Raw genomic sequence first — 50966 nt, forward strand, 5'->3', positions numbered from 1 at the left:
AACCTCAGCCCAAACTACCTCAGGTGGCAAGTCCTCATCCATCGTCCTTTCCACCTCTGTAATACTATCTTTGACAAGCAATGTCATACCTCCCCCTCTTTTACCCCCACCTCTGTCCCTACTAAAACATTTAAATCCTGGAACCCGCAACTGCCAATCCTGTCCCTGTTCTAGCCATGTCTCCGTAATAGCCACAACATCGAAGTCCCAGGTACCTACCCACGCTGCAAGTTCACCTACCTTATTTCGTATACTTCTTGCATTGAAGTATACACACTTCAAGCCACTTTCCTGTTTACAGGCACCCTCCTTGGAATTTGTGCCATGTTCCTAACCTCCCTACACTCCTGGCCCTGCACCCTAAAGCTACAGTCTGGGTTCCCATGCCCCTGCAGAGTTAGTTTAAACCCCGCCCAAGAGCACTAGCAAACCTCCCCCCAAGGATACTGGTGCCCCTCAGGTTCAGGTGGAGGCCATCCTGTTTATAGAGGTCCCACCGTCCCCAGAAAGAACCCCAGTTATCCAAAAACCGGAATCCCTCCCTCCTGCACCATCCCTGTAGCCACGCATTTAAGTGTTCTCTTTCCCTATTCCTCGAATCTCTATCACGTGGCACGGGTAACAAACCAGAGACAACAACTCTGTTCGTTCTAACTCTGAGCTTCCAACCTAGATCCCTGAAAGCCTGTCTAACATCCTCGGCACTCCTCCTACCTATGTCGTTGGTGCCAATATGGACCACGACTTCGGGCTGCTCCCCCTCCAGGACCCGGAAAACACGATCAGAGACATCACGTACCCTTGCACCTGGGAGGCAACATACCAAACGTGGCCAACCTATCCCCAGAAATGGAAACAGATGTCAAGGAAGGGGAGGGTCGAGTCAGAGATGGGCTAGGTGAGAGCAGGGTGGAAATTGGAAGTAAAATAGATAAACCTTTCCATTCCAGATGATACAGGGAGGTAGCACCGATGTTGTAATTGATGTACTGGAGAAAGAATTGTGGATGGGGGCCAGAGGAATGTTCCATCTGCACCACAAAGAAACAGACATAACCAGACATTCCCATGGCCACCTCTTTGACCCAAGAAAGTGGGAGGAGTGGAAGGAGCAGTCATTCAATGTGAGGATGGGTTTGGCCAGATGAAGGAGGGTGGTCGTGGATGCGTTCGTTTCAGGTGTTTTCTCCAGGATAATGCAGAGATCCCTGATGCTATCCTGATAAGGGATAGATTTGTAAATGGATTGCACGTCCATAGTAAAGAGGAGGAGGCTGGAGCCTGCAAACAGGAAATTCTGAAACTGATGTAAGGCGTCAGAAGAATCGTAGCAGAAGTTTTAATCAATATAGGGGAGGGTACAACAGCTACACGGGTGAAATAAAATTGGTAGAACTGGAAGAATAGAGATGCAAATGAACTCTCAGTTAAGGAATATCCTGAGGATATCCATGTACGTATGTTATAGCCTGAGAAGTTGAAGAAGTCAGGACTGGTGGTTGTGTTTTAGAGGGCTTTAGAGGATGGCTTTGGTTTTGGTCAGATTTCATAGCAGGTAGTTTTGTTTCACCCAGTTTTTAATGTCAAGCATCTCTGGCTTCAATCAGAATTCAAAATTGAACACAACTGCTGAATTACACTAGAATATTACACAGCAATGCTTCATATGGGACAGAGAAAATGCTAGCAGATGTTACAAAGACACTGTGTCCAAAATGAATACTCTGCTTTTTGATCCTAAAGAACAAAATGTTGAAGTATATTTTGGCTTCCATGATTGCAAAAAAAAGTTTCCTGATGAACGGCTTATGCCTGAAACGTTGATTTTTCTAATCCTTGGATGTTGCCTGACCCAATGCGCTTTTCAAGCACCGCACTCTCAACTCTGATCTCCAGCATCTGCAGTCCCCACTTTCTCTTGCCAAAGTACAGTTCTTGTTTGAAATTGTTCTAGGATTCATGCTTCAAGGGGGCTGATTGGTATTTTAAATAACATTATGAAGCTACGTTAATCATTGATATTCCTCTTTCAGGTAAGTGCAGTCGACTGGATTTCCCAAACCAATTCTCATTTAATGTGAAACCTAGTGGACAAATAAGGTTCTGAGATGCAGAATATTACCAACAGAAAATAAAATAGGTAATACTCCAGGAGTTCCTCAGAGTGTTGTCCTCGGCTCAACCATCTTCAGCTGCTTCATCAATGACCTCCCCTCCATCATATGGTCAGGAGTGGGAATGGACACTGATGCACAGTGTTCAGTTCTGACTGCTCAGAAACTGAAACAGTCACTGGCCATATGCAGCAGAATCAGAACAATATTCAGGCTGGGGCTTTTAAGTGGTAGGTAACATTTATGGCACAAAGTGCCAGGCAATGACCATCCCCAAAATGTGAGAATCTAACTGTTTCCTTTCAAGGTTTAATGACATTAATATTGCTGTAGCCCCACAATCAATATCCTGGGGGTTACCATTGAACAGAAAGTGAACTGGATTAGCCATGTAAATATATTGGCTTCAAGAACAAGCCAGAAGATAGAAATTCTGCAGTGAGTAACTAACCTCCTTGCAAATCCACCATCTGCAAGGCACACATCAGGAGTGTGATGGAATATTTTGCACTTTCCTGGATGGGTGCAGCTCCAACAGCATTCAGGAAGCATGACTCCATCCAGGACAAAGCAACCTGCTTGTTTGATTTCCTATCCACCACCTTTGATAGTCAGTTCCTCCTTCTCCAACACAAAGTGGCAAACTTACAAGATGCACTGTAACAAATTACCAAGCCTCCTTCAATAGCTCCTTCCAAACCAATGACTTCTATCAACTAGAAGAACGAGGGCAGCATATACGTGGAAACGCAACCAGTTGCAAGTTTCTCTCTAAACCATTCACCATCCTGACTTGGAAATGTATCATCGTTCTTTCAGAGTCACTGGCTGAAAATCTCGAACTCCTTTCCTAACCACTGTGGTGTCGCTACATTCCAAGGATTGCAACAGTTCAAGAGTGTGTCTCACCTCCAGGGCAACTAGAAATGGGAAATTAAATGCTGGCTGCGCCAGCAACATCCAAACCCCATGAACTAATAAAAAGAAAAGGGGCTAAATGTCTGATCAGTCCAAACTTGGGTTTTAAAAGCCTGAAAATTGCAAAACGAAGGAACTAAGAAGGGAAATGAGGAGTTAAAATAATTTATAAAATATTTGTCAATTACCAGAGCTTGATTTTCAAGAATGCATGTTCTTGGAAGTACAGCACTATTAATCTAAATTATTTCAATTAATGGCTAACAAACGAGAGAATTTTCAGAAGGGAGTTTCTGAGTTGCACAGAAGTGCACTTTAATCTGTGAAACAGTGAGCAATATATATACATAGGAACTCAAATTTCACTATTACTTACATTTAATCATATCTAGAGTACAGATTATTTCTTACAGAAATATGACATGAGTACAGTGTACTGAGGCAGCTTAAAATTCTACTGTTGATGGTACAGATCCAATTAAGGGAGCTGTCCCCACAACAAGGCTTTTCTGGTCAGCCACCAAATGGCTACTTCCAAATCCCAGTTTACGCTGAGTCTGTGTCACTATAAATACTTTATCTATTGCACTGAAACGTTCACAATCTGTTATAGAAAATTAAAGGTTCAAGGACTTAACAGTTTTTTTTTAGCATCCTAACATGGAGGAATGATCCAGTGCATGATCCATGCTGGAAAAAGGAACCAGCATCTCTATTTTTCACTATCATTATAGACAAAATCATTTTATGTTAAATTCCTTTATCTTATTTATCTATCAGTTGTGAATAGCAATAATTTGCATTTATACATTACCACCTTTAGTAAAGTTAGGTCAAAAACAGAAATTGCTGGAGAAACTCAGTAGGTCTGGCATCATATGTAAGGGCAAAAGCAAAATTAATATCTTGGCTCAGTCACCCTTTTTTAGGGTTCCTACTGTCCACAGATGCTGCTCTGCCTGCTAAGTTTCTCTAACAATTTCTTTTTTTCTTTCAGATTTCCAGAATCTGTCATTCTTTTAATTTAGTGGAATTAGGTCTGTTTTATTATCAATTTGAAAATTTTCTCATTTTCCTACAATCAAACAGGACATCAAAATGTTGGTGAGTAGAACTTTTTCAACCATGCCTCAAACTGACTTTGAAGTTTGACTCTGATATCATAACCATGTAATTGTCAATGCCCCTGTACTAAAGCAATCAAAACTGTTACTATTCCTTTCCTGCTCAACTCCCCGCTGAGAATACAACTACGTGGATAACCAAATAACAATGAGATCTGGCTGGTTTGTGATGTTACTGCAGTCAAATAGCCTGCAAACATTGATTGTCAAGGTTTGACAAATTAGCAATCTGGGCAAGGCAGCTCAAGGGCAGGTGGGAACCATAGCTCAAGAACCTGCTAAGGTAGTCAACTCAGCCACATTAGGCAGATTTAAACAATCCTTAGATATGCACATGGATGACTTTGGGATAGTGTAGGGTGACGAGCTGAGAATAGTTCACAGGTCGGCGCAACATCGAGGACTGAAGAGCCTGTTCTGCACTGTATTGTTCTATGTTCTATGAAGAAATCAACGCTTCGAGGAGTAGGGGGCAAGGATAAAAATTGATGCCAAAGTAAGATCTGCGTTATTTTGTAATATGTTCTACAGTCTCAAACTGGAGTGTGTGCTGTCACTCTGAGTCAGTAGTAGGGAAAACAAGGCCAGCTGGAGATTTCTGACTGCCCATGAGAGGCTTCCCTGGTCTAGAATTAGTGCTGACAGATTTGTTTTATTAATTCATGGGATGTGGGCATCATTAGCCAGGCCAGGATTACTGCCCAAACTAACTTGCCCAGGGGGGCAATTGAGAGTCAACCAACCACATTTTGAAACCACTGACTGTGTAACAGCTCAACACTGTATTCACTTCATTCCCATTAAAATGATGTTGCCCGTCATTTTTGTTCTCCCCAGGAATTAAACGTTAGTTTCCAGGAGACTGCAGCAGGCAACATGAGATGAAGATCATGGGATTGCTAAAAATAATAATGTTTGCTGCTTGTTTTCTTTGAAAACTTTTATGCTTTCTAAAACATTGGAGGCTTGAGGCATTATAGCTGTATGCATTAGATTCTTAATCAGGTAACACATTGTATAATTGCCAGTTGGTGTGGAATAGGCAAACAATGAGCTGAAGCGGGTGGCGCAGTGGTTAGAACTGTTGCCCCACGACACCAGGGACCTGGTTTTGATTTCAGCCTCTGGCAACTATCCATATGGAGTTTGCATAGGTGCTCCAGTTTCCTCCCACAGTCCAAACATGTGCAGGATAGGTGGATTGGCCACGCTAAATTGCCCATAGAGTCCAGGATGCTCAGGTTAGGTGGATTACCCTTGGAAAATACAGGCTAATAGGGTAAGGGTTTGGTCTAGATGGGATGCTTTTCAGAGGGGCAGAATGGACTTGATGGGCCAAATGGCCTGTTTCCACACTGTGGGGATTCTATGATTTTATGATATATATCCAAGCAGAATTGGCAACTCCAGGATAAACACCAAGCTCTGTGTTCTTGAGCAAGAGGGGTGAATTGTGTCACTGGGCATGAGCTACACATCATCTCAGGCCTGAAGGAAGATAGCGTCAATTCAGTATTCATTGGGGTGACTTGCAAAGAGTGAGTGATATTCTTTCCTCCTTGCACATGATCCTGAATGTGCTGGGATCATGGCCTCCTTCGCCATTACCGCCAGTTTACCTCTGATCTTGAGATCACTCAGTACAAACATCCATTCCTGAGTATAGTAATTAACCTGGCTTTTAAAGACAAACTATAGATTGTCAAAATCAGTGAACAAACCCTTGGAAAATTCATGAAGATATGTTACAGTTTCTTCATCATTTGACCATCCTTCTCCAGTTAATCTTCACTTTAAAGTTTGTTGATCTGTGTGAAGATTAACAGTAATATGATCACAAAAATAGTTCCAGAAAGGTTTCATTTTGGAAATAAGTGCTTTTCAAATCTACGGTGCAACAGCTGAAGAAACATGTCATTGATAGGAGTGTTGATATGACTTCTAAGGATTTTTATGTTCTCAGCCAAGCTGTATTGGGAAAGTTAAAGACACCACTTTTATCTTGTCTTTCTATAATAAATCCAGGTCTTGTAAGATTCCAAACAAGACAGTGTCCCTAACATCCAAGTACACTTTGCGGATGTTATCGGTGTCTGTGGCACAGGTGAAGTGTGAGAAGATTCTTCTCCCCTCTTCAACTTGGCGTAGATACATTGTCTCGATAAAGTCCATGGCGGCTTCAGCATTCCGTTTAGGTCCTAAAGACAAAGAAAGAGAGATTTGCACTTGTCGGGCCTTTGCATTGGTCACCAGACATCTCAATATGTCTTAAAGCCAAGGAAGTGTAGTCAGTGTTGTAATGTAGGAAACATGGCATCTAATCCTCCCAAATCCCCGCAAACAGCAACCAAATAATTTTTTTGTGTGGAATTTTCATAGAGATGAAACTTGGTCAGAACACCAGGAATAAATCCCCAGCTTCACTTTGAGATAATGACTTCAGGACATCCACCCAAACAAGCAGACAGGGCCTCAGTTTAATAACTCATGGAAAAACCCCAGGAAGACTGATCTTCCATCTTACATAGTGCATGGTCGTGAAGAACTGATATTGTAAAGAGGCATCATTTTATCACCGTGAGCGCAAGTGTCATTCATGTACATAATGCCCATTAAGCCTGGAACAGCACATTTACAAATCACATAGGGAAAGTCCTGTGAATATGTAGCACTTCAAGAAAACAGGTGACTCCCACTTTCTCAAGGACTATTAGGAATGGACAATAAATACTAGCATTTCCTGTGAGGCCTTATCCTGTGATGCAATCAAGAGGAAATAAGTGCAAATGGGACCAGAATAATTGTGAAAACTGGGTGGCATTGACAAGTTGGACCAAAGAGCCTGTCTCCATGCTGTAAACCTCTGACTCTAAGCACTCTGGATTCCTGACTTGTTGATGTTTTGTTCTCCAGAAACTTGTGCAGAAAGAACCATATTCAATTCACTTAGATTGCTCATGTCTGCTTGCACATTAAGGCAATATTGTAAAATAAAACCAGCATTTGCAATCCTGAATCAAGGAAATTAAACTGCCCCAAACTTTCATTGGCTTTACTTATAGCATTCAGAAAATGAGGCAAGTAATTTAAAATTTTACAATTTAAGGTATTGTGACACAGAGGTGCGTTCGAGGCATTTTTAAAAATCTGTATTCAGCTGTGGTTTACCTGACCCAGGAGTGTTTGATGCTGACATTGTGTTCCTGAAACAAAGATGTTCCATTCCCAGAATTAATATCATTTACCTTCACATCAATGAGCACATATTTAGTCTTATTTTAGTAAAAGAGAAGTAATTGAACAGTGGGGACTCTTACAATGAAAGTGAGAAGGAGAAAAGCCAAACAACAATGTTTTCTGCTTACCATCAAATTCATGAAAGTAGTCCACTAAATGCGACTTTCTAATTTTCTCTTCCAAAATATCCTTTTTATTCAAGAACAGGATGATGGATGAATTGACAAAATAGTTGGATTTCAGAATAAAGTGAAAAAGACCCAGGCTCTCCCGCATTCGATTCTGGGACAACAACAAAAATATCACAGCACTTAATTTTTAAGAATCCTTTCAAATTTAAGTTTTCTAAATCTTGTGCTTTGCTTTATCCTATCAAGATATAAATGTGTTGCATTGAATTAGGATTTAATATAAGGATGCCAGTGTCCATATTATATTGTAATTTGCTTCTATAATCACCTGTAACATTTTTTAAATGCTACAAGCAGAATGTATTATAAATTCCTCAGAATGGAGATCACCCTTGTGACCCTGTCCTGTTAAAGTTATATCCTCCAGCCATTTGAGGAGTTGCTCATTTCATTCACTTTTCACATTGTCTCTTTATACCTCCCCCATTTTGCTCATTCCCAACTAATATTCAGCAGTATCTGTCATTATTTGTGGATCACTGAACCCTGTTTTCCTATGGAGAATGATGAGGAATCAATATCCAAGTTGGGACTGAACCATGCACTACAAATCCAGCCAAATTGTGTTAGCTCAGCTAACCTATTCTCTATTTTGCCTTCTGTAGTTGAAACACATTTCAGCTCTGTCTATGCGTGTGTGGAATGAGCTGACAGATGAAGTGGTGCAGGCTGTTACAATTGCAACATTGAAAAGACATCTGGATGGATATATGAATGGGAAGGATTTGGAGGGATATGGGCTGAATGCTGGGACTAGATTGGGTGGAATATCTGGTTGGTGTGGATGAGTTGGACTGAAGGGTCTGTTTCCATGCTGTACATGTCTATGACTCAATAGGAAAAAGTAATAGACACATTTGCTGTCAAGTCAATTCTTTGAAAAGCTTGTTGATGTATGAATAGTACTTCATGAACATATGTATGAACTTGGTGCAGAAGTGGGCCATCTGTCTGTTCACTGCCATTCAATACAATTGTGACTGATCCGATTGGAAAAAAAAGAGAGCTGCTCTGACAGGCTCAATATTGCACTAGAGCATCAGCTTTGATTTCTTTGTGCTCGAGCCCTAGCGGGACTTGAACCCAGAACCTTGTGATCCAGAGATAAATGTGACTGCCAACTGAGGCATAGCTGACACAATCAGTTGCAAACCAAATTTAGAGATAAGGAAACAAAAAACAGAAATTGCTGGAAAAGCCCAGCAGGTCTGGCAGCATTTGTGGAGAGAAGTCAGAGTTAATGTTTCGGGTCGAGTGACCCTTCCTCAGAACTAGGTTTTGACCTCCTTGAGAGAGTGCAATGCTGCGTGATCAACAGTGAAGAGGAGGATAGGGATTAAATCAAAATAGAGTTGTGGGGGGAATAAAACACTCCACTCCCTGTGGTGCCCATCTTTCCCTGAAAATCTCAAGGGTGTTGGTAGACACCTGGGCTCCAATCCCCTGTTAATATTCCACTCTGGGCATTGCCAGGATTTGAACCCAAGTCCCCACTTGGGTCTCTGAGATTATGAGGAGAAAGTGAGGTCTGCAGATGCTGGAGATCAGAGCTGAAAATGTGTTGCTGGAAAAGCGCAGCAAGTCAGGCAGCATCCAGGGAACAGGAGAATTGACGTTTTGGGCATAATCTGAGATTATGAATCAAGTGATGATACCACTAGACCATTTCCTTCCCATCCCTGTTAATTTTGGTCAGCCAGGGATTCCTGATGGGCCCAGGTTAATAACCCCAATTAAGGACCTCATAGTCAACAAGGTCCACCTGGTTCCAATCATACCTTGCTAAACTCGAGCATCAAGAATCTGACTCATTTTCATTTGTATACAATCATTCTTGACAGGCCAGGATCAAGGCTAAAGTCAAAGGTGGGAATATTTGCTTCTAGCTGACTTAGAGACAGGTGTGTAAAGATTTTAGGATAGACTGATCAAAATGGTTGTGTCCCTGAACACATTAGTTTCCTAGTATAGCTTCACTACAATGGAAATGTGTAGTTTATTCAAGTGGGAACATACAAAATCCAGTACAGCCTCAGTTGTGAAGCTACTAGGTTTGAGGTACTGAACCTGCATTTGAATTTGAAACAAGAGATGGTGATGAGTTCAGTTTTTTGTTACACTTTAGCTGCCCATTTGACATTGCCTCAGCTAGCTGGGATTTTATCTGACATGTACATTTTAAAGTATTGACTAACCAATCCAAACCATGTTAATTTCCAATAGTTCAACAGTGTCCGATGTCATCAGTTTCTCATCAGCCTTACCTCATTCTCACTCTCTTCGAGGACTTGATCGTATTCACTGAGAGAGGCCAGGAATATAATCGATATGACATTCTCAAAGCAGTGAATCCATTTCCTCCTCTCAGACTTCTGTCCTCCAACATCCACTAATCTAAGAATTAAGAAGGTCAATATTTCAATCAGTAACAATTGGCCATGGTGTCCCAAAGCATTTGGTAAGGAAACACATGTAAATTACTGCTCTCTTTCAAGCAGAACCACACTTAATGAGTTTAAATGTAAATCCAGAGAATTCTCAGTTGGTTGTCAAACGTTATTCAATAGATAGGTGAACATGAAAACTAAGGTTTGCACCAGTTTTCAATGCTCCTTAAATTCCACTGAGCAGCGCCAGTCAGATTTCCCACACCTTATTTAATACTCTATTCAATAAATCCAATACAGCTGGTTTTATGCCTGTAATCTGAGTCTTTAATGGAACAGTCTAGAGCAGTCAGAAAGCACCGGTCAGGAAATTAGACCTGCAGCAAACAGACACCAAAATTGCTGGAGGAACTCAACAAGTTTAGCAGCAGCTGTGGAAAGAGAATAGTATTATCATATTGAGTCCAGTGACCCACAGCCTTCTTCAGCACTGTTCCTGTTTGTTTCAATCTGCAGTATTTTGTTTTGCTTTACTTAGATCTGCAGCCCTGACTTTCCATCCTACCATCTTGGTCTTATTAACCCTTGCTGTTCCAGCACTGATTGAAAGCATATGTGTTTCAATTATTGCAATGTATTTCTGCTCTGAGATAACCAGATAACTGACACTTTTGACATGAGCAGAAATGATGAATTCCACATTTTGCCCAAAAACTATTTTCTATTCACATTAACAATAGCCAACAGGATTTGTCAGCCGTCTCAAGCAATGTTTCTCACAATACCCTAGTTGAATTCTTTCAGTCCAGTTCTGTTATGCTTTTTGTTGCCAATGAAACAATTAAAGTATAAATGACACAGAAACTGTGATTGCACAGGTGACGGTGCAGAGGAGGTTTACCAGAATGTTGCCTGAGCTGGAAAGTTTTGGCTATATAAAGATATTGGACAGACTTGGAGCAGTTATCCTTACAGGAGATTGAGAAGGGACATTGGTGCAATGTATACAATTATGATGGGCATAGACAAGATAGATAGGAAGACAAAATAAAAACTGAAAGAACTGTAGATGCTGTAAATTAGAAACAAAAATAGAAATTGCTCGAAAAGCTCAGCCGGTCTGGCAGCATCTGTGGACAGAAATCAGAGTTACTGTTTTGGGTCAAGTGACCCATCCTCAGAACAGTTCTGAGTTATTTTTGTGTTATTCTTATAACTTGTTTAACTCAAGTTATTCAACTTTTACTTTTGATAACTTCTTTATTCCACAAAATGATTTCTGCCTACCTTAAAGATACTGTATGCATGTTAAATGAATACTCATTGATGCCTGTTGTTGGTACTCGAACCCTCAAGACATCTTGATCTGTTGGGATGTAATCACTGGCTGCAATACGATCAATGTCTGTCAGGTAACTGCAATAGAAATGAACAGATCCCTGTGAGTTAGAGCTTGAGTAGAATTTAGAAGATTTATCAGCAGCTCAGTGTCCTCAATCTTATAGCATTGATGCACATTCAGGTGGGCTCATTGTTCAAGGAAAGAAATCCTTGGAAAGTTACATCATTAAGAGCTCTACAGTGTGTCATATGATGACAGTCATGTGACCTTCCTAAATTTCGCAGTGTCAGATTAGCTCCTATTTCAATCAGTTTATAGAGGAGATGAGGATAGCCGTTCTAAGGAGAACTTTCATTAAAAATTAAAGGTGGAACTTATTAAAATGCAGTTCAACTGTAGGAATCTTTCTTTGAAAATGGATCATTCCAAGTCTGTAAAAGTTGGTTAGTTATGTTGCAGATGTATAAAACTATAGTTACACTTGGAGTTTGTGGTCAGTCTGGTTGCCTTATTATAGAAGGAGGTGGAAGCTTTTGGAGTGGGTGCCGAAGAGGTTTACTTGAGTGTATTTGCTATAAGGAGAAAGTGAAGACTGCAGACGCTGGAAATCAGAGTCAAGAGTGTGGCGCTGGAAAAGCATAGCAGGTCAGGCAGCATCCGAGGAGCAGGAGAATTGACATTTCGGGCATAAGCCTTTCCTCAGGATTCCTGAAACGTCGATTTTCCTGCTCCTCGGATGCTGCCTGACCTGCTGTGCTTTTCCAGCACCACACTCTACTCTGTATTTGCTATAAGGAGAGGTTGGAGGACAAACTTGGATTGTTTTCGCTAGAGAGTTGGAGGCTGTGGGGAAAGTTAATAAAAATATATAAAATTATGAGGAGCATGGTTAGGGTAGATAGCTGAAGCCTGTTTTGCAGGGTGGGAATGTTAAATACTGGAGAGACCATAGGATTAAAGTAAAAGGAGAACTTTTAAAGGAAATGTGCAAGACAAGATTTTACGCAGAGGGTGGTAAGTGCCTGCAACTTGCTGCCAGGGGAGGTAGTAGGAGGAGATATAATAGACATGTTTAAGAGACATTTAGACAGCCACATGAACAGGCAGGGAATACCCCCGGGGCTCCCAGCCTCATTCCTGATGGAGGGCTTTTGCCTGAAATGTCGATTTTCCTACTCCTCGGATGCTGCCTGACCAGTTGTGCTTTTCCGGCACTACACTCTCGATTCTAATCTCCAGCATTTGCTGTCCTCACTTTCACATAGAGGAATATAGACCATGTGCAGGCAGATAGGATTAGTTTAGAATGGTGTCGTGGTTGGCACAGACATGATGGGCCAAAGGGTCTATTCATGTGCTGTACTGTTCTATGCTTAAGTCTGTTATGCCTCTAAACCAAATTAAAAATCACATGCCACCAGGTTATAGTCCAATAGGTTTACTTGGAGTACAAGCTTTCAGAGCATCAGGTAGGTACTGTCAAAGGAGCAGCGCTCCGAAAGCTAGTGCTTCCAAATAAACCTATTGGACGATAACCTGGTGTTGTGTGATTTTTAACTTTGTCCACCCCAGTCCAACACTGGCACCTCCACATCATCTCTAATCCAAGGCTGTTGGAAACATAAGAAACAAAAAAAAAGTCACTGGGCCTGAAATGCTAACTCTGATTTCTCTCTACCAATGCTGCCAGACCTGCTGGGATTTTTCAGCAACTTTTGTTTTTGTGTCTTATTCCCAGTATTCACAGTTTCTTGATTTTTTTTCTGAAATCTGACAGTAGGCTGTTCACTTCCAGTTTTACCAGAGGCAGCTTGGATGGATGGGAATACTGGAACTAGTTCTCCAGAGGTGAGGCCATTACTTAAATAGTTCGCTAAGGTAGCATGGCTTTCCAGCAGACATTCTAAACTAATCCCATCTGCCTGCACATGGTCCATATTCCTCTGTTCCCAGCTTGTTCAAGTGTCTGTCTATATGCTACCTAAAAGTTGCTATTGTATCCATTTCTACCACCTCCCCTGGCAACATATTCTAGGTACCTTCTGTGTACAAGGCAAGTTTTTTACATCTCCTTTAAACTTTCCACCTGTCACCTTAAACCTATGCCCCCAGTATTTTACACTTTTACCCTTGGAAAAAGACTATTGAATATCCACACAATCCATGCTTTTCATAAATTTATATACTTCTCTCTGGTCATTCCTCAGCCTCTGACACCTCAAACAAAGATGATGCATATTTGTCCAACCTCTCCTTATAGCTAATAGACTCCATCCAGGCAATATCTTCAAAAGCTTCTTTTGCACCCTCTCCAAATTCTCCACGTCCCTCCTATAGTGTAATGACTGGAGCTGCACACAATACTCCATGTGGCCTAAAGTTTCATACAGCGGCAACATAACTTGCCAACATTTATACTCAATAACTCAATTAACTGGCCACTGGCTGGTAAGCCAATGAAAAACACATCAACTCAATGTATGTGCACCTCCACAAGTCCACGTCCCTGAATTTCTGTTCCACCATGAACTTTTCCCCTGCTCTCTACCTCCAGCCTCAGCCCCTCCAAGCCTCCCCATAAATATCAGGGTCATAGGTCAATTTCTAAATGGGTGTCAGTGAATGCTCCACCTGCCCTGATGACTAATCATGCATCATGCTGTTTGCAGGCAGTTTGCTGAGATGGGCAGCGACAACTTTACTGTGTGGGGACCAGCTTTACATAGCACCAATGGGGAAATACAAAAAGTATGCAAAGCAGCAGCAGGGAATCCACCTTCAGGAAGTGTCGAAAGCTTAAAAATCTGAAAGGAATGAACAAAATAACAATGGCACTACCGCCTCCAGCTTGGCGTGACAGCAGTTTATAATCCCTTTCGGAGAGCACTGCCAATGGCTGCCTCCCAACCTGTCACACCCAGCACTCAGGACACTGAGGTAACAGTGTTGATTGACAGGAAATTTCTACAGGGCTTCTAACCATCTCATATTTTGTATTTGAGTGAGGCCACTACCTTGTTCCTGTGGGAGTGCTGACTGCCTAAATTGTGGCTTGGATTAGCATTGGAAGATGCAAAATGCAAATGCCAAACTGTCCGTGATTCTCCTTTCCTGTAAGAGCGAGGTGAAAATCCAACCTTTTCTTTCGATTACGGAATTCAGGGAAGTCTATTTCACACGGGCTGTTGCTGATGTACAAGGATATGGTGGTTCAGATTTAAAACGCTGGACAAAAGAAATAACAGGGGGAACATGGAAAAGAATTGTGTTTATGCAACAAGGGGTATAATGAGGTGGAACTAGCTAACCGTGACAGCAGTGGAAAAACAAAGGGAACAAAGAACGGTATAGCACAACAACCGGCTCTTAGGCCAACCAATTTGTGCCAACACATGACATCTTACTAAACTAAAAACCTATCACCTCTACAGCAGTCCATATCTGTCTATTCCCTGCCTATTCATCATCTGCCAAGATGCCTTTTAAATGTTGCTACTGTATCTCCCTCCACCAGCACCTCCGGCAGTGCATTCCAGCCACTTATCCCCTTCTGTGTGTAAAAAAAAAAGAGAATGCTTGCCTCCTACATTTCTTTTAAACTTGTGCCTTTTTGCCTTAAACCATAGTCCCCAAGCAATTGACATTTTCTACCCAGAGAAAAAGACACCAACAATCCATTCTATCTATGACTCTAGTAATTTTGTAAACATTTATCAGGTCGGCCCCTCAGCCTCAAACAAACAAACTGAATTTTTTTCAATCTCTACCCTCCAAACCAGGCCACATCCTGGTAAACCTCTTCTGTACCCTCTTCCACAGCCTCTGCTTCCTTTTGGCAATGTGAACACCTGCACTGTGGCCTTACTAAAGTCCTATGCAGCTCAACAATTTCAAAAGAAGGTTGGATGGGTATTTATAAGAAATAAACTTGCAGCACGACATGGACCAAGCAAGGCAGTGATGCTTCTTGGATTGCTCCGTGGGAAGCTGTCTTTCACATGATGGGCTGAATGGCCTTCCATGCCATAAATGACACTATGATTTTATGATACTCAATAGTTATCTTGGAAGGCCATTAAGCCACATTGTATAAATTAGTTCAAAAGGTAACTTGGTGCAGTTCTGGAGAAGCACAGCAGGTCAGGCAGTATCCGAGGAGCAGGAGAATCAACATTTCGGGCATAAGCCCTTCATCAGGAATGAAACTTGTAGGTCGGGGCTGAGAGATAAATGGGAGGGAGTGGGGTTAGGGGGAGTTGGTTGAGAAAGCGATAGGTGTATGAAGGTGAGGGAGAAAGTGATAGGTCAGGGGGGCAGTGATGGACAGGTCCGGAAGGTGGTGCCGAGTTAGAGGCTTGGGACTAGGATAATGTAGAGGGAGGGGAACTGAGGAAGCTGTTGAAATCCACATTTATCCCGTGTGGCTGCAGGGTCCCAAGGCCATCCTTACCTTCTCGTAGCAATTTTGGAGATGCCAGGATAGACAGGTTGGGTACTAGGCGTTAGTTTCAAGCAAAAACACAAATGGAATTGCTAAGACATCACAGACAGAACAAAAAATAATGTAATAACTGCTATGGTGGTTAATTCAAATTGAAATGTGCACAAGGAAACTTCAGAAATGAGATTAAAAAATAATAAAGGATTACTAATTTGTAGAGTCAAGCAACTGATACTCCCGACGTCGTTCATAACACATTCTCACTCCTGTATCATTCCATAAGCTTTTAATTGCATCCACATGCTGTCTTTCAAGAGTTGAGATTTTGTAGGCTTCCAAATCCTTTATTTTATACAAATTTTCCTGTTGAATGAAATAAAAATGTGAAAGGTAGCATTAACATAGATCGGATTTCCTGAATGGTCTGTTCAAAATGGCTACAACAGTTGTAGATTAGATTAGATTAGATTACAGTGTGGAAACAGGCCCTGTTTCACACCGACCCGCCGAAGCGAAACCCACCCATACATTTACCCTTTACCTAACACTATGGGCAATTTAGCATAGCCAATTCACCTGACCCTGCACATCTTTGGACTGTGGGAGGAAACCGGAGCACCCGGAGGAAACCCACGCAGACACGGGGAGAACGTGCAAACTCCACACAGTCAGTCGCCTGAGGCGGGAATTGAACCCGGGTCTCTGGTGCTGTGAGGCAGCAGTGCTAACCACTGTGCCACCGTGCCGCCCTCAAACAGAAAGTTTGAGGGTAGTTAAACAGAAAGACGCTAAAGCACCATAATTGGAGAGTCATAGAGATGTACAGCATGGAAACAGACCCTTCGGTCCAACCCGTCCATGCCGACCAGATATCCCAACCTAATCTAGTCCTACCTGCTAGTACCTGGCCCATATCCCTCCAAACCCTTCGTATTCCTTTACCCATCCAGATGCCTTTTAAATAACGCAATTGTACCAGCCTCCACCACTTCTTCTGGCAGCTCATTCCATACACATACCACCCTCTGTGTGAAAAAGTTGCCACTTAGGTTTCTTTATTAATTTCTCCTCTCACCCTTAAACCATGCCCTCTAGTTTTGGACTCCCTCCACCCCATGGAAAAGACTTTGTCTATTTACCCTATTCATGCCCCTCATGATTTTGTAAACCTCTATAAGCTCACCCCTCAGTCTCCGACGCTCCTGAGAAAACAGCCCCGAGACTGTTCAGCCTCTCTCTATAGCTCAAGTCCTCCAACCCTGGCAAAATCCTTGTAAACCTTTTCTGAATCCTTTCAAGTTTCACAACATCTTTCCGATAGGAAAGAGACCAGAATTGCATGGAATATTTCAACAGTGACCTAACCAACATGACCTCCCAACTCCTGTACTCAATACTCTGACCAATAAAGGTACGTATACCAAACGCTTCTTCACTATCCTATCTACCTGCTACTCCATTTTCAAGGAGCTATGAACCTGCACTCCAAGGTCTCTTTGTTCAGCAACACTCCCTAGGGCCTTACCATTAAGTGTGTAAGTCCTGCTAAGATTTGTTTTCCCAAAATGCAGCACCTCACATTTATCTGAATTAAACTCCATCTGCCACTTCTCAGCCCATTGGCCCACCTGGTCCAGATCCTGTTGTAATCTGAGGTAACCCTCTTCACTGTCCACTACACCTCCAATTTTGGTGTCATCTGCAAACTTACTAACTGTACCTCTCATGCTCACATCCAAATCATTTATGTAAATGACAAAAAGTAAAGACCCAGTACCAATCCTTGTGGCACTCCACTGGTCACAGGCCTCCACCACCACCCTCTGTCTTCTACCTTTGAGCCAGCTCTGTATCCAAATGGCTAGTTCTCCCTGTATTCCATGTGATCTAACCTTGCTCACCAGTCTCCCATGGGGAACCTTGTTGAACGCCTTACTGAAATCCATATAGATCATACCTACCGCTCTGCCCTCATTAATCCTCTTTGTTACTTCTTCAAAAAACTCAATCAAGTTTGTGAGACATGATTTCCCACGCACATAGCCATGTTTACTGTCCCTAACCAGCCCTTGCCTTTCCAAATACATGTACATCCTGTCCCTCAGGATTCCCTCCAACAATCACTGGTCTATAGTTCCCTGGCTTGTCCTTAACACCCTTCTTAAACAATGGCACCACGTTAGCCCCAACCTCCAGTCTTTCAGCACCTCACCTGTGACTATCGATGATGCAAATATCTCAGTAAGAGGCCCAGCAATTACTTCCCTAGCTTCCCACAGAGTTTTAAGGTACACCTGATCAGATCCTGCAGATTTATCCCCTTTTATGAGGATGTAAATTCAGTGTGACAAGTTCACACATGCAGGGCCATTTTAAATGAAGAGATAGGATTAATGGTGATTGTCTTTTCCCAAGGATGAGGGATTTCAAGACCACAGGGTGTATTTTTGAGATGTGAGGAGAGAGATTTAAAAAAACATGAGGCAAATCTTTTACACAGAGGGTGGTTCGTGTGTGGAATGAACTTACCGAGGAAGTGGTGAATGTGGGCACAGTTGCAACACTTAAAAGATATTTAGATAAGTACATGAATAGGAAAGGTTTGGAGGGACACGGGCCAGGAGCAGGCAGGTGGGGTTTATTTAGTTTGGGATTATGGTCGGCATGGACTGGTTGGACCAAAAGGTCTGTTTCCGTGCTGTATGACTCTGACTCTGTAAGCAGGACAATGAAACCAACAACCAGAGCATCATTTGAGCTATGTGTATGTTGGCAGATGTTTGTATTTGACTTTAGCATTGTGTCTGGGTGGAGGCATTTTCCTTGGTATACTCCTGCAATGACCTAGCAAATGGTAGAATTGCCAACAGCCTAGCATTCAGTCTCAGTTCTGCGCATGCAAAATCACCAATTATTTTCTGTCCTCTAAATACAGTTCATTCAAAGATTACAAATGATCTTGATATCGTGTATAAAGTGTTACAGAATATGACTGAAGAATTAATACATAATCTTGCACTTGGAACACCTGCTTGTTAGTTTTTCTTCCTTATATTCCTATTCCCGCACTCATGACAGGACTATCATGTGACAAAAATGACCTGGTTGCAGGTGAGATTGATTTCACAAAAATAACCATTTCACAGTGAAAATTCTAACATCCAGTGGGATGACTCCAAATGCCAATCTCACACAGAACCTGAACGTTGTCCTTAAACTCTAATCCTGAAATCATTCTGATCCTCTTTTCACTTCTGCCAAAATTCTGGTCCATGGACCTTGTCAGGTTGAGATTCAATGGGGTATCTTTTCCACATTCACTTCCTTAGAAAGTAAAATCGAGTTTGGGTGTATAACCAATGACCAATCCATTCCCACCACTCATTGCCCCATTAAACTTCAAGATGACCCTACATTACTCTAAACAGTTACCTGAAGATCTGCCACTGTTCAACTGTCAACTTGTCCAAAAATAAACCCTACTCACCCATCATTCTCATCCCAATCCACCACATTCCTTGTCTGTATTTTCTTTATAAGCTCTTCAGTGTAGTACATAGAGGCTCTGAAATTGGCTGTTGTATTAGCACAGTGCATAGCACTTGTAGCAATAGATTGAATTGTCGTATGGTAGGGATCTATGGGGTACCTCACCTGGAAATGTTTTCTTTCCTTACTAGAAGTTAATCCCTTACTGAAGGCTTGCTACAGAGGCAACAGTTATTCTCCACCCCTTTACCCAAAATTCACACTTCATCACAGCAATTAGGTTTTATCAACACTGAGGAGATCACTGCATTAAAGGTTGCTATAAAATGACCATTTTCCCTCCATAATGTCAACATCACTTCCACAAATTACAGTCCACTTTCTAACTAACATTCTCTTCTCATACGTATAAAATGTTATCTCCCCTCTGTGTTAGTATTTCTTGTGAATGTCATGATGAATGCAAAAAAAAAAGCTTTGGCACAATGTGTTTTTCAGCAACACCCATTTTAGTTAAATCAACATCAGCTAGAGTCATTGAGTCATATGGCATGGAAACAGTCCTACCAGTCCATGGCGAACATAATCCCAAACTAAACTAGTCCCACCTGCCTGTTCCTGGCCCATTTCCCTCCAAACCATTCCTATTCATGAACTTACCTAAGTGTCTTTTAAATGCTGCAACTGTGCCCACATCCGCCATTTGCTCAGGAATTTATTCCATATGCTAACCACCTTCCATGTAAAAGATTTGCCCCTCATGTCTTTTTTTTAAATCTCTCTCCTCTTACCTTAAATACATGCACCCTGGTTATGAAATCCCCCATCCAAAGGTAAAGATACCTACCATTAACCCTATTTATATCCCTCATGATTTTATAACCCTCAAAAAGGTCGCCTCTCAACCACTGATGCTCCAGTGATAAAAGAACCAGTCTATCCAATCTTCCTTTATAACTCAAATCTTTCATACCAGGCAACATGCAGGTAAATTTCCTCTGAACTCGCTCTAGCTTAATATTATCCTTCCTATAACTGGGTGATCAGAACTTCACATAGTACTCCAGAAGAGATCTCACCAATGTACAACCTCAACATGATTTCCCAACTCCTATACTCAAAGGACTAAACTAACATTTTGAAAGCAAAATGGTTTGTGAAACACAATTTGAATGGTCATAATGATTACTTGATAGTAAAAGTACATATCATGAATTTTGTATGAGTTTTTCCTCTAATTAGTTCCAATTCCATATCTATATTTCTGGTGTGCAAAGACTATTCATCTGTATTTCTACAAAATGTTAATGTACTTAGAAGCAGAATCGAATGGTTAATGCTAATTTAAATCAGGATTACCATTAAGTAAACATTTTCAAAATTCTTGTCATCAACTGTTTAACAAGATGACAAATCCTGTGGAGCTGATGGTTTAAATCCTCAGGTGTTCAAAGAGTAGATACAAAGGTAGTGAACACATTGTTCATTCTCCAGAATTCCCGAGATTTTAGAACTGTTCCCATGGATTAGAAGGTAACAAATGCAATTGTTTTATTCGGGGAAGCAGTGAGAGATAAAACAAGGAACAGGTAAGGAGAATTATCGTATGTATTATTAAGCTGAAATGAACTCTATGAACACTGAGAAGCAGAGGTAAAATAAGGTGGGAAGAATTTAGGAAAAAAAAAGTTGAAACTCACATTAAAATACTTTCCTTCCCAAATGCTGCCTGACCAGGGCCACTTGTTTTGTTTTGTTTTGTTGCCATTGGCTTGCAGGTAAAAAAATTATGTATTACAGAGTGGGTTTGAGAAGTCCTCATAAAACATTGCCATTTTAATTAATGGAATCCTTCTGTTTCAACTGAAATTTTGTATTTCATTAATATTTGAATGAAATTAATATTTTACTATCTTCATAAATAGTTTTTTTATTTACTAAACTAACAGAAAATATTCAAAACATATTTGTAGTTAAATAATTACATTCTTCAACAATTAACCAACATGTTCACAAATATGTTGAGAGAAATGTTTCTTAGTACAATGTACCTTCCCTATATAGTCAATAGAATTATCATTACTGGATTATAAGGAATGATTTCCTGTAAAGGTTGGTATGCCCACCAACTGGAAATTCCTGCTTTATCCGCTACAGTTATTAGTGGGAGGAATTTCAAAAGTTATTTTTTGAACAATAACCAACGCTTGGCTATCTGGTTAACCATAGGCTACTTAAACATTTCAACCCATTGGCAATCTCTCATCAAAATCACATTCTTCCAACATCAGAGATACGTCTACAAATGCCCTGAGATTCCAGCACTGCTGCTGAGTTCTAAACCATACCTTAGCATTTGGTTCCTTCTCTAACATCCCTTTGGCAAACTCCCTGCTCTCTCTCCTGTTCCTTATGACATCTAATATTCCTCTCATATTAACCATGACCAAGCTCCACTCCTAGTTCTGAAGCAGGATCACAGGATACAAAACATTAATTCTGTTTGTTTCCACAGATGTTGCCAGACCTCCTGAGATTCTCGAATAGTTTCTGTTTTTGTTTGTATCAAACTCTGCAATTGTCTAAATACATTTCAAGATCCTCAGTTTCAAATACCACAACATATTTTGGCCACTCTGAACTTCTCCAGTTGTGCAAAGCTCACTTTACTCAACAACACTCTCAAGTTTAGTTTGATTCCTGATCCCCTTGCTTCAATACAGTAGGATTAAACATATACTACACTCTTGACCTCAATAGTTCTTTTCCAAAATCCTACCTCTCTTTCTGTTGTCAAAGGTTTCCTAAGACTAACACTATGGATAGGTTGGACTGAAGGGTCTGTTTCCATGCTGTACATCCCTATGACTCTAAATAAGCATGAATAGTGGCCAACCAGGGCTTTCAATGTAAATTATGGATAGTTTAGATCCAAGGAGGAGAAAAATAAAATTGCTAGAAAAATCAGTAAACCTGAGGATTGGGAGCAATTTATAACTCAGCAAAGGAGAAGAACAATTTGATCAAGAGGGGATAAAAGAGTGTGGGAGTAAAATTGCAGAGAACGTATAAACTGTAAGAGCTTCTATAAATATGTGAAAAGAAAAGAAGTTAGCAAAGACAAACATAAGGTCCTTACAATTGGAAGCTGAGTAAATTGTAATGGTGAACAAAGAAATGGTAGAAGAATTGAACACATTTTCTGTGTTCAGAAAAGAAGGCACAAATAACCTTCCAGAAATTAGCAAACCCCAGGTCTAGTGAGATGGCAAATTGAAGGCAATCAGAATTAGTACTAAAATTGTGCTAGGGAAATTAATGGGGTTAATCATGAGGCAACTGATAAATGAAGTGGCCCTGGAAATATTGAACATGTTGGCTGTCACTTTCCAAAACTCGATAGAATCTGGAGCAGTTCCTGTGACTGGAGGGTGGCAAATGTAGCCCAAATAATCAAAACAAGGAGGAAGAGAAAAAGCAGAGGATTATAAATCAGTTAGCCTAACAATAGTGGGCTAAATTCTACAGCATTATGAAAGACAAGAAAACAGAGTATTTGGAAAGCATTAATGGAATTGGTGAAGGAACAGTGACGTATTTCCAAGTCAAGATGGCGAGTAGCTTGGGGGGATTTTGCAAGTGGTGGTGTTCCCCTGTATCTGCTGTTCTTGTCCTTGTTGAAAGAAATGGTTGTGGGTTTGAGAGGTGCAGTTGGCAGAGCCTCAGTGAATTCTGCAGTGCATCTTGTTGTTTGATCACTCCCATCTTCCACACCATCAACAGGTTTTCCCTGAAATGTTAACTGTTTCACTCTCCACATATGCTAACAGATTTATTGAGAATTTAGAACACATTCTGTTTCAAAGGTTTATTGTACAGAGCAAGCCTCAAACTGTACTATACCCGTTTCAGCTGGGGAGTGCTTAATGCTAACTTTGGAAAGTGTTCCACTCCCAGTATTGACATTCACAAGTGTAAAAAAAAATACCAGAAAGGTTCATTGCACCATAACATAAAGTAATGTCTTGCTCTTTGAATGAAGATATTTTACGTTTAGTATCAGTGAGCATGGAAGAAAGGCATTAATACTGTCTGGTTCCAGAGCACTGATAACCTTTCAGGATGTTAAGTATTTTATCTTTCCATAGTCTCCATCACAATCGTTCTTACTGAATGGAATAATTCAGAAGTGAAGCAAGAATGGCTTTCCCTTCTAGAATGTGATTTCTGAAGCCTAACTGTTCCTGTATAGCACTTATAAGAGAAATACTTTATGAATAAGTCTCAAATGAAATATTTCCCTTTCTATCTCCCTTTCCATGCTGCTTGTTGTCACAGCTGATAAATGCTGGCTACCTGAACTAATACACTTTACTGGCAAAAGCAGATAGAGGATATATGGTGTGAGGTTACCTACTTGAGATTGTCTGGCAAGAAAATAATTTAGTCTGAGCAAATGCTTCATTCTGCCAAACAGATAATATTTCTGTCAGGATCCTGTTCCTTGTTGCACATACAATTTAATATTGAAACAAAATTGCCTGTTGTCACTGAGGTTCCCTGACCTCATCTTCCTCCTTTTTCTAACTACCTCTTGTTTATAGATACATTCTGCGGTGAAAAGCCATATCTTTAATGGTACATCATTCATTCCAAATGTTAAAGAAAACATTCTAATATTTTATCAAGGAACCTGTGCCATGAATCAAAATGCTGAACTTTCGAAACAAAATGTTTTTGAGAATGTGGGCCTTACTGTGAAGGCCTCGTTTATTGCTGACTCTAGTTGCCCTGACAGTGTGCTGATGGGCCTTCTCCATGTGAACCGCTGAACCACCCAGTGCTGATGGTCATGACCCTCTAAAGATGATGCCAGACAAAGGATTCCAGGACAGTGACCAACACCAATAAAGGAACAGGAAGAATGCTGGGTGAGTGTAACCTGGGGATGATGGAGTTTCTGAAGTGCTCTTGTCCCTCTTGATGGAGATGTTATTGGGGTGTGAGGGACTGTCGAAGCAAGATTGGCAGGTGCTGTTGTGCATCGTATAGATCATACATTATATAAACATTGGCAATGAACAGCTTGATGGATTCCATTAGCGAGGGCATCTGTAAATCAAACTGCTGAATATTGAGACACTATAATGTTGGAGTTGAGGGGGGCAGGGGAAGGTCTGGTCCTTTAGCCAGCTCAGTGTGCCGAGCTGCTATCTGCCTTTCTCAGGTGAACATTCAAATAGCTCCATGAGATTTTTTAAAATCAGCAACCAGTTCTCCTGGTGTCTGGCCAACATTCCTCTTTCAAATGAAACGGAAAAAAAAAAATTATTAATTCATCATTTGCTGTCTGGTGAATTCTGACAGTGGCTGCCTTATTACCTACACTGAAAATACTCATTATATAGGGCAGTCTGAGATGTTTCAGTGATAGTTCAAACTGCTACTTCTGGTGCTTCTGACAGATAAGGTACTAAAATGAGCTTCTTTGGCCTTTATGCCATTCACTTTCCTTTTGTTTGAAACACTCTTCTAATTCCAAAAGCATACAAAAGGTTCCTGCTGATTTTTCAAAGCTCATAGAACCTTACCAGCTTGCCAGGCAAACACGGAGAGAAAGTACAGACCTTTTCATAGCGTTATTTCAATAAGTTGTGGATTGTGGCATTGTGCCAATATTCTTTTGCTTGTGCTTTCCCGATCGGTGAAGTTGACGAATTTCTCAGGAATAAAACAGAAAGTGCTATAGAAGATTGACATCGCCCTCAACATGTTTTCCTCTCTCTCTCCCTCTCTCTCTTTCTCTCCCCAAAGATCCCGCTAGATCTCTGAGGTTTCCCAGCATTTTCTGTTTTTATTTCAGTTTTCCATAATCTGCAGTATTTTAATTTTAAAGTTTCCAGGCAGTTGCTTTAAAACCTAGAAATTCACCCCCACTATTATTTTTGGGCTAGTATTAGTAATAGTATTGTTTAGGCAAGGACAGAATAATCTTTACACAATACATAAAACAGGCAATCCAATCCCAAAACAGAACAATCAAAAATTAAAAACTTACATTTGCCAATTTTTTAACATCAATCCTTTTACTCTCACCTTATTCTCCTGCAGCTGATATTGTATATTCAATGTGTCCATAGCTCTGACAAGGGACTGTACTGCAGTGATAATGTTCTGAAAGACCAACTTTGCAAATGCTTTCCTGTCTTCCTCTGAGTATCCAGACCCATGGATGATTCTCATCTGTTTGATGAATGTGCTCTTGCCACTTTCTCCAGTGCCTGGTTTAAAAGAGACAGTGAGGTACAAATTAGAATCCTCAACTGTGACAGATCACAGAAACCAGCCAGAAGCGGCTGGGAGGAGCAGTGCATTATTCTGTTGTATCATCCTGCACACAAATCTGCTACACAGTGAGTCCCTGGTTTCAGAGACAATCTGACGTTGGAAAGACATGGCCAGAAAAGGAGGAGTTTGTCGATGGAAAGCAAAGGGAATGGAAGTTCAGGGAAGTCCAGACCTTGGTGCATGTCTCTAGCCTGCTGTGTCCACTTGGAAAGGTACAATATTGTGTGAGGAGGCCAAAGCTATAGAGCTATAAGGGTATAATTATTAAGAAGCTGTCTGTCAGGGTGAGGATTGAGATATATGGCCCTTTATTTCTGCGATCCCGGATGACCAGCCCAGAATCAAAATCTTAGTGAAGGGTTTGTTGTGTTAGATTAGCATTCTTAAGGTCAAGTGTACAACACAAATTATGGCAAACTATGAAATGGAATCATTAATTGTGTGTAGGCACCAAAACAAAACACAATAAAAACTGCAGAATTGTCTAAAATACATGATGCAAAGTGACGAACCAATGTGATTCCATTTTTAAAAAATAGCTCATTGGCAGGTCAACTACAAGTGGATAATAAACCCCAGACTAGCCAACTGTGACCCATTTGGTTACACTTTTTTGCCTCTGAGTCCAGAGCATAAAATCCAAGCTGATGCTCCAAATATCAAAACTAGAAGTGAATTGGAAAAGGAAATGAGTGCAACTTTCAGTGTTTTGTGGGTAATATAGTGCACAATTGTAGAGCAGCAAAATATACTAATGACTGTCTCATGTTGAGGCAGCAGAACATATCACCTTCCTTCACAGCAAATACATGTGAAACATTTTAAAGAGATTTCTGATGCTGCTTTGGTCACTGCGAGGGTTCTTGTGGTGTAGTCATGGTGTCCATATATCTGACCTAGGAGTCCCAAATTCAAGCCCCACCTGCTCCAGAGGTGTCTAATAAGGATAACATTACCATTGTCAAACCAAACCTTTGGGCTGTTTTCTCATCAGAGAGAGATGACTGGTGATGGTTTAATCTGAGGGTCACTACGCTTCAAGCGAGGGGAGAGGTTGAGAAGGTCAGTCCTTCATGGTAACTTCAGTGGTGTGGGAATTGGACCACACTGTTAACATCACTCTTCGTCACAACCAGCTATCCAGCCATCTGAGTAATAACCTCTCTGAACAAGTAGATTGGAAAATATCTGCTTCTTTGGTTCTTTTCCTCCTTCACGTTCTAGGTACACAAAATGCCAAATGATCATTTCTGATCAACGTTCTAAAATTAACAAATGAGGTTAATTTATTTGAAATTGAACTTACCTACTGCATCCAATAGACATCGCTCATTGCATAAATATACAGGCTAATGAGATACATCACTAGCTAAAGTAAATACAATTGAACTGCACATAAGATTTGCATTATACCCTAAGGGCTAAAAATTGGATATGACCCATTTGTGAAAACGGGTTGCAATGCTTTCTTACCCTGCATCCAATCGAAGCAATGCAGGCAGCATTCAAGCACAGAGCTGTGCCCGTGATTGTGACAAGGCCCACCTTTTCAAGTGGGGTTGTACTCCAGCAGTGGCAGGAGTTGGGATGTTCCCTGAAAATGCTCCTTAAAGGGAAGAGGCTCAATGAGGCAGGTCACAGAGTGCTCCCAGGTTTCTGTAATCCAGTTGTGGAGGCCTTAATGGAAGCGAATAAAGATCGTGTTTCGTCAGGAGCCTGTAGGAAGGAATGGGAGCGGATACCCACAAAGTTCAATGTGAGGAGTCTGACGTCAAGGACATGTCCATAATGCCAGAAAAATTCAGTGACCTCACACAAGTAATTAAGGTCAACTGAATGCATTTTCAAACTCACTGTCCAACTCGCCACAACACCAACCTCACCCACTAAGTGATGCACCACATCTCCATTTGCACAGCATCTGGCTATTCAGACTCATGACTAGCTTGCCTATTCTCTTCACTCTCTGTAAGCCTCACCCTCCCATCTCACAGCTTCCATTTAAATCTAAGTCGGCCAAGAGCATCAGTAAAACACATTGTGAGTCACTCACTGACACTCTTCCCTCTCTTACTGGACAAGATGATACATAATAAATGGGAGCAGCTGAAGACTGGTGGTGTAGGCACGGCTGCATCTTCAGAACTGTTCTGCGGAAAAGGAATCTTACTAGACACAAAATATTAATTCTGTTTCTCTCTCCAAAGATGCTGCCAGACTTGCTGAGTTTCTCCAGCTTTCTATGTAGGTGTTTGTAATTTCTCAAGTTCTGCTTTCTCTTTTACACAATTCTAAGTCACCTTCTGCCTAAGTGGCTTAGAATTTAAAGCCACCAGTGGTTGTTTTGCATTATTATCAATCTTTGCTCATGTGGTATTTTTTTAGTCTTTGAATTTCTATGATGTGGAGGTGCCAGTGTTGGACTGGAGTGGACAAAGTTAAAAATCACACACCACCAGGTTACAATCCAACAGGTTTATTTGGAAGTATGAGCTTTCAGAGCACTGCTCCCTAATTAGATAACTAGTGGGACAGGATCATAAGACATAGAATTTCTAGCACAAGATCATAGTGTAGTGCAACTGATATGATATATTGAACAAACCTAGATTGCTGTTAAGTCATTCATCTTTTAGAATAGGTTGCAGGTTTTGAATCATTCATATGTAAATCACAGAACTTTTTCAGGTCACATTCCCAAGATAGCAAGGTTTTATAAAAAAAAATGACATCTTTGGGCGGCACGGTGGCATAGTGGTTAGCACTGCTGCCTCACAGCGCCTGAGACCTGGGTTCAATTCCCGCCTCAGGCGACTGACTGTGTGGAGTTTGCACATTCTCCCCGTGTCTGCATGGGTTTCCTCCGGGTACTCCGGTTTCCTCCCACAGTCCAAAGATGTGCAGGTCAGGTGAATTGGCCATGCTAAATTGCCCGTAGTGTTAGGTAAGAGGTAAATGTAGAGGTATGGGTGGTTTGCGCTTTGGAGGGTCGGTGTGGACTTGTTGGGCCGAAGGGCCTGTTTCCACACTGTAATGTAATGTAATGTAATCTAATCAACTCAGACAATGCATTAAAGGTGTGAGGTTAGAGTCTGTATGTATTCAAATCTTGAGTCAGACAGGTTCTATTTCCAAAGTAGGAGTTTATAAAGTGCCACATGGGATTGAAGAGGAAGCACAGGAGATTCACCAAGATGTTCCCTGGGATATAAAATCTCAGTTAGGAGGAGAGACCATATTGGCTGGGTTTGTTTTCCTTGGAGCAGAGGATGCTGAGAGTAGGGTGTGGCATGGGGAGTTGAGGGGGTTAGTGGGAATTGATTGAGGTATAGAAAATTCTAAGAGGCTTAGACAGGATAGCAATCTATTACCCATGATAGACATGTCTAAGACCAGAGGGCATAAGTTCAAAGGGATGAATAAGTAGTTTTGAGAAGATCTGAGAAAAATGCTGTTCACTCAGAGGGTAGTAGAGGCAGGTACTCTCACAACAGTTAAGAAACACCTGAATGAGCATTTAAAATATGGCAAAGTGAGCTCTGGACCAAGTGCAGGCAAATGGTACTGGTGTAGTTGGTGTTTGTACATCGACACAGACGTGGGTTCTGTGTTGTATAACTGTTTGAGTCTAATGCTGCCTGTCAAACTGTTCTAGTCTTCAGAATGGCCTTCAAACCTAATGGTGGAATCTCCCACTCTTCAGCAATGAGAACTTTGTTCTTTACAGCGCCACTTTTCCATTTGTTATAACTAATTCACTTTGTCACCAACCAGCAACGCTTTTAATTTTCTCTCAGAGTTTGCACTTCAGTGTGACATAACTCCATTCCAAGCGGCTGCTGACACCAGTTCTGTTACTGTAGAGTTACTAGTTATACGGAACTTTGGTTTATCATTTATTCCCCTTTCGTCTGCAACAATGGTTAACAAGATGCTGCAGCTGGAGTTTGAGGTTATTTAATTTAGACTAATTGCGATTTCACTGTACTTTCAATTTTTGTTGATTGTCGAAGATGTAGGTTTTCAAACTGGATGCTTATTATGTTACGTTAGCAAAATGTATTGTACCAATTTACACTTGCACGACAAAAGAGTCAAATAATGTCTCAAGGAAATGGAAGCAGGAATTTGCAGCATTTATTTCAGCTGCCAGGAAGTTCCACCAGTGCTCAAGGCTGATGTAAGGCCCCCAGTACACTTTGTGTTTTCAAACAAGTGCATGACAACAACAGAACCTGTTAAACTGCATTGTGTTCCCTCAAGTCATTAAAAGGAAGCAGGTAGCTGAGTGTGATACTAATGGAGTTAAAGACATTTACATGAAGCAATAACTTACTGGATTAGTGGTGCTTGAAGGGCACAGCAGTTCAGGCAGCATCCAAGGAGCAGGAAAATCGACGTTTCGGGCAAAAGCCCTTCATCAGGAATAAAGGCAGTGAGCCTGGAGCATGGAGAGATAAGCTAGGGGAGGGTAGGGGTGGGGAGAAAGTAGCATAGAGTACAATGGGTGAGTGGGGGAGGGGATGAAGATGACCCACCTTGGGTGACTGTCTGTGTGGAGTTTGCATGTTCTCCCTGTGTCTGTGTGGGTTTCCTCCCACAATCCAAAGATGTGCAGGGTAGGTGAATTGGCCATGCTAAATTGTCCATAGTGTTAGGTACATTAGTCAGTGGTAAATGTAAGAGAATAAGTCTGGGTGGGTTGCTCTTCGGAGGGTCGGTGTGGACTTGTTGGGCCGAAGGGCCTGTTTCCATACTGTAGGTAATCTAATCTAATCTTAAACCTTTCCCATCCATGTAACTAGCCAAATGTTTTTTAAAGTTGCTATTGTACCTGCCTCAACCACTTTCTCTGGCAGCTCATTCCATATGCACAACACTTTCTGTGTGAAGAAGTTGCCCTTCAGGTCTTTCTTAAATCTTTCTCATTTCACCTTAAACCTATACCCTCTAAGTTTTCAATTCCCCATCCCTGGGAAAAAGACTGTATGTGTTCATCCCACCTATGTCCTTCATGATTTTATGCACCTCAATATGGTCACTCCTTAGGCTGCTAGGTTCCAAGAAATAAAGCTCTCTCCTGACCAACTTTTCCCTACAACTCAGGCCGACTAGCCCTGGCAACATCCTCATAAATCTTCTTTGTGCTCTTTCAAATGCTCAGGCAGACACAGGAGCAGCAGGTGGGTTTGCCGAAGGCACTGGACAAGCTGGCTGAAAGGTCAGAGGATTTCACCACCACTGTACCATGAGGCCTTTGGCAGCTCACTGTCTAGTTGCCTTTGTGGACGTTTTGGCAGCTGCCATGGAGATTCAGGTTCAGCACTCTCAGGGACTGCTGGGAATGCAGACAGACTGCATCTCATCATTGCAGCCACTAGTGCTCAGCATTAACTAGGGAGCAACAAGAGATAAGGGGCCTTGATCCCACTCTAGGTGCCTTGGGGCATCTTTCTGTTGTCTGGAACCATAATTCTGGGATCCCGGTGTCCTCTGTCTAGGCAGCATGAGTAGGATGCCCAAACATGACCTATACAGGAAACCTGATGTGGAGGGATAATCTGCTGGACCTCAGTGGCCCCAGTGGAGGGAGGAGTTTCATTGCAGAAGCACAGAGCAGGATGACTTGGTGTTCTGACCTCCACCTCTGGACAGAGTATTGACCACTGCCCCTCTCTCATCTGCAAGGCATTCCTTGGAAAATGAATGTTTATGACTCTCCTGCACCTTCGCCACATTGTAGAACACAGAACAATACAGCATAGGAACAGGCCGTTTAGTGTAATACCTATGTAAGGATGTTGTGATGAGAGATGTCTTTCACCTGTACTCTGTGGGTGTCTCCTTAAAGTTATTTCAAAGGGCCTCACGTTGCACAAAAGTGGAGCCCTCCTCCCTCACAGAATGGAACACTTACACCTCCCACTCCGGGTGCGGTGGCAACCATTTCCAGCTCCATTTCCTTTGCAGGTTTGCGATTTGGACGGAAGCATATAGCAGTCACAATCAACCTCTCAGTCTAGGTGACTTCTCCAGATCTTCTGAATCCCTTCTTCCCTGTCCACTGTGTCAACTCTGTGTGCTTTCATCTTCCCCATGTTCCCACCCAAGCTATTTATTTAGCTGTTCATGTGTCCCACTTTACTCCCCCCAAGTTTCAGACAGACAGCATAGTTGTATTTTGTACCTTCATTGAAATCGTCCATGATGCCCCATCCCGCAGTACCACACCCCGCCCCCCCCCTATTATTGATTTACCCTCCTTTGCATATATTATCTCCTCTGCATCTCAGCATGCTGTCCACAATCCCTACAGTTAGGTTCCCCAGCTTCGCTACCACAGCAGTGGCCCCTCTAGACTTTTAGTAGACCAACCCCAATGACTGACCGGAGACCAACTTCCTGAATGACTTACAGATACAGTTCTGACTAATAAGTGACTAGACCCCCTGACTGAATTCTGTGCAGCTCTCTAACGTGACTCCCAAGGCTGGTTGAATTGAACATGGAGGATCACTCCCCAGGCTGTAGTGATATGGATCCCTGACATTAGATGTCCCAAGTGACCAAAGCCCTGGACTCATTTTGGAAGCTACTGTTCATTGACTATTCTGGGACCCCCTGGGACTTAATGCTGATTCCCTTGAACTGACTGAGGACTCCTCCCCTTAGACTTGGAGGCATGGCCGTTTGTTTGTAGCACAGATAGACAGAGTGGTTCAGAAGGTGTTTAGCACACTTGCCTTCAGTGCTCAGACTTTGAGTTTAGGAGTTGGGATGCAATGTTGAGATCGTACAGGACATTAGTGATGCCTGTTCTGGGAGTACTGTGTATAGTTCTGGTCGCCCTGATGTAGGAAGGATATTATTAAATTGGAGAGGGTATAGAAAAGATCTACCAGGATATTGACAAGAGGCTTTGAGTGATAAAGATAGACTAGATAGTCTGGGACTGCAATGTAGGGGGTTGACAGATGATCTTACAGAGGTTTATAAAATCATGAGGGGCATGGATAAGATGAATAGCAAGAGTTTTTTCCCTAGGGTGGGTGAGATCAAAACTAGAGGGTGTATTCTTAAGGTGAGAGGAGGAAGATTTAAAACTGACATAGGGGGTAATTTTTTTGACACAGAGCGTGGCTCATACATGGAATTAACTGCCAGAGAAAATGGTGGATGCAGGTACAGTTGCAACATTTAAAAGACATTTGGATAAGTTCATGAATGTTTGGAGGGATATGATCCAAATGCTGGTAAATGGGGCTAGTTCAGTTTGGGAAACCTGGTCAGTGTGGACTGGTTAGACTGAGGGGTTTGTTTCCATGGGGTAAAAACAATGACTGCAGGTGCTGGAAACCAGATTCTGGATTAGTGGTGCTGGAAGAGCACAGCAGTTCAGGCAGCATCCAAGGAGCTTCGAAATCGACATTTCGGGCAAAAGCCCTTCACTTTATTCCTGATGAAGGGCTTTTGCCCGAAACATCGATTTCGAAGCTCCTTGAATGCTGCCTGAACTGCTGTGCTCTTCCAGCACCACTAATCCAGAATCTGGTTTCCAGCATCTGCAGTCATTGTTTTTACCTCCAATTACTTACTGGCCCAGGCACGTGTTCCTTATCATTGTCTCTGACCCTTGCCACTTCCCTGCTGGGAAGTGCATATGAGCCTTGGGTAAGGGTAGGTTCCTGCTTCGCTGTATAACGTCCTCGCATCAAATTGCTACCTATTTCTAGTTTCACTGCCCATGCTCAGGCATGAAATGTGAAGTATCAGAGACCTCTTACAGAAACACACCTCGGTTTGAGTCAAAATCATTCAGAGGTGATAGAAAGAGGCAAAACAAATTATCTTTTTAGCAATTAGGCTTTTTATTACTTTGCAACCATTCTATGTTATTCTTGTATATGGGATTACATTGGTAGAGAACCAGGCCATTCAGTCGTTTATGATACATTCAGGCCTCCTGCCATCTTTCTTATCTAAAGCTACCACTGTGGCCCTCTGTTTCCTGCTTACCGTGTACTTTGTTTTTTATTCCTCTGTGGGATGTGGGTATTGCTAGCTGGGCCAGCATTTGTAGCCCATGCCTAGTTACCCTTAAGAAGATGGTGGTGAGCCGCCTTCTTGAACTGCTGCAGTCCATGTGCTATGGGTAGACTCACAATGGCAGTAGGGAAGGAATTTCAAGATTCTGACCCAGCAACAGTGGAGGAATTTGGTTAATTTCCTCTTAAATATAACTACGTTCATCACATTAACACTTCCTCTGGCACTGAGCCTGACCTTCCCACAACCTTCTGGACAATGTTTTTTTGAAACATCCCCTTGGATTTCTTGGTGACTGTTTAATGTGGATGGCCTCCTGACACGCTCTTAACCACATGCTGAAACATTCCCTCAGGGTGCACTCTTGTCGACATATTTTCATAATGTAAAAGATATGTCTTAGATCATTCCTCAGTATTTTTTCCTCAAGAGTAAAGTGACCCAGCCTGTCAATCCTTTCCTGATGCACATACCTGTATGCTTTTGGGGTCATCTTTCTGACTCTCCCTTGGACAATTTTCAGTGCCTCTCTTATTTTATAATATGACCAGAACTACATGCACTACTCTAAACTTAATCTAGCAAATGTTCAATATGGATTTAGCATAGCTACCATGCTTTTCAATTCTATTCATCTTGAAATGTAGGCTTGTTCTTGGTTTGACTTTCATCATGGTCTTGCTAACATATAATGCTACCTTCAGGATTGATGTATTTGCACTCCAAGGTTCTTCTGCTCCTCTACCTCACTAAGATCTGAACGTTCCAAATGATACATGAGCTCCCTATTCTTCCTATGAAATATATCACCTCACATTTAACTGTGCTGAACCTGATGTGGTAATTAATTGCCCATTGTTAATGTTCTCCAGCACTTTGTTGCATCTATCCACAATTTAGACTCTGACCAAATGTGGTGTTATCCATGAATATAGCATTTGCATTTTTGATTCCAAAGTCCAAATGATTAATATAACAACATAACAAAAGTAACAGTAATCCCAGGTCTGATTCTCCTTGGAGCAGCAGTTCCCACCTTCTGCCACTATGAATAACTCAGTTTATTCCATCTCTCTGATTGAAGCCAGCTAATAATCCATTCTGTGCATCTTCTTTCATCTTATTCATTAGTTGGTAGTGGGGACTTTATCAAAGGTCTTTTAAAAATCCAGATAACCGAAAGGTACTATTACCATTAGCTTGTTTCTCTATTCTTACCTCAAAAATTAATAAAATGAATAGTTAATATTAAAGTTAATCCATTATTAAAAATAATATTCAATAAACAAATAAACATAATCTAGCGAGGTTTTTTTGTTTTGAAATTCATTCTGTCTATTCATTATTGTATTTCTTATTTCTGGATGTTCTTTTATCCTTTTCTTTAGCATGGATTCTACAGTTCTTCCTACCACTGATGTTGGTCTGGTACAGTGATAGTGTAGCTACCTTTGAACCAGAGAGGCTAAGGTTCAAGTCCCACTTGCACCAGAGATGTGTTATGCCATCTGTAAACAGGTGGATTAGAAAATATCTATAAATCCTTCAATATTTTTATTATAGGAATGACACCTGTCATGTATTAGTGATCTGGTGCTACATCATTTGCTGATGAATTATTAACTATATGTTGTAATGTCACTGTTACTGCTTTGTTAGATTATTTTAAAACATGTGGTGGAGGCTGGTACAATTGCAACATTTAAGAGGCATTTGGATGGGTATATGAATAGGAAGGGTTTTCTCTTAGTTTCTCTTTGCCTTAGTTGTTTTCCTTTGCTTTTATTCTAATATCTTTGTATTCTCTCTTACCAAGCACTCCTTTGCTGTCTATGTAGCTAACCTATGTTTCTTTCCTAACACTCCATAGTTCCTTTGCAGTAATTATGCCAAGATTAATATCGGGGTAAACACAATGAGCAGATTCCAACCTCAATTGATCCTTGTTGAACACTACTTCCTGTATTTAGGGTGTAGGTTTGCTCGCTGAGCTGTAGGTTTGATATCCTATGGGTGAGTGTATAATTTTACACCACTGATCAGTGTACTGGTTTGCCAGCAGCATCTCTGCCCCTGGGCCTTTCCTCTGCCATCCAAATTTGGAGAGGAATGACTTCTGGCAGCACAGTTGCTCAGTGGTTACCACTGCTGCCTCATAGTGCCAGGACCCAGGTTCAATTCCAGCCTCCGGCAACTGCCCCCATGTCTGCCAGGGTTTCCTCCAGGTTCTCCGGTTTCCTCCCACAATCCAAACATGTGTAGGTTAGGTGAATTGGCCAGGCTAAAATTGCCCATAGTGTTCAGGGATTGTGTAGGTTAGGTGCATTAGGTAGGGTTAAATGTAGAGTAATTGGGTAGGGAAATGGATTTGGACAGGATACTCATTGGAGCATTGGTGTGGACTTGTCGGGCTGATTGGCCTGTTTCCACATGGTAGGGTTTTGATGAATTCTACCCAAACCAATTAAGATAATTAAAAGGCCAATTAATGGCAATGATCAGCAGTTATCAAGAACAGCTGAGTCACAAATGCTTGCCCTTCCTCCATTGCTACATTCGTGCCTGCGTGTCCTTCGAGAGACAGCAGTCAGTGTCCACCAACACCTTTGAAGCGTTCAGAAAAAGTTGGGTGTTGTGAGGTTGGACTGCATTATTTCTCCTTCTAACTCTATTCTAATGGAATACCGTCCCTCTCTTCCTATTCTCCTCTATTTGGATCATTGTTGCACTGCCCCTGGTGGTAAGTTAGAATCACAGAATCTCTACAGTTGTGGAAAGTTGGCCCATTGGGTCTGCACCAACCCTCTGAAGAGTATCCCACCCAGACCTCCACCATGTTCACCCCCACCCCCTTCACCATTTACCATGGCTAATCCACAAAATGTTCATATCCCTGGATACTACAAGGCAGTTTTTTAAAGTACTACCAATCCACCTAACAATCCATCTACTGCTGGATTGTACAGTATTGGTGGAGCAGGTGCCAGTCTTTCAGACAATACATCGGAAATGGGAGTAAAGTCGGAGTAAATATCTCATGACTCCTTTCTCAGAAAGAACCTACCCGCCCCATGCCCAATGAGATTCTACAAATACATTACAGGCAAAAGAGTAACTCGGGAGAAAATAGCGCTCCTGAAAGGTCACAAAGGTTGTCAATGTGTGGTACCCCAGGAGATGGATGAGATACTAAATGAGTATTTTTGACTCCGTATTTACTGTGGAGAAGGATATGGAAGCTATAGAACTTGGAGAAATAAAGAGTGATATCTTGAAACATGTATATATTACTAAAGAGTAGGAGCTGGATGTCTCAAGAAAAATAAAGGTAGGTAAATCCTCAGGATCTGATCAAATGTAACCCAGAACTTTGTGCGAAGCTATGGAAGTGTTTGCTGGGCCCCTTGCTGAGATACTTTTATCATTGATAGCCACAGGTGAGGTGCCGGAAGACTGGAGGGTGGCTAGCGTGGTGTCATTATTTAAGAAGGGTGGTTAATAAAAAGACAGGGATCTGCAGATCGGTGAGCCTGACATCAGTAATGGGTAAGTTGTTGGAGGCGATTCTGAAGAACAGGATTTACATGCATTTGGAGAGGCAAGGACTGATTAGGGATTGTCGATATGGCTTTGTGCATGGGAAATCGTGTCTTAATAAGTTAAGTTTCTTTGAAGAAGTGACAAAGAAGATGGATTAAGGTACAGCGATAGACATGTTCCAAACGGATTTTAGCAAGTCGTTTGACAAGGTTCTGCATGTTAGACTGGTTAGCCAATCATATGGAATCCAAGTAGACCTAGCCATTTGGATACAAAATTGACTTGAAGGTAGGAGACAGACGGTGGTGGTGGAGGGTTGTTTTTTGGACTGGAGGCCTATGATCAGCAGGGTGCTATAAGGGCCGTTGTTGGGTTCACTGCTTTTTGTCATTGATATAAATGATTTGGATGTGAATATAGGAGGAATAGTTTGTAAGTTTGCAGATGACACCAAAATTGCTGGTGTAGTGGTTAGTTAAAAAGGTTATCTCAGACTCCAAATGGACCTTGATCGGATGGACTGATGGGCCGAAAAGTGGCAGATGGAGTTTAATTTAGATAAATGTGAGGTGCTGCATTTTGGCAAAATGGAGTGGGAATTATATACTTAATAGTAGGACCCTAGGGAGCCTGGCTGAAACAAAGAGACTTTGGAATGAAGGTTCATAGTTCCTTGAAAGTGGAGTTGCAGGTAGACAGCATAAGAAAGCATTTGGTACACTTACATTTATTGGTCGGTGCACTGAGTATAGGTTGTTCTGCTATAACATGCATTTCACTATGACACAATTGGCAAACTGGAGACACTGTTTCTAAAGCATGAAATTTTCAACCATGTGTTGGTTATAATGTGATTCTGGCCCTATCAGTTTAAATAGTGCTGCTATTATACAATTTTCTTATGACACAGGATTGCACAAAAAAGGAACTACCGTGTTATAGCAGAACTGATTGTATAGGAGTTGGGATGTCATATTGCAGCTGTCCAGGACACTGGTTTGGCCAATTTTGAAATATTGTGTTCGATTCTGGTCTCCCTGCTATAAGATGTTACACTTGAAATTGTGCAGAAAGATTTAAATGGATGTGGCCAGAGTTGGAGGGTTTGAGCTGTAGGGAGAAGCTGAATAGATTGGGCCTACTTTCCCTGGAGGGTCAGAGGTTGAGGGGTGACCCTGTAGAGGTTTATAAAATCATGAGGGGCATGGACAGGGTGAATAGCCAAGGTCTTTTTCCCAGGGCGGGCAAATGGGACTAGATTAATTTCGGATATCGATCTGCATGAATGAATTGGACCAAAGGGTCTGTTTCCGTGCTGAACAACTCTATGACTCTAGTACTTCATTGACTGTAAAGCACTTTTGAAGAGACTGAAATCCGCTAAATAAATGCAAATTTGTATGTCTTCCTCCCTCTGTGTGACACCTTTATTCACAGCTGATTTAAGGATGATGTTACAATTACTCCTGTTTGCCATATCGGGATTGCATCTTGGATATGATTAGATTACTTACAGTGCGCAAACAGACCCTTCAACCCTTCCACACCAACCCTCCGAAGAGCAACTCACCCAGATCCATTCCCCTACATTTACCCCTTCACCTAACACTATGGGCAATTTTACCATGGCCAATTCACCTAACCTGCACATTTTTGAACTGTGGGAGGAAACCGGAGCACTCAGAGGAAGCCAACGCAGACACTGGGAGAATGTGCAAACTCCACACAGACAGTTGCCCAAGACAGGAATTGAACCCGGGTCTCTGGCGCTGTGAGGCAGCAGTGCTAACCACTGTGCCAGCGTGATAGGATATGAAGGGATCACCAATGGACAGAAATGGAAGGCCCTAGCCTTGAAGGCTAATTGTGCTCGAACATCCCCCCACATACAGAGTTTTTTTGCAACAGAAATGCAAAGTTATCTCAACTGCAAGGTGAAAATCTAAAATCTGAAGATTATGCCTTATGTTCCATTTTAAAATGCAGTAAAACTTTGACAAAATCCTCCCTCCCTTCTGAAAGAAAAAAAAGTTCAATGGACATTACTTAACTCTGATAAAATATGAAGCAGTGTTATTCATGAATAAGTGAATAAATGAAACTGTTTTAAATTCATGGAGAAAAAGAGATATTGCACCAATGTGCCTGATTCTCCACTTACCTAAAACTAGGAGTTTGAGTTCTCTCAGTTGCTTCTGTTTCAGCTGCTTTGTCTCCTTGTCAATTTGATTGCTGATAGTCAATGCAATTTTCTCATTCTCCGACAGACAACAGTAACAGCGGCCACAAAACAGATAATACAGACACGGAGCCATACTCTGGCGGAGATCCTCACTCTCACATTGAAACTAGCCAAAGGCCAAGAAACTTCAGTGAAACTCACTTAAAGCTAACTCAAACAACTGATCCACCAGTTAGAACGGGGTCAAATTTGGTCTGACTTGGTGTTCTTTAATCTAACATCAATCACAGTACATTTGTTCCTGAAGTAAATCCAACATTCAAATGACAAGAGCCAGCGAAATGGACAACCTCCTTTAAAATTTAATGTGCAGAAGCAAACCGCAAAAGTGCGATAGAATTTAAAGTGGTAAGAATCTGGGCCACGCCTACTCTGGGTCATATTTAATTTGTGGTTACATGAATGAGTGCTATCAGCTTATTTAAATTAGCACTGGCTGACCGTGCAATGTTGAGAAATTTATAGAGACCCATATGAACGTTAGGGTAGAGTAGAATTTACTGTAAAATTAACTTTGACTCATTTTATCGTGTTCATTTTTCACAATTTTACTTCTCTCAAGTATTTTAGACATGGTAACTTGATAGTTGAATTGGGAGAGAAACTAAACTATGTATTTGAAAGTATGGGTGAGGAAATTCAGAGCTGGTCAAAAATTTGATTTAAATGTTATCAGAATTTGCTGTCTGTCTCAATATTATGTTCTGCTTTGGCTGTATCTCACTCATTGTATTTTTCTGTCAGGATACCACAATCAAAGTATATAAAATCATCCCAGTACGTCATTGAATTCAGGTTCCTCCTGATTTTACACTATCAACAATGCAAGTGTACTTGAGGAAAAGTATGTTTGTGAGGAGGAGGAAGTAGTAGGAAGGTGAGGCAAGGGGGTGGGAAGGGGAAATGAGGTGATGAAGAGAAGGAAAGAAGAAGGAGAAAGGAGAGGGAAGGCAGGACAATGGGAAGGAGGAGGAAGGGGAGACAGAAGGTAGGTGCACCAGGTCATTGGATCCTGATGGACATCATCCTCAGATCTTAAAAAAGACGAGAGCGTGGTGCGGTGCTGGAAAAACACAGCAGGTCAGGTAGCATCTGAGGAGCAGGAGAATCAACGTTTCGGACATTTGCCCTTCATCAGGAACAATAAACACTGATTCTACCGCCTGAACTGCTGTGCTTTTCCAGCACCACACTCTTGACTCTGATCTCCAGCATCTGCAGTCCTCACATTCTCCTCTTAAAAGAGATGGCTAAGTTAGGAGATTGAATTTTACCAGAATCTAGAGAATTTTGCAATCAGACCGGAAAGTGGAAAATATAACTTGTCTATTCAAAAAGGGACAGGAGCACAAAACAGGGATCTAGATACTGATTTGATTGGCATCGGTCATGGGCAAGGTCAAAGAATGAATGACTAAGAAGGTTATAGCTGAACACTTAGAAACAAGTGTAAGGTAATCGTGATGCATCAACATGGATGTTTGAAAGGGAAATCAAGGTCAACCAATGTACTGGAGTCCTTTGAAGGAATAGTATATGGTGTAGTAATGAGGAGTCTAGATGATTTCCAAAAAGCATTTGAAAAGTTGCCACGTGAAACTTAATTGTAAAAATTGGAAGCATATGGTGAAGAGGGTTAATATACCAGCATGAATAAATTTGCATGAAATATATTGGCATGAAAAAAGGAGTAAGTCTGAGGATGGGGAGAATTCTAAAATTCATTAAAGGAGAACTAAGAAGTTAATAAAGAAAGAGAAAATAGAATATGAATGCAAAGTGGCAAAAAAATCTTAAACAGTGGTTGTAAAAGCTGCCGTGGGTATATAAAAAGGAAAAGGTTAGCAAAGACAAATATGGACCTACAAATTGGAAGATTGCAAATGTAACCTCACTGTTTAGGAAAGGCGGGAGTGGGAAATCAAGCTACCATATATCTGTTGGCCTGTAGAAGGAAGAATTCTCATGTCTGGTATAAAGAATGTGTTTCCTGGATATTTAGAAAAGAATTGTCTGATTGGACAGATAAGACACAATCTTATCGACAGGTGGAACAGGTTCAAGAATGGTTTATGTTTTTAATTTATATGTTACATATTCGTAACAATTATTTGAATCACAATTAATCATCAGAGAAACCATTTGATGTCCACCACACACATGGTAAAAAAAACTTCTATAGCTTCATAATACCCATTCAGGCTTAAAGCACTTCCAGTTTATTGTGGGCAGGTGGTTCTGTCAATAATAAAATGGTTTATAAGAGCAGGTATTTTCTGTAACTTACAATATACCAGTCAGTTTCTGTAAACTTCCTAAGCATCTAACAGGAAATATTTACATTGTTTTCTCATAGCAATAAATTAAGTTATGACATAGAGGGAGGTGCTATTTCTTAAAGATAATTATGACACAAATATTTATGGCTTTCTTTTTCAGGCTGACGAAACTGACAGTGAAAAATTAGTTGCATCCAGCACTCAAGATTTCAAAGAAGATACAGCACCTCTAAACTGAATGGACCATAGAGCAAGTTCGAAACACTCAGCAGCTCAGACAGTATCACTGAAGACTGAAACAAACACAATGAGCAGCTTTGGACCTTAAGGCTCTGACCCATGATCATACAGGGCTTGAGCCCCCGCTTACTATGAGTGAGACCATGTAGTGATCTTTTGGGATAGAAGGCAGATTAGAAGTACTGCCAACCAATCAAAGAACGAACTGTCCTGTATCCTTAGTAATCACACCAAATGAGGAATCGGTACTGAGACTGGTTGGGAACCTCCAATTGGGTGGCAGCTCTTGATGGGTGTTCGGCGCCCTTGATCCCAGGACAGTCTACCACTGCCCGGTTCAATGCCCGATTGGCCTTTAAAGCCAAACAGAGGTGGAGTGGGCTCTTGCTAGCTCTCCAACCTATGGGTGAAATCTCCATCATCACCATTAACAATGCACAATCATACCAATGTGTGTTTATTCAAAATTGTCAGAAACACAATAACCCAAGCAATCAGCAGTATCCTGTCTACATTCCCATCCTTCACAATCTTTCCACCTGTCATTCCTCCAAGCCAGTGAGTAGAAGGGTACAGACAGGGTGGATAGAGACAAGCTTTTTCACAGGGTGAAGGATTCAATAACGAGAGGTCACGCTTTCAAGGTGAGAGGTGGACAGTTTAAGGGGAATACATGCGGCAAGTACTTCACACAGCGGGTGGTGGGCGTTTGGAACGCGTTGCCAGCAGAGGTGGTAGAGGCAGGCATGGTAGATTTATTTAAGATGCGTCTTGACAGATGCATGAGTAGGTGGGGAGCAGAGGGATACAGATGCTTAGGAATTGACCGACAGGTTTAGACAATACATTTGGATCGGCTCAGGCTTGGAGGGCCGAAGGGCTTCTTCCTGGCTGTAAATTTTCTTTGTTCTTTGTTCTTTAATACACTACCTGAAGGGAACTTAAAGTTGTTAAACATCTTGTTAAGGGTCTAATTCACTTCAAATATGTTCAGCTTTTTATCTTGCTAAATGACAGCAAACTAGACATTGAGGAAACCAAAGTGGCTATGTGGCAAGTTTAGTTCACCACTTGTGCTGAAGGATCTCCAAATTGGACACTGAGCACCAACATCTAAGGGCACATTGCACTGTCATCAGCATACTTCAACAAAGATGTGCCAGCCTTGAAAAACCCAATCTCCAATCTACTGACAGTACACTTCTAACTTCTATGTTTCAGGACTGAACCTCGGGACTGCACTGGCAGCTATTATTGCAATGCTGCCACAAGGACTCTGCTGCTCAGAGTCATGCACCCAGTTCACGGCTGCATCTTCACTCACTGTTATAGTGCTCACTCACTCGGAGCCTACCTGGATGCTTCCAGCATCCCTGCCTTGCAACTCCTCGCCTTACCCCCTTCAGCCAGAGAACTGAAGCTCGTATCACCTCAGTCCTGCTTTGCCAAAGCACAAGGGAATTAAACAATCCGTGGGAATGCAAAAAGTGTAGATATCTGTGGGGTGATACCTTTCAGTTTCAGAAGTGAGACACACTTACTTTATATCAAAGTGAAGGAGCTGAGTTTGTGTCAATGCCCTTTAATGGAAGCATTTTAGGCTGCTCTCTGAATGAGTGAAATAACAGGCACCATAGGAAGAGATTTAGACATGGATTGGGCTAGAGAAGGAGACAGGGACATGTTATTGTGCCATTGGTACAGGGGAGATAAGCTTCCAAATTGCTTCCTGTCCAAGATCGAGGCTCCAATTTACCATATTGACTGTTCAAATAGGATGTCACATTTCAAACATTATTGCACTGACTAAATTTCAAAAGTACTGAAATAAAAGCAAAATATCCAGGTGCTGGCAAGGTGGATTAGGATTTAGAATTTGCCTTTATTGTCACATATACTCAATGAGAACAGTGAAAAGTTTATACGTCACCATTTATAGCACCTTAGAAATTAGAGAAGTAAAATATCCAGCTTTGCAGAAATATAAGTTCAGATCCAGGGTGTTCCAACCCAGACCACACTGGTGCCTAGCCTCCATACTGTGCCAGGCTCCAGCTTGAGGATCATGAGGTTGGGAGATCACTTCAGACCGCCAGGCTAGGGCGAGGAGGCCACACTGGGCCAAGAGGACACCACGCTGGGAGGTCGCTGCACCAGGTAGGGAGGTCCCTGTGCCAGGTGAGCAGGCCATTACACGAGGTGGGGAGGCCCCTGTGCCAGGTGGGGAGACCTCTGTGCCAGGTGGGGAGGTCATTACACCAGGTGGGGAGGCCCCTGTGCCAGGTAGGGAGGCGTCTGTGCCAGGTGAGGAAGCCATTACACGAGGTGGGGAGGCCCCTGTGCCAGATGGGGAGGTGATTACACCAGGTGGGGAGGTCATTACACTAGGTGGGGAGGCCCCTGCGCCAGATACGGAGGTCATTACACTAGGTGGGGAGACACCCTGTGCCAGGTGGGGAGGTCATTACACCAGGTGGGGAGGCCCCTGTGCGGGTGGGGAGGCCCCAGTGCCAGGTGGGAAGGACCCTGTGCCAGGTAGGGAGGCTTCTGTGCCAGGTGAGGAAGCCATTACACGAGGTGGGGAGGCCCCTGTGCCAGGCGGGGAGGCCTCTGTGCCAGGTGGGGAGGTCATTACACTAGGTGGGGAGGCCCCTGTGCCAGATGCGGAGGTCATTACACTAGGTGGGGAGGACCCTGTGCTAGGTGGTGAGGACCCTGTGCCAGGTGGGGAGGATCCTGTGCGGGTGGGGAGACACCCTGTGCCAGGTGGGGAGGTCATTACACCAGGTGGGGAGGCCATTACACCAGGTGGGAAGGTCCCTGTGCGGGTGGGGAGGCCCCTGTGCCAGGTTGGGAGGTCATTACAACAGATGGGGAGGCCTCTGTGCCAGGTGAGGAGGCCTTTGACCAAGTGGAGAGGCTGCCACACCAGGTGGGGAGGCCCCTGAGCCAGGTGAGGAGGTCACTACACTGGGAGATCGCAAGCAAGGCCGTTGTGCCAGGCTGGAGAAACTCAGCATACCTGGTAACTCCTGTAGAGAGACAGACAGAATTAATGTTTCACGTTCAATAGGTCTTTCTTTATCCGAAGGTGATATGGCCAGACCTGCTGAGATTCTCCAGCATTTTCATGTTTTGCTTCAAAAGCACCTCACGGGCTGTCTTTCTTGTTCTGTAAGAGCTTGATGCTGATTCTGGATGAAAAAAGCAGCAAAAGCGCCTTTCCACCTACTGCCTCCCTCCAGGATCCTGGACAGTGTGTGTAACACAATAGGACTATTCTTCTTGAAACAGCCAAATCTGCAGCTGTCTGTTACTGTCCTGTGTAAATGAACTTCATAAAAGCTACTCATCATGTGCAAACATAATTGGTGACTTTTTAAATCACCCTGACTTGATACAGAGGGTCAAGGTTAGAGTGGCAGTACGATGGCGCAGTGGTTAGCACTATAGCCTCACAGCATCAGGGATCCAGGTTTGATACTAGCCTCAGGTGACTGTCTGTGTGGAGTTTGCTCATTCTCCCTATGTCTGCGTGGGTTTCCTCTGGGTGCTCTGGTTTACTCTCAAAGACCAAAGATGTGCAGGTCAGGTGAATTGGCCATTCTAAATTGCCAATAGTGTTGGCTGCATTAGTCAGAGGGAAATGGGTCTGGGTGGGTTATTCTTCAGAGGTTCAGTGTGGACTTGTTGGGCCAAAGGGCCTGTTTCCACACTGTAGGAAATCTAATCTAGGAAAAAAAAGCACAGTAGGTCAGGCAGCATCCGAGGAGGAGGGAAATTGCCATTTCGGGCAGGAGCCCTTCATCAGGAATACCTTGATACAGAGGGTGATAGATGCCTGGCAGAGGTAGTAGAAGCAGGCACGGTAGATTCATTTAAGATACACCTGGACAGATGCATGAGTAGGTGAGGAGCAAAGGGATACAGATGCTTAGGAATTGGGCGACAGGTTTAGAGAGTAGATTTGGATCGGCTCAGGTTTGGAAGGACGAAGGGCCTGTTCCTGGGCTGTAAATTTTCTTTGTTCTTTGTTCTCTTTGAAACTGTGCAATCAATATTTAATAAGGAACAGGTTATCGACAGCCACAAAAAAAAATTCTGGGAGCATTGGTCCAGTGAAGAAGAGATGAAACCATTTCATGATACTGCAATTAATCCCAGATTTGTTAGATGCATTTCTATCAGTTCCATATCTATTTAAAATATCACTATGATCCATTTAAAAACCTCAGAGCGAGGTAACCTCCAAAGGGGTGATGCACTCACTTAAGGTTTCACTCTAGTTGCACTTGCATTCTATCTGATAGTTTACGACAATTTCTGATGCAAAGAAACACAGAAGGCAGGTTAGTTAGGCAATGAGAGGTCTTTGGCCACATATCATGTTTACGTAATTACAATATGAGTTTATATCCGAGATCACAAACCCTTTGACTGTTCAACTCCTGTTGCATCTGCACCGCAAAGAAAACAACACCTTGCTCTGAATCAACAGCAAAGGTGACCACAGGAACTGTAACTTGAATTTATATAACCCCTTTACAGTTGTGTCTCATCCAAATGCACTTCACAGGAGGGTTATCAAACAAAATTTCATGCTGAGCAATGTAAAGGGAAACTGGAGCTGATGACCAAAAGCTTGGTCACGGTGCATCTTAAAAAATAACAGAGGGATAGAGAGACGGAGAAGTTTAGGGTCAGAATCCCAGAATTTAAGACCTTGCCAGACAAAGACATAGTGGAGCAATTAAAGTGAGGGATGAGCAAGAGGCCAAAATTGCAGAAACGCAGAGATGGTACTGTAAGGCTGAAGGAAGTTTTGAGGGTTTGGAGGGGAGGCTACAGAAGGATTTGAGCATCGGGATAAGAATTCTAAATCATGATTTTGCTTCACCAGATGTCATTGTCAGTCAGGGGGCTCAGGGAAGATGGACAAATGAGATTTAGTGCAAGTTAGAAGATGCTTCTCTGTTGCAAGCCTTGGAATTAACAAAAGGTAACAGTGAAGTTTGTCAGACCATTCTGATCACCCAGACTATGGAATATGTGGAATGCCCACTGAAAGTCACAAGAGCCATAGACGTTTACAGTATGGAAGCAGGCCCATCGGCCAACTTGCCCACGCCACACAATTTTCACAATTAGTCCCATTTGCCTGCATTTGGTCCATATCCTTACAGACCTATCCCATCCATGTACCCGTCAAAATATTTCTTAAATGACAAAATTGCACTTGCTTTCACAACTATCTCTGGCAGCCCATTCCAGACAGTCACCAGCCTCTGTGTGAAAAAAATTGCCCCTCTGGACCATTTTGTATCTCTCCCCTCTCACCATAAACCTAGTTTTAAACTCCCCTACTGTAGGAAAAGGCTTTTGGCTATCTGCCTTATCTACGTCTCATGATCTTATAGCCTTCTATAAGATCACCCCTCAGGTTCCTATACTCCAAGGAAAAAAGTCCCAACCTGTCTAAGGTCTCATTACAATATAAATAAAAACATGGGCAAAGTCTTTTACTCCACCATTACTACTGTTATTTTCATATAGTAACATTGAATATCATAAATTTGTGTAGTTCCACCCTGACATTGTAAGCTCATTTGAGCAAAACATTTCTTCTTCTTCCAGGCAAGTCTCTTCTGCTGTTGTGAAAAAATAATTACACGTGTTCAATGTTAGTTAATGGCTTGATACTCCCAGGATAAAAGTTTCACATCATCTCACTTACAGCTCTTAAAATTCACGTTGTATCATTGCACAAGTAAATCAGCTACAGGAATTTTTTAAATGTTTGCAATTTTAGTGGTCAGTGGAGAATTTTGTGAATGTGTGCCTTTCATGCTTATCGGCAAAGTGTCAGATTACAGCCCACAATGTTCCCTCATGTACATTGCACTATATCTGTATTTGCCTGATCTGCACAAAAAGCAAAGACTTCCAAACCATTCTGTTTTTCTGTATGTTATGGGCGTACAGTCTTTTACCTCACACCTACGACATCTTTGTGTATGCAGTCAGGGGATCCTCAACGGTTTAAACAAACCACTACAAAAGTCTCACAAATCACGCTACCACCTGTCTAATCAATGACATCAAAGGAAGGGAAAAATGTCACTGAGAAGTTGATTTTCTAGGTTTGCTCCATAAACTGGTTGAGCAGGATGTGTGAGGACTTGAACCTGAGCTTCATTCTTGAACCTCTTGTTGGAATCTGTATGTGTTGGCATAGTTTCCTTATTTCTTCACAGTGACCTACATAAGGTGTGTCATTCACCAGGTGTGTCACTACAATCCATGTTATGCATTCAGTTGCGCTGAGGTATGCTCCATTTGTTTTCATTTAATACATTTTTCAAACATTTGTAATAATTTTTTTATGTTTTGTAAAACAGGAAAGCCAATGTTGAAAGGAATAAGATGGAAGATGAAATAAATGAAAGGGAACAGTTGCATTTGGATTTTTTAAAAAGTAAAGAACTTGCACTTGTATAGCGCCTTTCACCATGTTGCTCAACACATTACAGTCAATGATGTACTTGAGAAATGTGATCAGTGTTGCAATATGGGAAAACACAGGCAACAACCTGCACTCAGCAAGATTCCACAATGAGTGATGTTGATGTGACGTTTGTAAATGGTAGAGAACATCATTGCTCTCCCTTCAATCATGACAAGGGATCTGATGCAATCAGACTCTAGGTTGAACTAGGGAGCCACGTTTAATATCTCATTGGAAGAACGGTACTTCCTTCAGTCCAGCATTCCCTCAGGATCGCTTCCTGGCTCAGTGATTCCACATGAAAAACCTGCAGTGTTATACAGGCTTGACAGAAGCAAGTTGCATATCTTTGAAACTTTGCAAAGAAATGTGCTTCAGTCAGCAACACAAGGAAGGAGATGGGAGCAGGAAGAAAAATTCTTGTACTTCTTGTGTCACCTCCATGCTGATTTCAATCTATGTGAACCTTCATTGTACACCATTCATTGTGTGATGAATTCGTACTGAAAAGAGTTATCATTTTGAAATAAATTACTTTTACTTGCTTCCAAGAAGTTTCACTTGTTACTGCAGATTTTAATGTTTTGTTTCTGTAAATTTCAATCAGGATTATTCAGTGGAAAATCAAAACTATTTCAGATACCAGGTATTGGAATGAAGCACTTCCAGGTTAGTTACAAGAGTCAACATCTGTGCAACAATAGCTTCAACTTCAGATGATTGCCCTCTACTGTAGCATTGTGACAGTTTTCCAAATCATCTTGAGCTTTGTTTTAGTAATCCAACCCAAAGTTTCTTGGGGAAGGAGGGGGACGTTATTTTGCAAGGATATTCTTGTTCCTCTGCTATAAGTTCAGTGGAAGTCTAACTCTTTGCCAAAGTCTAAATTGTCACGCGATTAAGCTGCTTGGTAACACATTTAGGGTCCCAATGTAACACACTCTAATGTCAAGCGTATTGGCAATGGCTCCTTGATGCACAGAGAAATCCTTTTGACACTATTTACACTATTCAGATGTGATTTTAACTGAACCCAGCGAGGTAGAGGCAGAGGGGGGTGGGTTTGCAACAGCTGCCTTACACTCCGTCCATCTTCACCTTCCACTGATACAAAAACACAAAAATGCTGGAGAGACTCAGTAGGTCTGGTAGCCTCTGGAAAGAGAAGACCAGAAATACATTATGTTTCGAATCCAGTGACCCATAACAGAATTCTGACAGATGTTGCCAGACCTACTGAGTCTCTCCAGCATTTTCTGTTTTTGTTTTAGTTTCCCAGCGTTTCTTTGCGTTATGTCATTTTTCCATTGACTTTGTTACAATGTTCATTCAGGGTGTATAGCAGGTGCCTGATCTGAACTCATCCCATTCCCCTTGGGTGTCTTTGGTACCTGAGCTGGATTTTTGGAGATTATTACTGTGAGGAGAATGGCTGTATGACTGTGAATTTCAGGTAGACATGGTCAGCTGTGGATCATACCCACTAGCAGAGAAATGAACATAATTGTTGAAAAGAGTCTCATTCCACTATGGAGGTGTTTATTAGAATCACAGAATCTTTTCAGTGTGGAAGCAGACCATTTGGTCCATCAAGTACACACCAACCCTCTGAAGAGCATCCCAGCCAGGCCCACCCCAACCCAGTAACCCTGTTAATCCCATGGCAACCCACCTCACCTACACATCCCTGGACACTATGGGTAATTTAGCATGGCCAATCCACCTAATGTGCACACCTTTGAAATGTGGGAGGAAACCAGAGCACCTGGACAAGACCCACATAGATACAGGGAGAATGTGCAAACTCCACACCGTCAGCCAAGATGGGGATTGAACCTGGGTCCCTGCTGCTGTGAGGCTGCAGTGCTAATCACTGAGCCACTGTGCTGTTGAATGTGTTCTTGATGACTGACCTTGAAGTAACTCTATTTATTGTGGAGTGGTATGAGTGAGACAGTATCTGGCATAAGTAAGAAGAACTATTTAGATTTCTGAAGTAAGAATGACAGCTATTTACTATTTTGAATACATTAAACAAAATATTTCAAAGAACTGCAGATGCTGGAAATCAGAAACAAAATCAGAATTTGCTGGAAAAACTCAGCAGGTCTGGCAGCAACTGTGCAGAGAAAGCAAAACATTTCAGCTCCCTATCTAATTAGACGATGAACACCCCACTGACAGTGAAGTGAACATCTGAGGCACTGTGTATTTTAGATGTTTCTGGTGACAAGCTGGATCCCACAGGGTTCAGTGTTGGGCCGCAGCTGTTCACGTTATATATTAATGATCTGGATGAAGGGACTGGGGCCATTCTAGCGAAGTTTGCCGATGATACGAAGATAGGTGGACAGGCAGGTAGTACTGAGGAAGTGGGGAGGCTGCAGAAGGATCTAAACAGTTTGGGAGAGTGGTCCAGGAAATAGCTGATGAAGTTCAATGTGAGCAAATGTGAGGTCTTGCACTTTGGAAAAAAGAATACAAGCATGGACTACTTTCTAAACGGTGAGAAAATTCATAAAG

General features: G+C 42.0%; 1 protein-coding gene across 1 annotated transcript; it reads right to left on the minus strand.

Annotated features, from left to right (window-relative positions):
* Positions 1–5337: 5337 nt before the first annotated feature.
* Positions 5338–39731, minus strand: LOC122565384 (guanine nucleotide-binding protein subunit alpha-11-like). Its single transcript, XM_043721312.1, has 7 exons — positions 39339–39731; positions 25340–25524; positions 15963–16117; positions 11259–11387; positions 9849–9978; positions 7522–7675; positions 5338–6354 (listed from the first exon to the last, which is right to left on the minus strand). The coding sequence occupies exons 1-7, from the start codon at positions 39490–39492 to the stop codon at positions 6167–6169; spliced, it is 1095 nt and encodes a 364-aa protein (XP_043577247.1). The 5' UTR covers positions 39493–39731; the 3' UTR covers positions 5338–6166.
* Positions 39732–50966: the final 11235 nt, after the last annotated feature.

The sequence above is a fragment of the Chiloscyllium plagiosum genome, chromosome 31 (assembly GCF_004010195.1).
Source record: "Chiloscyllium plagiosum isolate BGI_BamShark_2017 chromosome 31, ASM401019v2, whole genome shotgun sequence".
Lineage (NCBI taxonomy): Eukaryota > Metazoa > Chordata > Chondrichthyes > Orectolobiformes > Hemiscylliidae > Chiloscyllium > Chiloscyllium plagiosum.

Coding starts and splice junctions, on each gene's coding strand:
- LOC122565384 (XM_043721312.1), bottom strand. CDS start 39,492: ATGGCTCCGTGTCTGTATTATCTGTTTTGTGGCCGCTGTTACTGTTGT. Junction 7,676..9,848: donor TCGAAGAGAGTGAGAATGAG/GTAAGGCTGATG, acceptor TTGTTGTCCCAG/AATCGAATGCGGGAGAGCCT. Junction 6,355..7,521: donor CTACTTTCATGAATTTGATG/GTAAGCAGAAAA, acceptor CTTTGTCTTTAG/GACCTAAACGGAATGCTGAA.